Source organism: Pinus tabuliformis, chromosome Q (genome assembly GCF_031772625.1).
Source record: "Pinus tabuliformis cultivar Carrire ecotype Pingquan chromosome Q, CPIR1, whole genome shotgun sequence".
NCBI classification, from domain to species: domain Eukaryota; kingdom Viridiplantae; phylum Streptophyta; class Pinopsida; order Pinales; family Pinaceae; genus Pinus; species Pinus tabuliformis.
This window is the reverse complement of record NC_142296.1, coordinates 1118610753-1118682841: the sequence shown is the minus strand read 5'-3', so window position 1 is coordinate 1118682841 and position 72089 is coordinate 1118610753. Positions and strand designations below refer to the sequence as shown.

Sequence of the window (72089 nt, the reverse complement as noted above, 5' to 3'; positions counted from 1 at the left end):
ACTTCTTTCAACACTTATGTATCTGCACAAGTGACCAAGAGATAACAAAACATGCCAAAACCAATAGAAAATCCAATGATAACCTACTTAGCTGATCAAGGAATGCCAAGCCAATACATACATGAACATATATATTTTGCGAAGATGAACCAGTAGTTCTATTATTATTTAAAGAAAAAAGGGGAAGCTTACAACCATAGCCTTAATGTTGAACGGTTCTACTTGAGTGGTAATCCGAGTCCAAGCCAAGAAACTCTCCAAACACTCCTTCTCCAAGTCTAATGAATAGCCTCTAAGCACAAGCTCAGCATAGGGGTGCAAATGGACATAGATCAACCATTTGGGAATGGGAGAGGAGGAATTTATAGGCTGGGAGAGGGAGTTAGGACTCCTCCAAAGATAGGATTAGGCCCACATCTCAAGGAGGTAGCTCATAGGGATGATACCAAGAGGTCAAATTAAGAGGATTCATCCTCATCTATGCAAAACCACCTCTAGCTCGCCACTTAGGAAGCTTCTAGATCATGAAGCTTCTCATCCTCTTTGGGAAAACTTCCTTTTTGAGACCATCATGGTTATGAGAGAGAACAAATCGATGCTATCACTAGCTTAATATGGTGCAATAGGTGACCATCGTGATTTTGAGCTTCATAAGGGTGATGGGCCTCATTTTAGGGTTTCAAGAGTCATTTCTTCAGGAAAAGCTCCAGAGATTTTCCAAGAAAAGTTAAAGGATGGATTTGAGTTGTATACATGGATGAGTATACTCTATAATGATCATGTTTTAAGCACTTCAAGGTATGTCACAGGGAAGTGCAGGAGGTGTGAAAAAATATTGTGTAACAACATTGACCTCATGCCTTACCACCAAGAGGTCGACCCACTAGCTTCACCAGATCCGGAAGCAGAGAAAGTCCCAAGAAACGAAGGAGATACTAAGATCCTTGGAGACAATCCAGAAGGAGAGATTCACAACATATCATTCGACAAGTCACAAGACAAAGTTGTACAATCACGTAGATTGTCTACTCTAGATGACAATACATATCCTACATAGTTGGAAGAACGAGTGACTGTGTCTGATGTTCGCAAGCATCTAGTAGCATTGGCCGATGCTACAAGAGCATATGTCGAAGCCACTAGATCGACTGTTCGCTTCTTGATACCAAAGAACGGGTGAATGGTTAAGGAGTTACAAATGTCCAAGCAGGGAGGAGAAATGGCTACAACGTCCACCAGAGTAGAGTTGAAGAAGGTAATACTGGATGAAGTATTGTCCCTTGGGACAGTCATGCAGGTGTTTTATTCCAAGTTTGGTACCATGCATAAGGTAGTTTTCCATCTCAACGGTTGGAAACAATGATGTGCTAGGAGAGCACATATATTTTCAAATGTGCATATTGTTGTTAACTACATGAAAACATGGAAAATGAGATACAAGGGAGCCCTATTACACTTGCCCAAGATGATGAAGCCCAGAGCTGTCGAGATGAAGGCACACATTTGGAGTCAGATCCAAAACTATGAATATATCCTACATCTCATCACTAGTTTGTAGGCTTTCCATGTGCGGGTATTCAGGAGTATGGATGTTGTTGTGCACACACATATGATCCCATCTATTGGGACACTCACCGAGGAGAAGACAAAGGCACAAGTCCAACTGGAGCTTGACTCTTACTTTGATGAGTTGATGCGCATAGCCACCAGTGCAGACTTGGTAATTAGTGCAAACACAATTCATCAGTATGTCGCTGGTCCGACCGCATATAAGATAATGATGTGCATGTTATTAGATGAGTTGGACAGAGGATCTAGAGAAGTATGCCCAGATGCAACAAAGGAGAGAGTTTGTTACGAGAAATATGTCACCATAGAGTACACGGATAGCATCGCAAACTACCAAGCTTGGCATTAGTTTGCCATCGTCGAACATCATGAGGATGATGAAGAGTTGGTCTTCCCACAGTTTTCTAAATCATAGTGATTTCTTGCATGGCTTGCTCAAACCTATTTTGTCTCACATGTGTACATGTGAAGATTGTACCTAACGTCTTTTCAAGTGGACGTTCAAGTGTCGATAGTTTGATGTAACAGTCATAGAGTAGACAAAGATTCATGAGGGTAGATGAATAGTCACAAAGGGGAATGTTAAGGGCCACCCCACCCTTTTCTATATATATTCCCTCATAACTCATTGTAGAGGCTTTTTGTCAGCCAAGATTCTGATAGGAGTATCTTAGAGAACGCTTGGAGAGTATTTTAATGAGCTTGGCTTCTCCGCTGTGTAGAGCTAGTATATCTCTTTGGAGGAGATGGTGGCAATGGCTGTAACATTCCGCTTTCAGAACTAGTGGTTGTTCATGGTTGTATTGTATGACTGGAACTTTCATTTCTTAATATAAAAGAGCCAAAACATTTCATGCATATGATGTATTATATTTCAGGTATCTTGTTTACTCTAAATTATATATGTACCTGTTTGCTTACGCATGTGTGTATAGACCCTTTTTGTATATGTATGTATGAATCTTACTAAAATTTGTTGTTGGTTTAACCATCACTTTGGATTTCTAGCTTACTTGCCTTCCAATTTGTGATGCATATTTACTCATTTGTTCCCTTCTTAACTCCGTGCTTTCACAGGTTTCCAAGGGGTGCACTCACCTCACCCTCCGTGTGTTAGAACCATTCATGCACCTTCCTTGACTTACTGCATATGTCACACCCTTGCTACCAACAGGGACATATTACTTCCCTCTGCACACAACCGCGGTCAAGGCGATACCGTACGACCCACTTCCGGGACTCCTACACCAAACGGTCTGAGGTCTAGTTGGGAATTTTTACCGGGGAGATTCCTTGACATGTTGACAGGTCCAACATTGTCAACAATAACATACATTGCTACAGTAACCAGAATAGTCGAACTACAATAACAACATATGCATGAAAATGTGTTGGCTCAATTATATTATTAAGTGAAAGTTCCATCCATACATACACCATTGACAACCACTAGCCCCAATAGTGGAACATTACAGTCAACACCACCTGCTCCTCCAAAGAGATGTACTCACTCTATGCTGTGGAGAAGCCAAGGCTCGTCACAATACTCTCTAAGACTTCTCTAAGCAATGCCTAGCTAAAATCTTGGCTCCCAAAAGTCTGTACTATGAGTTATGAGGTTCTATATATAGAAACGGTTGGGGTGACCCTTGAAAATCCCATTTGACTCTTGGACTACCATCATGACTCTTCACATTAAAATAGTGACTGTTCAAATTCCACTAGTGACACTTGAAATTTCACTTACAACATTTTTACAATAATACAATTTCCACATATACCCATGTGGGACAAAAAATAGGCTTGATCCAACCTAACAAGACAAACAACATCACTCAAGGTCTTGGAGGAAGACCAACTTGGTAACCTCCCTACAGTGATCTTTGGTGACGAACTGAAACCAAGCTTGGTACTGCACTATTGTGTCCCCGTACTGTTTGATGACATCTTTGTCGAAGCGGACTCTTGCCTCCATGGCTTCCAGGTATATGGTTCTGAAACCTTTGTCCATCTCATCTTGAAGCATGCACAACATTATCTTAAGTGTGGTTGGACCATTGATGTACCTTTGCATGTTCTCTGTGCTAAGCTGCAAGTTATCACTAATGGCTACGTGCATCAACTACTCTATGTACTTGTTGACATCCAGCATGACTTGGTCCTTCCTCATGTCCTGGTTGAGGGTTCCAATTAAAGGGATCTTGTGCATTCGCACTATGACATCCAAACTCCTGAAAAGCCATGCATAGGAAGCTTCAATGCTAGTGATGAGCGGAGGGAGCTACTCATAGTTCCAGATCAACATCTAAATCTGTGCTTTGTCTAGCTCAGTCTCTGGCTTCATCCTCTTGTGCAATTAAAGAAGGGCTCCCTTGTACCTCGTTGTCCATTATTGCATGTGCGTAATAGTAGTGTGAATGTCTTTGAGAGTTTAGGCCATTTGCGTGCATTGCTGCTGAAAACTATATAAATGGACAACCACTTTGTGGATGGTGACAAATCTTCTATACAATATCTGCATGGTGGAATCCAAATTTGATATCTGCGCCACTATTTCTGTTAAGTCCCTATAATACTAGTGATTTCCCCATTATTATTGTAGTTTTATCCCTTATTAATATTGTTGTGCCCCTACTGTCCCCATATTGTTATTACTGTGCCCCATAGAATCCCTCTATTGTTATTTTTGTGGCTTTATATTATTATTGTTAGGTCGGCTGGGTTATATTGTGACTCCTTAGACTCCTATATATAGAAAGGAGGTTTTGTCATTTGAATCATCCAAGAATTGTTCATTTGTGTAATGTAAAGGAGGTTTCCCCCTCGAAGAGGCTGAATTCTAAGGTGTTGATCTATCTTTTCTTGAGCTGGTTTCATAACATTTGGTATCAGAGCTTTGTATTTTAGGGTTTCACTGCTCCAAATAAGTCATCGTGGCATTTTCGCTATAACTTTTTTTCTGCGACGTTTCAGAAGCTAAAAAAAACCATTTGAGAAGTCATCGTTTTGAACCTCGGGTCTGAATTTCAGAGCTTTTCGCACTATATTTGCAGAGATATGATTTGAGGAAGTTGGTCTTTTTACAGACTCTTGAATTACATTCCAAACAGGTGACCTGGGGAAAATCGTCATAAATTTCTCTTTGAGCATCGGATTCAAATTTCGTAAGAAGGTACAGAAAGAGGACGGACTAGTGTTTCTTGCATATATTTTTCAGAGCCAAAGGTTGAAACAGTGACTCATGGAACGTCGTACAAGTTCACTCTACTGAACTAGTCTATAATCAGATCACTGTGGGAGAGTTGGCATAACTCTTCCCTGGAGAATCCAATTTGGATTAGACTGGAGGCATTGGAAAGAGGAAGTGGAGGGCTACTGCAAGTCACAATTTTAGAACTAGATGATTCGAAATTACAGAGATACATCAGATTCAATATCTAGCTCCTACAAAGTGAAAAAAGGTGTATAATTTGTTTCAAATTTTTTAATAAGCTTGGTTTGAAAAATTAGTTTGAAGGAATTGAAAGGGCATAGTAAAGCATTATTATCAGTAATTGATGCCTCGAGGAAAGAAAATGCAAACACCTAGTAAGCAACCTGAAAGCTCTAGGACGACTCATGAAGGAGAGGAAGAAATGCAACATGATATATCAAAATTTCGAGACCAAGTGCAACAAGTGTCACTTGCACAAAAAGCAACAAAATCTAAGATGGATGGTTTAAAGAAAGATGTAGAAGCTAAGATGGATGGTTTAAAGAAAGGCATAGAAGCTAAGATGGATTGTTTAAAGAAAGGCATAGAAACTAAGATGAATGACATGGAAGCTAAGATGGATGACTTGAAGATAGGCATGGAAGATTTGAAGACAGATCTAACAAAGTTTCTACAAGAAATTCTTACTAATGGTGAAAGGGTAGTAAAGGAAACTCATGATGAGAACAAAAGAAATGTTAATCATGATTTCATAGACTCTAATATTGGATTGAAGACCCACCATATTCCAAAAATTGATATGAGGAAGTTTGATGGCAAGGATCTCGCAACATGGATATTACAGATGGAGCAATTTTTCGATCTCAATAATGTGCAAAACACACAAAAGGTATGTATTGCAACTTTATATTTGGAACCAAATCAGTTTGTATGGTATCAATGGCTTTGCTCTCGTAAACAAATTATCACTTGGGCAATTTTTACGAAAGAATTGATAGCACATTATGAGGATACAAAAAGCAACACTTTTTTTAGCCAATTGATAAGTCTCAAACAAAAGGGTTCAATAATGGAGCACATTGAGGAGTTCCAAAAATTGAACATAAGGGTAAAAAACATTCCAGAGGAGCATAGGATTGATGTGTTCATAGGGAATTTAAAGGATAATATCCAACATGATGTTCGCCTTTGGGAACCTGATTCATTAGAGAAGGCACTCAGGTTAGCAAGAAAAATGGAAAGCAAAATTATGGCAACCAGGAAGCATACCACTCACAACTATAAATATGGAAGTGTTGTTGCCCCTAGTCTTCCACAACCTATAAGGTTGACACCACAAAAATTGGAAGAAAAAATAGCAAAAGGGCTTTGTTACAGTTGTGATAGCAAATACACTAAAGGTCATAAGTGTGCTGAGAAGAAACTATTCTACATAGACTGTGAAGAGGAAGAAGAAAAGGAGCAAGAAAGGTCAAAAGAAGAGGATATACTCCAGGAACAAATCCTAGATAAAGAAGAAATGAATCCGACCATATCTTGTAATGCATTGGCTGGAATTACCACTCCTTAAACCATCAAGAGAGAAGGATAAATCAAGAAGAAAAAGGTAATAGAGTTGATTGATTCAGGAAGTACCCACAATTTTATTCATTGTAAAGTAGCAAAAGAATTGAATTGCTTCCTATATCCAACACCAGAGTGTCAAGTGATGATTGCAAATGGAGGAACGATAAATTGCTCTATAAAGTGCCATAATATTAAGCTATCCATGGGAGAATATGTATTGACGAGCCCAATGCTTTCCATTCCAATGGGAGGTGTTGATGTTGTACTAAGAGTCCAATGGCTACAATCCTTGGGTACAATAGCTTTTACTTTTCAAGAACTTTTCATGAAATTTTCTACTGAAGGAAAGGAAGTTGAATTAAGGGGTATTGCAGGGAAACCAGGAAAGATAATCAGCTCTAATGGTATGACAAAGCTTCTAAAAAAGGAACAAAGAGGTGTAATTTCACAATTATTTTCGCTAGATGTTTCCACATCAGAATCATCTATTTCTCCAGATCTTCAAAAAGTCTTGGACAATCATTCCAAAGTATTTGAGACTCCCAAAGGTCTTCCACCTATTTGTGATCATGATCATGCTATTCATCTGATTCCAGGAAGTGTTCCTCCAAACATCAGGCCGTACAGATATCCCTATGCCCAAAAGAGTGAAATTGAACTTATGGTTGCAGAAATGCTAGAGGCTGGTATAATTCAACCTAGTCAAAGTTCTTTCTCTGCTCCAGTAGTATTGGTGCACAAGAAGGATGGATCATGGTGCATGTGTCCAGATTATAGAGAGCTCAACAAGCTCACTATTAAAGATAAGTTTCCCATTCCTGTCATTGATGAATTACTGGATGAATTGCATGGATCAATTTACTTCACCAAGTTGGATCTTCATTCAGGATATCATCAAATCAGAATGAAGACTGAAGACATTCCGAAAACATCATTTAGAACTCATGAGGGTCATTATGAATTTTTGGTCATGCCTTTTGGCCTTACCAATGCACCTTCTACATTTCAAGGTTTGATGAATTCCATTTTCAAACCCTTCCTTAGAAAATTTGTGTTAGTATTTTTTGATGATATACTAATCTACAGCAAGTCTTGGAAGGATCATGTTGAACATGTTGACAGGGTGCTACAACTATTGGAGGAGAAACAATTATATGCAAAAAGATCCAAATGTTTCTTTGGAGTACAAGAGATGGAATATTTGGGTCATATTGTATCTCATGGAGGAGTTAAGGTAGACCCTAGCAAAACTAAAGCCATTAAGGAATGGAAAATCCCCACATCCATAAAGCATCTGCGACGATTTCTTGGGTTGAAAGGTTATTATCACAAGTTTGTTAAGAATTGTGGGAGAATAGCAGCACCTCTAACAACATTATTGAAGAAAGATGCATTTTCATGGACTCCAGAAGCAACAAAGGCCTTTGAACATCTTAAAGAGGCAATGTGCCAAGCACTGGTCTTAGCTACACCGAACTTCACAAAACCTTTACTGTGGAATGTGATGCTTCAGGAAATGGAATTGGTGTTGTTTTAATGCAAGATGAAAGACCCATTGCTTTTGAAAGTCGTCCAATCAAGGGAAATTTTTTACACAAAGCTATTTATGAGAAGGAAATGTTGGCAATACTACATGCACTTAAGAAATGGAGACCCTACCTAATGGGGAGACACTTCAAGGTAAAAGCGGATCATGATAGCCTTAAATACTTTTTAGAACAAAGATTATCCTCTGAAGAGTAACAAAAGTGGGTCACAAAGATGTTGGGTTATGAATTTGAAATCATCTACAAAAAAGGGAAGCAAAATGTGGTGGCAGATGCACTCTCAAGAAAGGATGAGGATGTGGAAGCATTTTTGTGCGCCATTTCTATTATCCAACCAGATTGGATAAACGAAGCAAGGGAGGAATAGAAGAATCATGAAGAAGTGTGGGCACTTATTCGAAAGTTACAACAAGATACCATTACATCTGATACATTTAGCTGGCAAAATGATTCGTTATGTTACAAAGATCGCTTATACCTCTGCAAGAATTCCCAACTCAAACAAAATATTCTTATGGAATTGCACACTTCTCCCTTAGGAGGGCACTCAGGATTTTTAAAAACTTAACACAAGGTTAAGAAGGAATTTTTTTGGGATGGCCTTAAATTGGATATTCAAAAGTTTGTGGCAGAATGTTTGGTTTTCCAACAAAATAAAGTTGAAACAATTAAGACCCTGGGTCTATTACAGCCTTTATCCATTCCAAGCCAACATTGGGAGGAGGTATCGATGGATTTTATCACAAGTTTACCCAAGTCTGAGGGAAAGAGTGTCATCATGGTGGTAGTTGACAGACTTACCAAGTATGCACACTTTTGTGCATTATCACATCCATTTAAATCCAGCACAGTTTCTACTGCATTTATGGAAATAATTCAAAAGCTACATGGAAATCCAAAGATTATTGTAAGTGACAGAGATCCAATTTTCACTGGAAATTTTTGGACAGAATTATTTTCTTGTCTTGGTACCCAGTTAGTTCATAGCTCATCTTATCATCCTCAATCTAATGGGTAAACTGAGATAGTAAACAAATGTTTGGAAGGATATCTTCGTTGCTTTGTATCTGATAAACAGACACAATGGGTCAAATGGTTGCCTTTGGCTGAATGGTGGTATAATACTTCCTTCCATACAACAACAAAAATGAGCCCATTTATGGCACTTTATGGATATCAGCCACCATCCATCACATCATATTTAAGAGAAAATTCTAAGGTTCAAGCAATGGAACATCACATCGAACATCAACAACAAGTCCTCCAACTCTTAAAAGGTAACTTCATGTTGGCACATAATAGAATGAAACAACAGGCAGATCAACATCGCAGTGAAAGAATTTTTGATGTAGGTGATTGGGTATTCCTACGACTACAACCATATAAACAAATGTCCCTCAAGCAAGCTAAGAAGGATAATAAATTATCACCAAAGTATTATGGTCCGTACAAGGTGTTGCAAAAGATGGGTACTATGGCATACAAATTGGAGCTTCCTGCAACTTCTCGAGTGCACCCAGTTTTCCATGTTTCATGTTTAAAGAAGGTTATAGGTGACAAGCTCCCAGTTCAAACAATATTGCCAGAACTTGACGAGGAAGGAAAAATTATATTGGAACTAGAAGCAGTCACTGAAACAAGAACTTGACAGCTACGAAATCGATCAATTTCGGAGTATCTCATCAAGTGGAAGAAATTATCTACTGAAGATTCCACATGGGAGGATGAGAATTTTATACAGAAGCATCCAGAATTACTCAAGCGTTGAGGACAACCCTTTTTTTGAAGGAGAGGGGCATGTTAGGTCCCTATAATACTAGTGATTGCCCCATTACTATTGTAGTTGTATCCCTTGTTAATAGTGTTGTGCCCCTACTGTCCCCATATTGTTATTACTGTGCCCCATAGAATCCCTCTATTGTTATTTTTGTGGCTTTATATTATTATTGTTAGGTCGGATGGGTTATATTGTGACTCCTTAGACTCCTATATATAGAAAGGAGGTTTTTTCATTTGAATCATCCAAGAATTGTTCATTTATGTAATGTAAAGGAGGTTTCCCCCTCGAAGAGGCTGAATTCTAAGGCGTTGATCTATCTTTTCTATCTTTTCTTAAGCTGGTTTCATAACAATTTCTTTCTTCATCTCTATCATGGAGGATCATGCAATTTACTCTATTCTTTGTCTGGCCACTTGCAAGTCCTTCACCATTCGATCATTCTCTACTACCAAGAACTTGACTGTTGAACTCATGGCTTTTTCATAAGCCTTAGAAGCCTTGGCCATTGCAATTGGATGTCTTCTAACATCTAGTACAATCACCCTTTCTTCTATGTGTGCAGGTGATTTATGATCATCTGATATCTTCTTTCTTCGTGCTTGTACAATCCTCTATTGTGACTCGTCAAATTCAAAATCATACACATTCGTCTCCATATCATCATCAAGGGGAGCAACTTCTCCTTGCTCTCCTAGGGCTCATTATGTTTCTAGAGGTGGCAGAGACTGTGGTGAGACCTAAAATTCCCTCAGCATGATATCGATGTCTTGGTCCTCTAGCTCCTCTTTCATCTCCATGTCTATTGCCTCAACCAACTACTCAACCTATTGAGGAAGTTCCAAAACCTACACCTCCTAACCCTGTTCATCATCTGCTAGCTTCTTTGTTGTCTCAACCTATATCTATGTCGTTTTCTCTATCAATGCACCTTGTCCTTCTTCCTATTCCTGTTTCTTCCTTTCTTCCCTTTCTCCTCTTGAGCTCCTGTTCCGCTTTCATATTCTTCTCCGTCTCCTAGAACTTCCTCTTTGCTTCTTCCTGTCTTTGTTTCTCCCTCTTTCTCTATTCTACTCTCCTTTCGCACTATAGCCTCTTTGCATATATCTCCAAAGCTACTCTTTCAATAAGTGGATCTTCTTTGAAATTGTAGCTTTGCTTGGGCTCTACACTCTCGACAATCTTCCTCTTGCCTTCATATTATGCTAGTTTGTTGCTCACTATTGTTTTTGTTGTTTCTTCCTGTGGTGCTACTACCTATAGTGCTGCTTTCCATTCTACAGCCATGCTCACCGGTTCATTGAGCCTAGAGGAGTTATAACGATACCTCCAAGGATATTCCTCTGGCCAATGACATGCCCCGTGGACCCATGGGAAGTACACCTTCACATAGTGGTTCTTGTATATGCAATGGGGATCATACGGATTTAAGCTCTTGGTGTTGAACCCAAACTTATTCAAGTCTTTTGTCTCGACATCTACATCTTTCAAGGTATGGATCTCATACAACCCAATCCGCAAAGGAAGAGTAGGCCATGGTGCCTTCTTCCTCCTGTGCAGTCCTACTGATAAACCTATGGAGATGTGGTATGCAACCTCTTGCACGACCAACTTGTCTATGGAAAATATCGGTAAATAATGTTAAGGATTCTCTCACCAAACATCCTAATGAAGGTTCCATCGGGTGAGGCATACCAATCTGCAATGTTAAACAACGCTTTCATTTCTTCTTGGGACATGTAAGGTGGATGATGTTCAAATTTCATCTTGTACATTGGGGTGATGAAGTGGTCAAACAACCTCACCATGACTCCTTGGTAGCTGTACTCAGAGAGAAACTTGCAATAAAAGTTCACAGCTTCCTCTGATGATGTCAATGTCCTGCCCATGCTAGGGAACTACTGGAGGGCACATATTGCATCAAGAAAGTACACAAACATATAGAATATTTTTTATCCATCCTTAGGTTGATTCTGAGCATTTGACACATTCACTTTCAGCTGAAGAGCCAACATGTCTGAATAGTTTAAAGGCCTTCCTTCATTTACCAACTAATCTAACATAATCACCCAACTCAATGGGAAGGTCTCCGTGCTCTCTTGTCCATACAAGCAACATGAAGAGATAACCAAGAGTTGGTAATCCTTCCTGAATGACTTTGTTTTGTAGACCTGATTGGGTGTCATCCTAAAATTCGATGACTCTTTTGCCCAATGGTTCATGATATCTCTAGAGTTTATATTGTTGTTGGGAGTAAATAATAGTGCATCCATGTAGTTCACCGGTTGCAGCGAGTGATACATCTTATGATAATTTTCCGCCCTGAAGGTGGCAAGTTGTGTCCCACTTTTGTTGCTCAATGTCATCATCTCAGGATCGGTATGTGATACAATGCAATGAATGATATCCACACACGGGAAGGTGGGGTACCTTCATTCATCCCTGTACAAGCCTAACCTATGAATGTTGACATAGAGTTGTTGATCTTCCAGATCTTCCTTGAAACTGCCTGCAAATATGTCATTTATTTTTTTCCATGTGATCTTCATGTCCTTCTCTATGAACAACTATGTGTCTGCATAGATGGGCAAGTTTATTGGCACTTGTTCAACCACGTTTGCAGTGCTTCTTTCTATAGTGTCCCTTGATCCAACTCTCTTGGAAACCATGTGTTATAGACATATTTGGGCACTGCAACCTGAATCTTGTATGTCGATAATCCAAGGGCTCTTTAACCCCTAAAAGAGTTGTTTCATACCCTAAAGGATCATGGTCAACTGATTACATCATTCCCCAAAAGTTCCACCTGAAAAACCACTCAAAACTGGCCAAAACTGGACCATACTAACTGCCCCACTATCAAGGTGCAATGCATATTGACTTCTACACTAGCCAGGTGTGATGCATACTGAAGAGGCCTTCTGTAGGGTGTGATGGGTGAGGATGGACAAATGTCTGAGACTGTTTGCTAACTGGATGCTCATGGAATCTTCTAGAAACTTCTCCTATGACACTTGCCTCTCTGAATTCTCCCAAGGATGAGTATGAGATCCAAGAAATCTCCAAGTGGAACCAAGAACAATAAGTGGAATGACACTAATCAAAAACCCAGAGATGACTCACACCCTTGCAGACATCTATAAATGGATCCCTCATCTGAGAGATCTGGAGGCTGGAATTTTGTAATTTGTAAGGAAGTGTTGATAGTTTATATTTGAGAAAGAGCATTGTATTGTTGGGTGATCTTGCTTTTCATGAGGTGAAGAGGGCTTTGATGTTGGGAGGATGATGCTAGATCAGACAACTGGGTTGTAATTCTCCCTTTTACTATTAATAAAGTTCTTTGAGTTTTCCTCCATACAAACGTGTATTTGTGAATGTTGTTGTTTGCGAATTCCATTGTATGATCAATGTATTTCTGATTCTGCATTGTTTATGATATAATAAACCGAGTTGATTTGATGGTGTTTTGTTACTTTGTCTCTACAGATATTCATTGAGCGGGATAAGTAGGAGAAGAGGTGCAAGCTCTATCAAGGGAGAGAGGAATCAAGCAAGGAGTCAAGCTGAAGATCCAGGTTGGTCTCTTTGCTCCTCCCTTATCTATCATACATAAAGGAAATGGAAAATTGCTTTGATTGTTTGTTTCTAGGATAGTTGCCAATCCTAGTGGGACTAGCACATCAAAAAGACACTAGTTTTCCTGGAAACACCATGATGCATGTACTATTGAGAGATTTCTCAAAAACTAATGTACCTGGAGATAAAGCGGACACTCACGACAAGAAAATATTAGTTTAAAAACACAAAGCACTTCAAGGATAGATCATGCAACAAGTCGGGTGAGTGCTGGGAAAGATTGCACAGTAGTGACTCTCAAAGGCTAGGAGACTATCAGCTAGAATTGCACATTATGCAATCTCAACTACTAGTGAGACTTGTTGCTGACTAGACTTGCATAGAGCACATTCCAGTTGGGTTGACTATGGATTGGAACTGTGCAAAGCATAGTTCAATTTGGCTTGACTATTGGTTGGGATTGCACATTACACAATCCCAGTCGGCAAGACTGGGCATTGTCTCCCAGAACTGCATAGAGAACAGCTGGAAGCCAGTGACAACCAACCTCTACGCAATTCCTTGAGCCAACGAAGAGCCTTGAGATCTAGGAATGTGCATTGCATGTCAAACAAAGCTAGATCTGAGCCAAGGCAGCACAAATCTGCCCAAGGGAAACTTGAAAATGAGTAGATATGAATGCATGAGCAAATGATGGTGCAGATAGGAGTGAACAATCATGCATGCAATCAAAACCAATGCAAGAATCAGTCAAAATCTGGTGGGGATAGTTGCCTCAATGATGACCGTCAGTGAAAAAACAATGTTATGCATGTGACACTTAAGAAATACAATTCAAAACTTGAAATGACACTTCTACAAGTTAAAAAAAACTAAAATGGCAACGGTCGTTTAGTAAAACATGAAAAGCAATACTCACACAAGCCAAGGAAACAAAAGTGACAGAAAAAGCAGCAAAAGACTTGAAAAGCAAAACTTACTCGAAAACGTTATGCAGACTGTGCTGAAGGTTTCTAGATGCCTTGGGAATGCCAAAGCTCCAAGATCAAATTTATAGAATGAGCTTTGGTGTGTTGTTTAAATATATTTAGTAGATTTAGGGTTTATGATGCACATGCCAAAAATATAGGAAAAAGCAACAAGTGGTGGGAAGTTTCTAAAATCAACTTGAGTGTAACTCCCAGTGCTAGAAATAGATCCCTATTTTTTAGTGATTCTTTTTATTTTTTTTATTTTTTTTCTTGTTCGGGAAAGGTTGCCATGCATGAATGGAAAGATTGTGCAGTTCTCGAGGAAACCAGACAACTTGCTGGTACATGCATCAGACAAAAGCGGTGGGTGATTCTGCACAATTCCTAGATTGAGTTTCTTTAGCTGCCTCTCATGCTTTGTGCATTTTCTAAGTTCAAGGCAAGATGTCAACTGGGTCTGTGCAATCCCTCAGTCAAAGCCCAGTGTCGGGATGTTCTGTGCAGTTTCTTTGAGCAAAGTTGTCTGTCGGATTTCTCTACGCATTTCTGAAGACCAGGGCTGACTGTCAAGCTGCTCTACGCAACTCCTAAGAGCAAGGAAAGTTTCTCTCTAGGATTGCACAGTTCTCCAAGACAATGCAAGAACCAAATGTAAACCAAGTCATGGGGTCAGCTTGTGGTTGGTCAGAAAAACAGGTAAGCGAATTCAAGCTGCAAAGTGAAACATAAACTTGAACGAAATGCAAGTACCTTAGCACTTAAAGACATGCTACTAATATTTTGAGGAGGGAGGCTCCAAAACGAAGTGAAGGAAAAATTTTGGAGGGTGGTTGTAGCCGCTACAACATTGGCAGCACACTTCTAGAACTCCAACTATCTGTGTGGACCTTGTTTCGTGAAAAGAAAATCTAACTCCTTTGGAAGTATTGTTCGATTCTTTGATCATCATGGCTTCCTCACTAACTTGAGTTAAAGATATAATCCCTACCATTCTCTTGATTAGTTAGCACACATACCAAGCCAAGTCAATTGAGTTGTTTTGATTGAGGAAGAGGGGTATATTTATTTACAAGTAATATAACTGTCAAAGTTTAGTTTCATCTCTAGTATTTCTCCGCTGACCGCAAGCTTGAATAATACCTCGGTGGAGTCACGCAATAACACAAGCATCAGTCTACTACCAACAAGCCTAGTCAGTACCCCAGCAGAGTTACTTGCATCACCTCTCTGTGCAGGAAGCCTTTCTCTTCTTTCACCTTTATTTTATTTTCATTTTAAAAAATTTTTATTTTCAGAGAATTGTGCATAGGGACTTATTTATTTTTCATGAAGCGAAAGAGGGATCCCGACTTATTGAGAGCAAAAGAGGATGTCCCTTGAGAGAAGTATGGTATATATACCTTTGACATACTTGTTAATGTTTTCCCCCTCACCTTACTCTACTTGAATGAGATAACAAGGGTTAACCAAATATAGAAATACTGATTAGAGGAGGCAGTACTAGTTAAAAGTGCAAGCGTTGTGTTTTCACCAAGACTCACTCTGAACAAAACGTATTTTCCATTAGTGTATAATCGACTGAAGAAAGAAAGCTCTTCATAAAGGGAGAGGACAACAGATGACCAGTTTTTGATAGTTATACAATTCGTCTTATACTTCACCCTACTTGTCTCAAGAGACAAACATGGTTTCATGTGAAGCTAAACCTATGGGTGCATAATAAGCAAACAAATAAACAAGTAAAGGAAAAAATTAAACGAAAGAAAAACATGAAAGAAAATCAAAACATGCAAGAAAACAAAACAAGAAAGCAAAGAAAACAATAAAGCAAATACTACTCCTACACTAAACAGTGCATGGGCCTACTCACATAAAGTGATATTTCCAATGTAGTCACTGGCGCATTAGTTGACCCATGTTGGTGAAGGCATGGTTGACAAGAAATATGTACAAGTAAACCAGCACACAAGAAAGATAAAATGATGAAGATCAACACACTCAAAGTTTGAAAGCATCCACATAAAAGAAAATATTAAACGTGCAAGACAAACATTTTGCGGGCATACCTTGGTGTTGCAATGCACTATGCGCAAACAATGAGCATGCACACTCTTTTGACCATGACAAATGAGAAAACATGAAAAAGGAAGACAACTTTCATTTAGCAAGAGTGCTCATTGTAGCAGGAGAGTGATGAGGAGCCTATGGTGTTTCAACAGATTTCTAATCAGAAGCGGAATTGACCTCAAGATAGCAAGGACCTAACATAACGATTAGCTTGGGCTGAAGTGCCTCGACAACTTGAGGGGTTTCCACTTCATCATCAGGTAGATCATCAAAGACCGGTGGCTTAAAAATATCAACAATGAATGAATCAACATCGTGATTGAATTAAGGAGTAAAGAGATCACGACATCCATGATCAGAAAATTCAATATGTCCATTGACATCCTCATGATCTAACGAATCATACATAGGGGTTGATGGGAAACAAAAATTTTCCCCCTCTGAGTTTTCAGAAAGAAAAGATGATAGATTGGGTGGATTCAGAAAGAAAGAGTGTCCTCTTCGCAATCAAATGACGTATTGACATCCAGTGTGTCTGTGAATGATCGAAAGTAAAAATATTTGGGGATGGATTTTCAAAAGACAAATTAGAAATGGCAGAATCAAAAAAGATGTTAGAAAAATCGGAAGAGGCACAGACAGAAGGAGGTCATCCTTCACCACAAGTTATTCTTCAGATTCCCACACATACTCATCATAAATGACAGCACAGGTTGGTTGTTCAATACCAACTTCTTCAACAACTTGATCCTCGTGAACAACAAATGTGGAGTCCAGAATGGGAGAACACAACACAGTACAATCTGGAGGATCAACAGAATGAGAGGACAGAGGTTGAGAGAACAATTTCACATGACAACCAACAAGCTTACAAGCCAAATCTGCACATATATCTAGAGTAGGTGGGGTGGGAGGATGTGATAGTTCAACAGATGGGTTCACAACTTCTCCCACCTCGCACTGCAGAGCTAGAGTTGTTTGATGAGAAGCAGACGAAGGGTCACCTGTGACAACAACCTTGTCCATCTTGAGTTTGGAAACTCTAACACTGAGGTATGCTGGGAGGGGTTCGAAAGATTCTGACACGTGAGGATTCTCAGATATGTGAAGAAGATACTAAGATATTTCATGGAGAAATTTCTAATCAATTTCATCTTCTAGGATTTGAAAAGAGATATTTTGGAAGCGTGTCCAAAATTGCAAAAGGGATTCATCAGGCACTTTTCATAATATCTAATAAAAAAATTGAGTGCTTTACGGTCATAATTATAGAAAGCACAAGCCAACTCTCTGATCATCTAATCATAAGAGTGAATGTAGGCTATGGGAAATGTGACACACCATTGTATGCATGTCCTTGGAACGTGAATGCGAACAACAAGCAGGAAATGTGATCCTCATGGATTTCATTCCTTTCATAGAAGCCCATGAAGGAAACTCTGTGACTAAGCAAAGTTTCTCCACCTTCACCATCATATGTGTTACGTGAAAAGTAATTAAGGAGATCCTCCGACACTTCAAAATCACATCCATGAGACGAACATGTTGGAGCATTAACTATAATGTAAGTCATAAAGAATGTGCAGAGATTCAAAATAGACTTTGAGGACTCACCTTGTCATCTAGCCCTCCTTCTAGTGCCAGAAATGTTGACGGTGCTGGAACCACCAATGTGTCAGGGGATCTCCCCGGTAAGAAATCCCAACTAGACCTCAGACTGTTTGGAGTAGGAGTCCCAATAGTGGGTAGTATAGTAGGGCCTCGACTGCGGTAGCGCAAATAGGTAAGTATGATAAATTTGTCAGAAGCAAGTGTGTGACCTTGCATCGAGTCAAGTGAGATGCATGGGGGTTCTAACTCACAGGGGGAGAGGAAAGTATATCCCTTAGAATCCTGTAATAGTATGCAGCCTGAAAGGAACACACGATTTGAATGAAATCACAGGAAGGAAGCGGAATACTCCACAATCCAAAGTGACGGGTTAATACAACAACACGTCTTCAACAAAATTCATACAATTTCATACAAAATAGTTCATACACAAATGCATAAGTTAAATAACATACATTTCTAGAGTAACCAGAATAGTCAAACTACAATAACAACATATGCATGAAAACGTGTTGGCTCAGTTATATTATTAAGTGAAAGTTCCATCCATACATACACCATTGGCAACCACTAGCCCCAATAGTGGAACATTACATTCAACACCACCTACTCCTCCAAAGAGATGTACTTGATCTATGTTGTGGAGAAGCCAAGGCTTGTCACAATACTCTCCAAGCCTTCTCTAAGCAATTCCTAGCCAAAATCTTGGCTCCCAAAATCCTATACTATGATTTATGAGGTTATATGCATAGAAGAAGGTTGGGTGACCCTTGACATTCCCATTTGACTCTTGGACTACCCTCATGACTCTTCACATTACAACAGTGACTATTCACATTCCACTAGTGACACTTGGAATTTCACTTATAACATGTTTACAATAATACAATTTCCACATATACCCATGTGGGACAAAAAATAGGTTTGAGTCAGCTTGACAAGACAAACAACCTTAATCGGGGTCTTGGGGGACGACCAACTCAGTAACCTCCTTACAGTGATCTTTGGTGACGAATTGATACCAAGTTTGGTATTGCACTATTGTGTCCTCATATTGTTTGATGACATCTTTGTCGAAGAAGACTCTTGCCTCCATGGCTTCTGGGCATATGGTTCTAAAATCTTTGTGTAGCTCATCCTGAAGCATGCACAGCATTGTCCTGAGTGTGGTTGGACCACTGATGTACCTTTACATGTTATCTGCGGTGAGATGCAAGTTAACGCTGGTGGCTACACGCATCAACTGATCTATGCACTTGTCAACATCCAACATGACTTGGTTCTTCTTCATGGCTTGGGTGAGGGTTCTGATGGAAGGGATCTTGTGCATTCACACTATGACATCCAGACTCCTGAACAACCATGCATAGTAAGCCTCAATGCAAGTGATGAGTGGAGGGAGCTGCTCATAGTTCTGAATAAACATCTGATTCCATGCATTGTCTAGCTCAATCTCTAGCTTCATCCTCTTGTGCAAGTAAAGTGGGGATCCATTGTACCTCATTGTCCGTTCTTGCATATGCCTAATACTAGTGTGAATTTCTTTTAGATTTTGGGCCGTCTATGCGCACTGCTGCTGAAAGCTGTATAAATGGACAACCTCTTTGTGCATGATGACAAATATTCTATACTATGTCCGCATGGTGGGCTCCAAAGTTGATATCTCTGCCACTATTTATTTCTTCATATTTGTCATGGCAGATCTTGTAGATTTCTCTTTTCTCTGCCTGGCCTCTTGTAAGTCCTTCGCTATTCGATCATTCTCTGGTATCAAGAACTTGCTTGTTGAACTCGTGGCTTCTGAAGAATCCTTAGAAACCTCGACCATGGAAACTAGATGTCTTCTAATAGCTGGTACAATCACCCTTTCTTCTATGTGCGCAAGTGATATATGACCATCTGGGAGCTTCTTTCTTCGTGCCTGTACAATCCTTTGCTGTGACTCATCAAATTCCATAGTGTACATATCTATCTTTGAATCATCATCAATTAGAACAACTTCTCCTTGATTTCTCAGGACTGGTTGTGTTTCTAGAGGTAGTAGAGACTATGGTGTGACCTTGGATGCCCTCAGCAGGAGATCGATGTCCTGGTCCTCTAGCTCCTATTCTATCTCCATGTTTGTTTCCTCAACCTACTTCTCAACTTGCTGAGAAAGTTCCTGAACATGTGCCTCCTCACCCTATTCATCATATGTTGGCTTCTCTACTGTCTTAACCTATATCTATATAGTTTTCTCTGCCAGTGTGCCTTATCCTTCTTCCTGTTCTTATTTATACCTTTCTTCACTTTCTCTCCTCCTAATTTCCTATTCTTGTTTCAGCTTCTTCTCCGTCCCCTGCAACTTCCTCTATGCTTCTTCCAATATTTTCTTCTCCCTCTTTCTCTGTGCTACTCTCCTTTCACATTGTCACCTCTTTGCATCTATCTCCAAAGCTACTCTTTCAACAAGTGGATCTTCTTTAAAGTTGTAGCTTTTCTCAACCTTTGCGCTCTCAAAAATCTTCCTCATGCCTTTTTCTTGTTCCAGTTTGCTACTCACTACTGCTATTGTTATTTCTTTTTGTGGTGCTACTTCCTGCAGTGCTACTTTCCAATCTATAGCCACGTTGACTGGTTTATTGAGCCTAGAGGAGTTATAGTAATACCTCCAAGGATATTCCTCTGGTTAATGACATGCCTCGTGGACCCATGGGAAGTACACCTTCACACAGTGGTTCTTGCATATGTAGTGGGGATCATACGGATTGAAGCTCTTGGTGCTGAACCCAAACCTCTTCAAGTTTTTGGTCTCAACATGTGCATCTTTAAAGGTATAGATCTCATACAACCCAATACTTAAAGGAAGAGTAGGCTATGGTGCCTTCTTCCTCCTGTGCAGTCCTGCTGATAACCCAGTGGAGATGTGGTATGCAACCTCTTGCATGACCAACTTGTCTGTGGAAAACCTCGGTAGCTCATGCGGAGGCTTCTCCACGCTAAAAATCTTGATGAAGGTGCCACTGGGTGAGGCATACCAACATTACAGGATTTTTGAGGTCTAAAATGGGTCTCCTAAGGAAATTATAAAATAATAGTGGAAATAATAAAATAAGATTAGATACATCATCAAATTTTAGAGGGAAAAAAGAAAAAGCTATTTTTTCAACTCGTATTTTCAACTTATGTCCCTATGGGTTTACTCAAATTTCGAGTAGAAACACTCATTGGATGCAAAATTTGTTTTCTCATCCATGGAGTGCCCATGTTGCATACTTTCGATGGAACCTACTACATGAAAAATGAGAAATACATGAAAAACGTGATTGCAATCACGTGCTTTCATGTATTTCTCATTTTTCATGCAGCAAGATCCATCGAAAGTATCCAACATGGGTACTCCTTGGATGAGGAATCAAATTTTACATCCAACGAGTACTCTCGCTCGAACTTTGAGTAAAAACTTAGGGAGATAAGTTAAAAATACGGGTGGAAAAAGTAGTTTTATTATTTATTAGTTTTTATTATTTTTACTTTTTTACTCCAAAAATGGTGAATCATCCCCCATGGTTGACATCATCATCTTGAACCCTATTGGTCCTTATAAAGTTTTTTTTTTTGTGAATTTTTCTTAGGAGGCCCATTTTAGACCTCAAAAGTCCCCTAATGCCTGCATCACTTCCTGGGACATGCAAAGTGGATCTTGTTCAAATATCATCCTGTACAATAGGGTGATGAAGTGATCAGACAGCCTCACCATGACTCCTTGGTAGTTTCACTCAAAGAGCAACTCGCAATAAACATTCACAACTTCCTCTGATGGTGTCCATGTCCAAGCCATGCTAGGGAACTGTTGGTTGGGATATATTGCATCAAGAAAGTACATGGACATATAGGATCTTGCTTAGCCATCCTTAGGTGGATTCTGAAAATTTGACACATGCACTTTCAGATGAAGAGCCAGCATGTCTAACCAGTTGAAAGGCCTTCCTTTATTTGCCAGCTGATCTAACATAACCACCCAACTCTACGGGAAGGTCTGCATGCTCTCTTGGCCATACAAACAACATGTAAAGATGATCAGGAGTTGGTAAGCCTTCCTGAGTGACTTCGTCTTGTAGACCAGGTTGGGTGTCATCCTAAACTTCGATGGATCTTTTACCTAATGCTTCATGATATCTCTAGAGTTTAAATTTATATTGGGAGTAAATAATAGTGCATCCATGTAGTTCACTAGCTATGGTAAGTGATACATATGATGATAGTTTTCCATCCTTAAGGTGGAAAGCTATGTCCCACTGGTGCTTCTCAATGTCATCGTCTCAGGATTGGTATGTGAGATGACCCAGTGAATGATATCCATGCATGGGAAGCCGAGGTACCTACATGCAACCCTGTACATGCCTGACTTGTGAATGTTGACATAGACTTGACGATCTTCCAGATTTTCCTTGAAAATTCCTGCAAATATGTCCTTTATTTGTTTCCATGTGATATTCATGTCCTTCTCTATGAACAACTGTGTGTCTGCATAGATGGGCAAGTTTATTGGCACCTGTTCAACCACATCTGCAGTGATTCTTTCTATAGTGTATTTTGATCCAACTCTCTTGGAAACCATGATGCATGTGCTACTGAGAGACTGCTCAAAAACTAATGTACCTAGAGATAGAGCAGACACTCACGACAAGAAAATGTCAATTTAAAAACAAAAAGCACTTCAACGATCAATCGTGCAACAAGTCAAGTGATTGCTAGGAAAGATTGCACAGTAGTGACTCTCAAAGGCTAGGAGACTGTCAGCTGGAACTACGCATTGTGCAATCTCAACTGCTAGTGAGACCTGTTGCTGACTGGAGCTGTGCAAAGCACAATCCATCTGGGTTGACTGTGACTGGAACTATGCAAAGTGCAGTTCAAACTAGCTTGACTATTGGTTGGGACTACGCATTGTGCAATCCCAGTGGGCAAGACTGGTCATTGTTTCCCAGAACTGCATAGAGCACAACTGGAGGTCAGTGAGAGGAAGCCTTTGTGAAATTCCTGGAACCAAGACAGAGCCTTAAGATCTAGGAATGTGCAGTGCATGCCGGGAAAAGCTAGATCTGAGTCAAGGCATTCCAAATCTGCCTAAGGGAAACTTGAAAATGAGTAGATCTAAAAGCATGAGTGAAGGAGGGTGCAGATAGGAGTGAATGATCATGCATGCAATCAAAACCAATGCAGGAATCAATCAAATGGAAAAACAACAAGGCTGGTGGGGAGAGTCTCTGCAATGATGACTATTAGTGCAAAAGTAATGTTATGCATGCAACGCTTAAGAAAGACAATGAAAAACATGAAATAAAACCTCTACAAGTAAAACATGTAAAACAACACTCAGAGAAGCCAAGGAAAAAAAGCAATAGAAAAAGTAGCAAAAGACTTGAAAAGAAAAACTTACCCAGAAAAGTTATGACAAATGTGCCGAAGGTTCCTAGATGCCTTGGGAATACCATAGCTCCAATATCGAATGTGTAGAATGAGCTTTAGGGTGTCATTTAAATAGATTTGGTAGATTAATGGTTTATGATGTGCATGCCAAAAATCTAGGAAAAAACGACAAGTGGCGAGAAGTTTCTAAAGTCAACTAGAGTGTAACTCCCAGTGCTAAAAATAGATCCCTATTTTTTATGGATGCTTTTTTATTTTTTTGGAAAGGCTACCATGCATGCATGGAAGGATTGTGCAGTTCTTGAGGGAACCAGGCAACTTGCCGAAACATGCATCAGACAACAACTGAAGGGATGCTTTTGCACAATTCCTGGGTTGAGTGGCTCTGGCTGCATCTCATGCTCTACACAATTTCCCAACCCAAGACAAGCTTCCAACTAGTTCTACACAATTCCTGAGCCGAAGTCCAGTGTCGAGATGTTTTGTGCAATTTCTTTGAGCAAGGTTTTATGTTGGACTTCTCTGTGCATTTCTCGAGAGCAAGGCTAACTTCCAAGTTGTTCTACACAATTCTTGAGAGAAAGACGGGTTACTCTTTAGGATTATGCAGTTTTCCAAGATAATGCAATAACTGAATGTAAACCAAGTCACAGGGTCAGCTTGCGGTTGGTCAGCAAAACAAGTTAGTGAACAAAAGCTGCAAAGTGAAATGTAAAATTCAATGAAAAACAAGTACCTGAGCAATGCAAGATGTTCTACTAATATTTTGAGGAGGGAGGCTCCAAAACAATGTGAAGGAAAAATTTTGGAGGCTAGTTGTAGCTACTACAATAGAGTCCTAATAGTGTGTGGTTATGTTACGCCTTGACTGCGAAAACGCACAGAGTGAAGTAAGGTAGCTTTGGGCCAGAGCAAGTGTGTGACCCTATGGAAAAGTCAAAAGTGATGCATGAAGTTTCTGACACATGAAGGGAAAAGGAAGTGTGCCCCTTGGAATCCTGTAATAGTACGTAACCTTAAAGGAATGCATGAGCGTAATGACATCACAAGCTAATATGTGGAATAGTCCACAAATTAAAGTGATGAATTAATACAACAACACGCATTCAATGAGATTCATACAAATTCAAACGAAATATTTCATAAGCATAAGTGTAAGTTAAATAACATACCTTGTAAATACAATAAAAATAGTCCTACTATATTCACAACATATGCATGAAAGCGTGCCAGCTTTGATTTTATTATAAGTGAAATTTCCATTCATACATACACCATTGACGGACCTCTGGCCCCAATAGTGGAACATTAAAGTCAGGAACATCTGCTCTTCCAAAGAATTATACTCGCTTTATGCTACAAAGAAGCCAAGGCTCTTCATAATACTCCCAAGCTCCTTCTAAGCCTAAGCCTAGCCAAAATCTTGGCTCCCAAAAGTCTGTTACATGAGTTATGAGGTTCTATTTATAACAAGAGAGGTTGACTCTTCAACTTCTTTACAAAATGACTCATTACATTACATCGTGACTCTTCCAATTCCAATATTGACACTTGGAATTTCACTTACAACATAACTACAAATAATATTACAATTTACACTTGTATCCATATAAGACAAAATAGGGTAGAGACAAATTTACAACCTAACAAGACACAACACTATGATGCTTGAGTTTGGGAGAACTCTAGCTCAGCAACCTCCACTTGTTGCTTCTCGGTCACATATTGGTTCCAAGCGTGGTACTGCGTGATGATGTCCAAAAACTACATGATGTTGTTTGGCTAGAAGCAGACTCTAGCCTACATGGCATAAGGGTACAATGTCTTGGAACTAGTTTCAACTTTGTTCTAAAGCATGAGCAACATTGTTCTAATTTGTACAGGACCATCAATGTAATTTTGCATGTTTTTTCTATTCAACTCCAAATCTTCCTTGGTGGAAATCTGTGTCAACTACTCCAAGTACTCTTCAATTTCCTGTCGAACTTGGTTCCTGGGTTTGGCTTTGGTAAGTGAACGAAAAGATGGGATATTGTGTGTTTTCAGTAAGACATCCAAATTACTAAACAACCATACATATGAGGCCTGAATTCTACCAATAAATGAGGTGAGATGCTTGTTGTTCTGAATCAACATCTAAACTTTCACTTTCTCCAACTATGCATGTGGTTTCATTTTCTTCACTAATTCAAGCGGTGCCCCTTTGTATCACATTTTCCATTCTTACACAGAGGTGATGGCAGCTTGTATATTCTTGAGAGTTTTAATAAAATGTATACTCATCTTCTATTGGCCATGCAAACAAATAACTACTTTATGTATGGTCACAAACCCCTCATAGATCTTTTGCATGGTTTCTCTGAGTGTCGAAAATTCAATAAGAATCACTGCTCTCACCTCCTCAAAGTAAACCTGTGAAGAAACTGCATTATGTGCTATTGCGCGAAGTTGTTCTACCTCTTTCCTAGAAGCCTGCAATTTTTGTGCCAATTTCTCATTCTCGGTCATCAAATATTGAATGTTTGATCTTGTTGCTCCTTCAAATGCCAAGTTGGCTTCAGTAATGGAATTTGGATGCTTCCTACTATTCGCCACTATTATCCTTTCCCTAACAAATGTAAGTGATGCATGATCATCCGAAAAATTATTTCTCCATGATTGTATAATCCTCTTTTGGAACTCATCAAATGATAGATTATACACTTCCATCATCAGATCATCATCAAGGGGAACAACATCCCCTTCCTCGCTCAGGGTTGGCTCTATTGCTGGAGGTGGTGGAGATTTAGGGATGACCTGCAATGTGCTCGGAATCAAATCAACATTTTCATTCTGCGGCCCCTATTTGATCTCCATGTCTGCCCCTTCAATCAAGTGCTCAATCTATTAAGAAAACTCTTGATCTTGCATCTGTTCACCTTTCTCCTCAGCTACTGGATGGTTCTATTCCTTCTCTTCAACCTGTATCAATGCTTTTTCTTTTGTCATTGCGCCTTTCCTTTCTTCTTCCTTGTGCTTTTTCTTCTCTTCTTTTTCCCTCCTCCTCAACTCATGTTCTTCCTTTAGTTTTTTCTCTATCTCCCACAACTTCAGTTCTACTTCCTACAACCTCTACTTTTCTTTGTGCGTCTACTTTGGTCTCTGTATCCTTTGCTTCCTCTTTGCTTCTTTTGCTAAAGCTTCTTTCATGATAATAGGATCTTCTTTCATCTTGCAGCTTTCTTCTCCCTTTGGATAGTCGAAAATATTCCTTTTTCCCTTATCCTGCATTTGATTGTTGCCTTTTGCTGTTGTTTCTTCTAGAATTACTGTCGTCTTTGGATAAACCTATGAAGTCCCTCCTAAACTGACTAGCTCACAAATTTTGGACGCATTGTAACAATTCCTCCATGGATCCTCCTCTAGCCAATGGAATGCCCCGCTAATCCAGGAAAAGTAAACTCTCACACACTTGTCTTTACAATTACCACAGGGATCATAAGGATTAAAGTCAAGAGTATCAAATGCAAACTTGACTATTTCCTTTTCCTCAACATACGAGACTTTCAAGTTCTTTATCTCATATAATCCAATTTGCAAAGGAAGAGTGGGCCATGGTGCTTTCTTCTTCCTGTGCAAAGCTGCTGACAACATCGTGGAAAGATTATATGAAACTTTTTACATGACAAGATTGTTGATGGCATACCTTGGTAAAAAATGTAGAGGCTTCTTTCTACAAACATCAATCTTTAGCAAATCTACTTTCAAGGCATGTTCAGGCAACAAACCAAACATCTGTTTGGAAGGATTGTATATTTTTTATTAACAAGGGGGTTGGATTCCTGTGAGAACTACATACTGTGCAATCCCAACATCCAGGGTTGAAGCTTGTGGCTTGAGACTATGTAATGTGCAGGTTAGCCTGGGTAGTGGTCTGGGAGAGACCGTGCATTGCGTAGTCTTAGTGGCCAAGGTGATAGGCTGAATCCTGGAATAGTGTAGTGTGAATTTGGATCAAGTTCGTACTTCACACTACACAGTTCCAAAGGCCAAGCTTGTGGCTTGAGCCTTAGGACAGTACCCAACTGGGCAAGGCAAGATATGACTAAAGAAAGTGTAGAATTTCCTAGTGGATGTGTGAAAAATGAGTAGAAGTGAGTGATGTTGTGAATTTGAGTACAAAACTGACTAAGTATGAGTAAATCCAATTAGATCAAGTGAAATAATTAATCAAACAGAAGGAAAATCAAGTTTGTGAGGAGAGTCGCCACAATGGCGACCATCGATGCAAAAATAGGAAAAATTATGTGACACTTGTGAAAGAAAAATGAAAACTAAAAGTACCACTTCTACAAGTTGAAACACCAATACATATGAAGAGAAATAAGTAAAACAACACTCACACAAGTGAAATGACAAAAAGCAACAAAAAAAAGCGACAAAATATGACAAAAGCAAAACTCACCTATAAAAGTGATGACAACTGCACTGAAGGTTCGTTGATCTCCTCGGAGATCTAGAGATTCAAGATTGAATGTGAAAATGAGCTCTATAGGCATCTATTAAATAGATTTAAGAAAATCAGGGTTTATGACGTGTATGCCTAAAATCAAGGAAAAAGCGACACTTGTCGTAAGTTTCTAAAAATAAAGAAAGTATCTCCTTTGGTATACTAAAATTAGATCCCTATGTTATAGAGATGCTTTTTTAATTTTTAGCTTTTTGATTTTTATTTTTTTTCCTTTTTTGGGGAAACTTGCCATGCACAATGTCGAGAAATACTACGCAGTTCTTGGAACTAGGCAACTTTTTGGCTCAGTGCACTGCCCAATTTTTGAGCTGAGTGAGGGATTGCATAGTTTTTGGGCTCAGTGCTGGGATTCCTTCCATGACTGTGAAGTTTCTGAGCTCAAGGCTGACTACGAGTTAGGACTATATAATTCCCTTCATCAAGGCTACCTGCCCTTGAGGATTACGTAGTTTCTGGATGCAAGCCTAGAACTGCTGTGAAACCAAGTCAGGAGATCAGTTTGTGAGTTAGAAAGATCAACTAAGCATGAAAACAAGCCAAAAAAATAAAAATAAAAAAATACAAGTCTCAATCAAAGCATGAATACTTGGATCATAGCAAGATAAGCTCCTGTGGATAGAAAGGAAGGCTCTAAAATCGAAGCATAGGCAAAAGTTTGGAGGGTGGTTGTAGTCACTACAACACTGGCGACACACTGGTAGAACTCCAGCTCTCTGTATGGATCTTGTCTCATGCAAAACATGTCTAACTCTTTCGAAACTATTGTTTAGTCCATTGATTATCACAACTTATTCACTTAGCTTGAGTAAGATATATAATCCCTACGATTCTCTTCATCGAAAGCACACATACTATGCCAATTCAGACTGAGTTGTTTTGATTGGGGATGAGGAGTATATAAATGCACAAGTAAAAGTGATTGTCAGAGTCCTAGTTTTCATCTCTGGTGTTGCTCTGCTAATAGAAGACCTGGACAATACACGGTCTCATGCAGAAGTTATCCTATGACTGAAAAGAAAACAAACAAAAGGAAATAAGAGGAGCAGGACGTGAACGAAAGCAAATCAAAGAAATGAACAGAGAAAACAACTACTCTTACTACTAAACTAATAGTGAATATGCCCGACTCATGTGAAGTGATACTTCCAATGCAACCACCAGCGTATTAGTTGGCCTATGTAAGTGAGGGAATGCAAGTCAAGAAATATATACAAACATAACAAAAAACAAAAAAATAAGATAGTGCAAACCAAAATGTTCGAAGTTTTAAAGAACGCGCAAAAACAAAAATGTGCATGGGAGACATTCTATGGGTGCACACTGGTGCACAGACACACTGCGACCTGAAGACATGCAAGAACAAACTTTTGAACTGCGAAAATGGGAGAACATAAAGAAAGAAGAAAATTTTCGCTTTGAAACCGTGCTCGCCACATATGACCCCTCTAATGAATGAGTGATAGGATTGTGTGAAACAAATGGAGGATGCGAAAATTGTAAAATAGATTGATCTTCAATGTGTGCGATAGAGTGATGAGGAGCCTTGAAAGATTCAACACATTTTTTATTGGAAGTGGAACTGACCTCAAGACTACAACTTGATATAACCATCAGCTCAAGGTAAAGTTCCTCGACAGCTTGGGGAAGTTCCAACACATCAGAAGATGTATCATTAAAGATCCGTGGCTTAGCAAGATCGATAGTTGAAAAATTATAATTGTGATTTAATGAATTAATGAAAATATCATGAGAGCCACGACCAAAAAGAATATTACAAACAAAGGCATCCTCATGATCTGAAAAATTGTAAAGAGGGCATGATGGAGAATGAGAAATTTCTCCCTCTATATTTCGAGAAATATAAGATGAGAGATTGGGAGGATAAGGGAAAAAAAATTATCCTCTCCAACTTTGGATGAGAGACTGGCATTCCACGTGTTCTAAGAATGATTGAAAGTAGTAACATCAAAAGAGACTAATTTTCCACAAGATTCAATAGGAATGATAGAATTGTGGAAAATGTCAAGATAATGCAAAAGAGGTATGGGAGGAAGGAGGTCATCCTTCACTGCAAATTCTTATTCAGACTCCCACACATACTTGTCAAAAAGGATATTGCAGGTTGGCGGTTCAACACCAACTACATCCAAAACTTGAGCCTTGTGAACATCAAAAGAGAGATTCGAAACATATGAACACAACACATCACAATCAGGTGGATCAAAGGGACCAAAGGATGGAGGATGAAGAGATAACACTTCATCACAATCATCAGACTCATAGTACAAACCTGTGCTGAAATTTTGAGTATGTGAGGTGGGAAAAGATGGTGGTAGATCGATGAATGAATTCTCAAATTCTCCAACCTCAAACTGTGGAACTAGATTTGTTTAATGAGAAGGGGACAAAGGGTCACTTGGAACAACAACCTCATCCATTGTAGATTTAGAAGCTATAAAACCGAGGTATATTGGGAGACGTTTGAAAGAATAAAGCTCATGTGGATTTTCTGAAATGTGAAAAACATATTGAAATATCCTAACAAGAAAGGCCAATCAATTTCATATTTAGGAAATTAAAAACAAAAAAACATGAAACTATTGTGAAATGATGGAGTGATTCATTAGGTTATTTTCACAATTACAAAATTTTCTTACATAAATGTTTACAATCATACATATCAAAATAGTGAAATATTTATGTGACAAGAAGTGCGAAAGAGTGTATGGATGCATCAGGAAATGTGTGACACCATTTCCTTACGTGCCCTTTGAACATGATAATGAAAAAACTACAACCAACATCCTCACAATGGATGTTGTGTTTTGTGCACAATTCAAGAAAATCAGTAGTATGCTCAAATAAGGTTGTTTCACCCTTGACATTGAATTTCAAATTGGGCAAGTCATCTATAATACTTGAAGGCACTTGCAGACTTTAGTTTCTAGAAAAGCATGTCAGGGTTATGATTGTGGAAGAAGTCATTAAATGAATGCAGAAATTCAAAATAGACTTCAAGGGTTTATCTTGTCATCTGGCCCTCCTTCTAGCACCAGAAATGTTGACAATGTTGGACCTGCAAACATTAAGGGGATCTCCCCGATATGAAGTCCCAACTAGACCTCACACTGTTTGGAGTAGGATTCCCAGCAGTGGGTGTTAATGTTATGCCCTGACTACGAAAAAATGCAGAGTGAAGTATGATAACTTTGGGTGAGAGCAAGTGTGTGACCCTGTATAAAATTCAAGAGTGATGCATAAAGGTTCCAACACACGAAGGGAAAAGGAAGTGAGACCCTTGGAAGCTTTTAATAGTACATAGCTTGAAGTAAGCATAATGACATCACAAGCCAAGATGTGGAATTGTCCACAAGTTAAAGTGATGAATTGATACAACAACACACATTCAAAAAGATTCATACAAACGCAAACGAAATAGTTCATAAGTATACGCGTAAGTTAAATAACATAAATTGTAAATACAATGAGAATAGTCCTACTATATTCATAACATATGCATAAAAGTGTGTTGCCTCTGATTTTATCATAAGTGAAAATTCTATTCATATACATACCATTGATGGGCCATGATTCCCAATAGTGTAACATTAAAGTCAAGAACACTTGCTCCTCCAAAGAAATATACTCGCTCTATGCTAAGGAGAAGCCAATGCTCTTCATAATACTCCCAATCTCCTTCCAAGCCTAAGCCTAGCCAAAAGATTAGCTCCCAAAAGCTTGTTACATGAGTTATGAGGTTCTATTTATAACCATAGGGGGTGAATCTTCAACTCCCCTTTGTGACCTTTGGAGTAGCCTCATGACTCTTCAACCTCTTTACAAAATGACACATTACATTACATCATGACTCTTCATATTCAAATATTGACACCTGGAATTTCACTTAGACTATAATTACAAATAATATTACAATTTACACTTGTACCCATATAAGACAAAATAGGGAAGAGACAACTTGACAGCCTAACAAGACACAACACTATGATGTTTGAGTTTGGGAGAACTCTAACTCAACAACCTCCACTTGCTTCTTCTCGATCACCTATTGGTGCCAAAATTAGTACTATGTGATGATGTCCACAAACTACATGATGGTGTCTAGTTGGAAGCGAACTATGGCCTACATAGCATATGGGTACAATGCCCTAGAAGCAGTTTCAAGTTCATTCTAAAGCATGAGAAACATTTTTTTGATTTTGACAGGACCATAGATGTAATTTTTTATGTTCTATCCATTCAGATCCAAATATTCATTAGTGGACATCTATCTCAGCTTCTCCATGTACTCTCTGAGCTCCTACCATATTTGGTTCCTAGATTTGGCTTTGGTGAGTGAACTTACTAATGGGATATTGTGTTTTTTCACCAAGACATCCAAACTACTAAATAACTGTACATATGAGGCATGAATGCTACCAATAAATGAGGTGAGATGCTTGTTGTTCTAGATCAACATATGAACTTTCGATTTCTCTAGCTCTTCCCATGGCAACATTTTCTTCACTAAGTCAAGTCATTCCCCTTTGTATTGCATTTTCCATTCTTGCACATAAGTGGTGGCATCTTGTATATTCTTGAGAGTTTTAACACAATCTTTTCTCTACTATTGTAGGCCATGAAAACAGATAGCTTCTTTATGTACAGTCACAAACCCATCATAAAGCTTCTGAATGGTTTCTCTAAGTATTGATACTTAATCATGTATCATTTCTCTCATCTCCTCCAAGTAAACCTATCCAAAAACTACATTGTGCGCTGCTACCCAGAGCTGCTCTACCTCTTGCCTCATAGCCTCCAAGTTCTGTGCCAATTTCTCATTCTCGGTTGTCAAATACTAAATGTTCGATCTTGTTTCTCCTGCAAAGGCCAAGTTGGATTTGGCAATGGAATTTGAATGCTTCCTAGTGTCCTCCACTATCACCCTTTCTCTAACAAATGCAGGTGATGTGTGATCATTCGGAAAATTCTTTCTCCATGCTTGTACAATCCTCTTTTGGAACTCATCAAATGACAAATTGTACACATCCATCATTGGATCATCATCAAGGTGAACAACAACCCAATCCTCGCTCAGGGCTAGCACTATTGTAGGAGGCGATGGAGACTAAGGGATGACCGGTGGTGTGCTCAGCATCAGATCAACATATTTATTCCATGACTGTTGTTCTGTCTCAATGTCTGTCACTTCAATTAAGTGCTCAATCTGCTAAGAAAGCTTCCGATCCTGCATTTGTTCACATTCCTCCTCATCTACTGGTTGGTTTTGTTCCTGCTCTTCAACCTATATCAACGTCATTTCTTCTGTCATTGTGCCTTGCATTTCTTCTTCCTCTTTCTGCCTCTCTTCTTGTTCCCTCCTCCTCAACTCTTGTTCTTCCTTCAGTTTCTACTTTCTCTCATGTAACTTCAGTTTTGCTTCCTATAACCTCTATTTTTCTCTCTTCCTCCACTTTTCTCTTTACATCCTCTCTTCCTCTTTGATTTTGCTATTAAATATTCTTTCATGATAATAGGATCTTCTTTCATCTTGCAGCTTTGTTCTCCCTCTGGAATGTTGACAATCTTCCTCTTTCCCTTGTCTTGCATGGCATAGTTGCCTTATGTTGTCATTTCTTCTAGATTTGCTGCCATCTATGGAGCATCTTGTGAATTCCCTGCTAAACTAACTAGCTCATAGAGTCTGGAGGCAATGTAGCGATTCCTCCATGGATCCCCCTCTATCCAATGAAATGCCTTGCCAATCCACAAAAAGTAAATTCTCGCACAATGGTCTTTACAAATACGATGGGGATCATACAAATTAAAGTCTAGAGCATCGAATGCAAACCTGATTATTTCCTTTCCCTTAGGATCCACAACTTTCAAGTTATTTATCTCGTATAATTTAATTTGAAAAGGAAGAGTGGGGCATGGTTTTTTCTTCTTCTTGTGCAAATATATTGAAAACCTTGTGGTGAGATGATATGACACTTCCTGCATGACAAGCTTGTTGGTGGCATACCTTGGTAAAATATGCGGAGGCTTCTCTGCATCGAACAATTTGAGGAAGGTGCCACCTGGTGAGGCATACCAATCTATGATGTCTCCTATTGACTCCATTGCTCCTCGTGACATGAAAGGTGGATCTTATTCAAAGATGAGCTCGTAAAGAAGGATGATGAACTGGTAAGATAGTTGTGCCATTACTCCTCGATGACTGAAATCTGAAAGCAACTTGCAATAGATATGCATGGCATATTCTCGTGGTGTTCATGTCTATTTCATGCTAGGGAACTGTTGTTGTGCACAGATTGCATCGAGTAAATATGAAGACATATAAAAAAATTCTTGCTCACCATCGTGAGGACTTTGGGCCTCTGCTACATGGGCCCTCAACTATAGAGCCAATAGATCTTACCGGTTGAATGAATTCCCCTTGTTCACAACCTGGTTCAATAAGACTTCCCACCCTTCAGGAAAGGTCTCCATGCTTTGCTGACCATGGACCCTGCAAGCTAAGATAGCCAAGAGCACGTAGTCCTTGAATTTGATCAGGTGTCTATCAAAACTTTGATGGCTCTTTCACCCAGCCTTTGAAAATGTCTCTTGTGTTCACATAGTTGTGAGTGGCATAGAAAAGTGATTCCATGCACTCCACTCACTCGAACAAGTGATACATGAGCTGATAATATTCTTCTTGGAAGGTGGAAATATTATGTTTGTCAACACTGCTCAATGTCATGGTCTTCTCATCAATGTGTGAGACAATCGAGCTGATGACATATTCACATGGGAAGGTCGGATATTGGCATGCAACCTTGTGTAGTCCTGACTGCTGGATGTCGATATAAACCTATCGGTCCTCCAAGTTTGCCTCAAAGTAATTTGCGAAAGAATCTTTAACCTGATGCCATGTCAGTGATGATTCCTTTTCTATAAGAATTTGAGTGTTCACATATAATGGCAAGTTAATTGGTGCTTTCTCAACTGCTTCCCCAATACTGCTTTCAATGGTTTCTTTTGAAGCAGATCTCTTTGGTGCCATGGTAACAGTGACTGTTGAAGAGGTGCTCAACAACTATTGTACCTGTGGGACAAAAAAGACATTCATGACAAGAAAAAATCAGTCTTTTGCAAATTTAGTTTCAAGACATGTTCAAGAAACAAATTGGGCATCTGATGGGAAGGATTGTGTAATTTTTATTAACAAAAGGGACTAGTTGTCTATGGGAACTATGCACTGCAGATTTTCAACAGCTAAGTTTGAAGTTTGTGGCTTGAGACTGCATAATGCACAATTCAGTCGGGGGAATGGTCTGGGAGAGACTGCACAATGTGACCAAGGTGACAAGATGACTCCTGGAACTACGTAGTATGCAATTGGAGCTAGTATGTACTGTACACTGCTTAGTTCTAGAGGCCAAGCTTGTGGCTTGAGCCTTAGGATTGCGTAGTGCTCAGCTAGGCAAGGCAAGATCTCACCAAAGAAAGTGTGGATCTGCTCGGGGAAAGTGTGCAAAATGAGAAGAATTGAGTGATGTTGTGGAGTTGAGTGAAAAACTGACTAATTATGAGTAAATCCAATTAGATCAAGTGTAGGAACTAATCAAACAAAAGGAAAATCAATTTTGTCAAGAAAGTCACTGCAACAATGACCATTGGTGCAAAAACAGGAAAATTGATCGACACTTGTGAAAGGAAAACGAAAACTTAAAATAACACTTCTAAAAGTTAAAACATGTTGAAACGCCAAAAATAATGAAGAGAAATAAGTAAAACAACACTCACACAAGAAAAATGAAAAAGAAGCAACAGAAAAAGTGGCAAAAGACGACAAAAGTGAAACTCACTTGGAAAAGCAACGACAACTACACTGAAGGTTCCTTTATCTCTTTTGGATTTTTAGAGATCCAAGATCGAATCTGAAAATGAGCACTAGAGGCATCAATTAAATAGATTTGAGTGAATTAGGGTTTATGACGCGCATGCCTAAAGTCAAGGAAAAAGTGACACTTAGAGGAAGTTTCTAAAAATAGCGAAAGTGTCTCATTTGGGATACTAAAAATAGATCCTTATTTTATAGGGATGATTTTTTATTTTTTTTAATTTTTGCTTTTTTTTTGGCCTTTTCCGGGGAAACTTGCCATGCACACTATTGAGAAAAACTATGCAGTTCTGGAGAAATGGGCAACTTTCTAGCAAGCTGAGTAAGGAATTTCATAGTTTATGGGCTCAGTGTTGGGTTTACTTCCATGAATGTGCAATTTATGAACTCAAGTTTGACTGCAAGATTGCGCAATTCCCATTTCAAGCTTACTTACCCTCAAGGATTGGCTAGTTTCTGGAGGCAAGCCCATAACTATTGTGAGACCAAGTCAGGAGATCAACTTGTGAGTTAAAAAGATCAGCTAACCATGAAAATAACCCAACACAATCAAAATGAAAAATATAAGTCTTAGTCGAAGCATGAATACCTAGATCAGTGGAAGATAAGCTCCCGTGGACAGGAAGGAAGGCTTCAAAATCAAAGCATAAGCAAACTTTTGGAGGGTGGTTGTAGCCGCTACAACCAAAACGTATCAAAATCCTCTACACAAATAATGGGAATGAATATGTCAACAAATATATCCATAATATTTGTAATGAAGAAGGATTACAGTTCCAACATACAGTTCCTTACACTCCGCAACAAGATAGGGTGGCCGAGAGGAAGAATAGATCTTTGAAAGAGATGGATAGTTGCATGTTGCATGCAAGATATCTTCCATCAAAATTGTGGGGTGAAGCTATCAATTGTGTCCCATACATCCAGAATAAATCTCCTCATAAATTTGTTAATGGAAAAACACCTTTTGAGGCTTGGACTAGCATGCAACATGAAGTCAAACATTTTTTCATTTTCAGATCTTGAGCATAGGATTGCATTCCTACAGAGGAGAGAAAGGATTTAGAACCTCATATCAAGGCACACATGTCTTTTGGATATTTTGATGAAGTCAAAGGGTATATATTGCTTGATATCAACAATTAAGAACTCTTTATCGAAAGGAGTGTAAAGTTTGAAGAAGATGCTTTGCATGCACTGCCAGATGAACCTATTACAAAATTACCCTTACCATTAATTGATGAGTATGTAGACGATACTTCAAATCAGAATTATGATCTAGATGATTCTGTGCATATGACACCTGTTGGACCACCAGTTGTTAAACATCGAGATAATATTTCATCATTTCATTTGGAATATTCTTGACCACCTTCAACACAAAAATGGAGCAGCATGAATGATCTCTTAGATGATCTTGCCACTATACCTCAGTTTGAGGAAGCTCCACAAACACTCTTAATTATGGGTCCATACATGCCCATGCATGCTTATATGAATCATGCATCTAATCCACAAACTTATGCAGAAGAAGTTAGGCATCCTAAATGGGAAGCAACTATGGATGAGGAATACAACTCTCTCATTGAGAACCAGACTTGGGACTTGGTTCTGCTACCTTCCAATCATAAACTTGTGAGGTGCAAGTGGGTTTACCGGACAAAGAAAAACACAGATGGCCAATTCAGTCGATATAAGGCACGGTTGGTGGCAAAAGGTTTTCACTAGGTACATGGTGTTGATTATGATGAGACTTTTGCTTCAGTGGCAAAAATGGATTCCATTCGGCTAGCTCTCTCCATTGCAGTAGCAAGAGAATAGGAGGTGCATCATATGGATGTGAAGAATTCCTTTCTTCATGGTGATCTCAAGGAGGAAATATTCATGGAGCAGTCATAGGGATACGTGCAAAATTCATCTCTGGTATGAAAACTAAAGAAGTCTCTCTATCGCCTCAAGCAATCACCTAGAGTGTGGCATGCAAAGATGGATTCCCATTTGTTATCTCAAAATTTTGTATGTTGCAAATCTGATTCAAATGTTTATTTTTTGAAGAAAATTGACTCCTTGTTGATCATAGTAGTCTACCTGATCTTTTGATAACAAAGAGTTCCTACAATTTAGCTTCTACCATTACTAAGATTTAAACTGCATTTGCGTAAGTGGTTTTCTGTGACAGATATAGGCTTGCTAAATTTCTTCCTTGGACTAGAGATCAATTAGAATGGTTCTTGGATTACCATTTCTCAACCAATATTCCATAGATTCCCAGCACGAAAGGCAAAGACGTGAGACAAAAAAATTTACCTTTGTTGAGAATGTTCTGATACATTTTCATCGTTTGAACGTTATGGACGAGCATGATAATAAAAATCGTCAATATTTAACTATATTGATGAGAATATAATTTTTTTTGGATTGCCATAAATACCTTACCAAAAAATACATAGGCTATGCTACTATTCAACGATCCAACTGGTTTTAATTTAATCATACCGTCTAGCTTCTCATCTTTACAGCCACTTTGTAGTTTTTATCCAATGTAAACAGCATTCTTCTTCCTAGTGTCAACCATTACGGGGTTTATTAAGGGATTTAGCATTATGAGGCCTCTCATTTGTCTTCTCGTGCTATCTTTAAAATATTCATTATTTACTGTGCTAAAATTTTTATGTCAAAATTATTTTAAAAACATATTCGTTCTTTTTTCCTTTTAATCTTTTCCTAGAATGAATAAATAAAATTGATTAAATTCTATAATGTTGGATTTCTTTCAGATTATTTAATTCTATGAGCATTGTTGTTTTTTTTTGTTTTGAACAAATCCACGATTAAACCAAATTTGTACTCTCATTGAATGGAAAAGGTTTGATTATATATTTCAGAGTGAAAAAGGAGGTATGACCTTTTTTAAATAACAAAATATAACCTTGAGTGGTCTAAGTGGGTCACTTTATATAATGATATATGGTCATTTCTCTTGATATATAGGTTTTGCACTCATTCTTGAAAAAAGAAAACTTAACTTTTTCCATGACTAATGAATTTAGTTGCCTCCTACTATAAATAAATAATGCATGTTGATGTGATGTGCGTGACTTTATGGATTTTGTTTTACTATCATTAAGGTTGTGGTTGGTGTATAGTTAGTGTTTTTATGATTACATAAAAGAATATCCGTCAAGTAGTATTAAATCTGTTATAATTATATGTTGGCATGTTTTTCATTATGGATTAAGCTATTTTTATTTAAGTAATATGAATTTTTATAAAATTTCATTTCTTATTTAGTTTGATATCGATTTTTTGTTTATTTAAATTTTAAGTATTTAATTTTTTTACTAATTTATTAAATTATATTATTTTTTAATATTAAAAAATACATAATATATTAAATTAAAGATAATTACATCTATCTTTATTCTCATTTCTCGACAAATAATTTTTAACCATTTTTATTTATTTATATTTTTTTCACCGATAATACATAATTAACATATCATAACACATAGACTTTAAAAAAGAAATGTATGTAACATAACACAATCAATATATCATTAACTTTTTAAAAAAGGTGTATCGACAAGATAAATTTTATATAGGTGTTTATCATTTACCTAACAAATATAGGAGTAATAAAGTAAATATAATAAATGGTAGACCTGCAAACTTCTTCTTAGCCACCAGGGGTTTGAGGTAGGGTTGTCCTCTTTCACCTTTGCTCTACATCCTGATGGCAGATTCCTTAAGCAGAAAGTTGACTCTGGAAAAACAAATTGGCAGTATACCAGGGATCAGAATCGTGAAAGGTATAGAACCAGTGAATCATGCACTTTTCGTCGATGACTCTCTTTTGCTGGGGGGGGGCCTCTTCAAGAATAGCAAATACCTTCAGAACCATTCTCCAGAAATTTTGTAGCATCTCGGGAGCACTGGTAAGTGAGAGGAAGAGCGCGGTGTACGGTTGGAATACAGACCAACACACAATTGAGAAAATTGCAGAAGATCTGGGATATACAGGGCACGCAGAATGGGAAAAAAATCAAATACTTGGGTCTCCCTATAACGATGGGCTCCAACAGAAATCATCTGTGGGAGGAAGTAATCTCAAAATTCAAAAAGAAGATAGTAGCGTCGGGAGGTTTTTGGCTATCTACAGGTGGTAAACTTACGCTCATCAAATCTATCCTCTTGGCTTTGCCCACATTCCAAGCTTCTCTCATGATGGCTCCAAAATTCATCTCAGATCAAATCTCCAGACTCATGTGCAATTTTCTGTGGAATGGAGGGTGTGGGAATACCAATAGATTTCATTTAATTAGTTGGGAAACTGTGAAACGACCGATGGTGGAAGGAGGACTTCAAATACGTGATCCTGTGCACACAAACTTAGCTCTGGGCTGCAAGTTGTTATGGCAGCTCTGCGCTGAGCCTAGCCACCCAGTCAGCCAGATCTTCAAGCAGAAATATCTCAAAAATCAGTCTATCATGACCTTCAAGCCGGAGAAATCCCCAAAAGGCACGCAGGCCTGGAAACTGTGCAACAGAGGCATCGAGTTTTTCAGAACCCACCTGTATCGTATTCCTAGGAATGGTAAAAAAATAAAGCTATGGAAAGATTGTGTCATGGGACACCGCCCTCTTGTTGAAAATAATGAGATTTCTAAGATTAGAGATTGGATTCAAGCAAAAGGTATTCGAAAAATCAAGGATATCTCAAAATGGGATAGTAAAGGAAATTGGCAGAGATGGAATTTCCTCAGAATCCCAGAGCAATTTAACGCTCAGCTGGTTGCCCTTAATAACGCAATCTCTGACTTTGCTCCAGTTCACACTGATGACGAAGACGCTTGGGGCTGGGGAAAGAATGGAGTGTACACAGCAAGCCAAGGATACTACCAAATGCAAAGCAAACAAGACTCGCCATACCCGGAAACTGTGTGGAAACAGATTTGGGACAGCTTCAGCATCCCCAAAATCAATTTCTTTTTCTGGGCTTTATTTCACAACAAAATTCTGACTAGAGAAAATTTGTGCAAAAGGAATATAGCAGGGCCACACAGATGCGTCCTCTGCAAAAGAGATCTGGAAACTGCAAATCATCTGTTCATAGTGTGTGATTTTGCGAAGGAGGTATGGTCCATCTTCTTCATCGGGCTGAATGTGAGTTCCCCTACTCAAAGCACGACAGCCACCATGTTCACCTCCTAGAATGCCAACTATCCCAATCGAACTGTTAGCAAATCAATTTGGCACAAAGTGTGGATAGCTGCTCCAAAAGATGTTTGCTGGAAAATCTGGTTAGCCCGGAATGAGATTATTTTCAATAACATTGAGCTGTCCGTGGAAAAAGTGGCAGAACAGGCAAAGAACCTCCTCTTAGAAACTCTTAACCACTCTTTAGTTATGGATGACAACTCCCTTAGAAGCGAAGAAAGGGCGTGGTTGGAAGATTATACAGGAAAGGCCAGACACTCAGCAAATATGCACCCAATTCACAAGGAAAGATGGCAGATCCGTGAATCAGAGGACAACTTCCATCAGTGGTGGAAATCCCAGGACAAGTGCACTATTTTCTTTGATGGAGCCTCAAAAGGAAACCCAGGGAGGTCAGGAACAGGAGGTGTGATCTTCTTTCAGAATGGGAAAAAAGACGAGTTCAGTTGGGGGCTTGGACTGAAAACCAACAACCAAGCTGAAATTCTCAATCTCTTGAAAGCCTGCCAAATAGCCAGAAAAGAAAACCCAAACGAAATTCTAATCATAGGTGATTCAGAATTGTTGATAAAAACAATGGTAAAAAAGAAAAGGCTCAAGGATCCGGCACTGAATAAACAGCTAGCAAGAGTAAACAGAACTCTGAAAGACTTCCCCTTGGTTCAAATCTACCACATTCTCAGAGGATTAAACAAGAACGCGGACAGATTGGCAAATATTGGATGCTCTCTGCAAGAAGGAATGATTAGCATAAACGCAGAAACACCGACCAAGGCAACTATTCCTTAAGTGGAAAGAGTGCTTTCGTCATTTTTGGAAATTGTAATGGTCGTTTAGGCTTTGCCCGACCTGCTTTCTATCAATAAAACTTAACCGTTTCAGTTAAAAAATAAATAAAGTAAATATAAAATAAGGGTGTCAAAGTTTTTTAGATTATTTAAAGAAATAAGATTTTTTTTTTATTAATTAGAATTATAGAAAATATTAAATTAAAATAAGATTTTATTCTGAAATGAAATTTAATATTGATTTCATTTACAAATGTGTAAAATATTAATATATTTTTTTATTTTTTTTTTGTCACTTTTTTACTCTTTAATCAATACAAAAAGTTTGTTTACTCTTTCTCTAAGTATACTAAACAATGCACATTTCATTGAATTAGACATTTGATGTAAAATTCGAAATGCAAAATTGATAATATTATAATTAAATATACAATTATAAACAATTAAAAATGTAAACTATAAATTTTAAAAGTTAAAAGTTGGGCTCAAAAGAGTGAATATCATATTTTAAAATGTGAAAAATGAATTATGAATATATGAAAGGTAAATATATTATATAAAGAGTATAGATATCTTATATAAAAGTGTGACTATTGGGATTTGAAAATATCATATTAAAGTTAAATTTAATAAATATTATGTTTCAATATGGCTCATCTTAACATTTGTTCATACATGATTTTTAAATTTATTTATACAAATCTTTCATATTATTACCAAATATTAATTAGCCAATGTATTAAAGAAATTTGTTATAAAAGATACATTGTTATGGTGTCAATATTTATAAAAGAAGAAAAAATAATATAAAAATACTATCATACCATAATTTGAGAGTTCTTACAGAGAATAAATCACAAGCCTCCATATAGTTCTTCTTTACAAAAGTTTCATCCATTGGCGAGAGGCTCACTCTTACTATTATCTTAGATTTGAAATATTTGTACCTCAATTTTCCATCAAATTATTTTTAATTTTTCAAATGTCCATCATATTATATATTGATGACCATGTCTATATAATGTTATAAATATCAATAGAAAGTGTTGTTCTTATTTCAATTTTAAAACAATTTAAGTACAAAACTTTATATAAGTTTGATACTCCAAAGAGACTCCTCATTTGACTCTTCCCTTGTATATATTATTAGTAACATTTGAAACTTAATATGCATTAACATATTCCCTACCCAACCACATTTTATAATATAGTTTTACTCATTGTACTATGGGCATTTATACCTTAACAACAATAAACTTATTAGGTAAACAACTTTCATTAAATCAGAAATTATTAGTGGTTATGATAAGAGTTTGTTACATAGTTGAGTGTACCAAATTGTTATGGCAATCATCCTTTTAACAGAAGATATAAAGTTTATTTTTAGATAAATATTATTGTTATACAATATTGGAGCATTTACAATATTTCTTCATATTTAATTTTTTATATATATTAACTTATATGTATTCTTTTAAGCATCTAATTATGAAATGTATCTTTCTATATCATCATTTTGATTTTATTAATTTTTAAAGTAGAATTAATTCAAATGTTAATTAGAGAATTAAAATGTATTTGAAAATTAGCTCTTTTTTTTTCAACAACACATTATCTATATAAGTCTACAATTATAAAGCATAACTTTTCTTTTCATATTGTTAATTTCAATTTTTTACTTTTTTATTTTCATTATTGCCTAGAAAAATGATTTACAAAAGCGTTTTACATCCTGATATAGAAGAGATTTATTATCTTGACTTATTTTGTAAATATTTTAAGTCAATCAAATTATATAAAAATAAAATAAAATTGAGATAAAATATCCAATTTATTATTCTTGATTTTTCATTAAAATCCAACCCAAAAATACAAATAAACTATGACGAAAACCAACATTATCACATAATGACTCATGACCATGAATAAAAGCAAAATGCCAGTGCAAATCTCCCCATGTAGAGAGTTGTTGAAAGAGGAATACCGCTTTGCATTTGAAACCACACAATGAGAGCCTTTTCATTAACAAGATGCTTTTTGTTTTCCCTTAAATTTACTTCAAAAGATTTGGTTTTTCTTTAAAAATATTGCCTTCTTAAATTTATTTTGTAAGAGATGACTTTTCATTAACAAGATGCTTCTTGTTTTACCTTAAATCTACTTCAAACGATTTGGTTTTTCTTAAAAACATATTGCCTTCTTAGGTTTACCAACTTACACTATAATATCATCTCGTTTATCTTACCTAGTTTTTTTGAAATATTCTGATAAATTTGAAAATTTTATTGTTTTAATACTAAAAAATAATAGTATTGTTCAACTATTAAATGTTTTGGAATTTTGATTAGAGTATGGTAAAAAAATGGGTCAAATTTTGATTTCTATGGTTTAAAATCTGTTTTTGACTACATATAAATTTAAGGTTTTGAAAAAACTTTAAAACACTTAAATTAGAGGGTTTATATTTCGAAACTCAAACATATTATTTTAACAATTTTTGAAGAACTTAAATTATAAAGGGTTTACATTTAAAAACTCAAACTTATTATTTTAACAATTTTTTATTAAATTCTTATTATTTCAACAAAATCTTACTAAATTCTAAATAAATTAGACCAAAAACATACAAGAGAAACCCAAAAGATATAAAAGATACATTATCACAATTACATCATACATTTTTCTGGATTTATCTTTTTATAATACTTATTTAAAATTTTTAAAATTCTAGTTTTCATTTTTTTATTTTATTATATTTTTTTAATTTTATTTAAAATTTAATAGTAATTAATTAAACTTACGGATTTAAATTATAAAATATACATCATATTTAAATTTATTTATATATTTAAAAAAAATCAATTAAAATCTTATCGTAACATTACCATAAGAAAAACCAAAACCACGATACGGAAAAATTAAACTGCACCTTTCTATAGATGCAATTTGACAATCTTTTAGTCAAATGCAACTCTGAAACATAATAATAATAAATACCATTTCCATTGAAGAAAATACTATAAAAATTGTTACAATCCTTTTGCAAAGAATGAGGACAAATGAGAGACAGAAGTATACTTGCTATATATCATGAAGAAGCAACGTTCCTATAGAGAATTCACTCTCTTATTTTTCCCAATTATTCATATTTTATGTAAATGCATCCCAGAGATAAAGTCCCTCCTTATTGGTTGATGATGCGGCAGTTCTTCCTCACTTCACCAGTCAGTAGTGTTACAGGATTCACTATATTTCCCATCTTCACCATTGAGTCCGAGAAGTCCTTGGCAAATCCGAGAGGGTCAGTGGCATACTCTTTGACAATATGCCCTGTTATGCTCCCCAGGCCACTTGAATACATCTCTTGGTCAGAGGGGAGGAGCCCTTCTCCTTTCACTAAATTCATGTAATATGAATTATCGAACAGCGTGGGGCTTACATGATCCAAGGGTGACAAGTTGTCATCTCCACCAGATGCAGGGCAGATCGCTTTCAATCCAGATAAATAGGGATCATTACCTGCATTCGGATCACTATAAAGCCGTTGCCTAAAACTTGTGCATCGAGCTTGTCCAATTGTGTGTCCTCCTGTGCACAATGGGCAACCCTAGAAACGTTAACAAAAGTGTGATATTTTTATATCAAGTTTAGATTTTGGAATATTTTAAAAATTAGATAGATAAGAGTCTAAGTTAAATATTTGATTGTGTTACTTCTATCAAGTCTTTAGAATATTTCGGAAACTCTAATTGAGTTATTTTTAGCAAAATGAAATAATTATTTTTATGCTAATTATAGATTTCAAAAAACCAATGATAAAAACCTGACGTTTATTTAGGAACATCTTTACGTCTTATTACAAATTTAGAAAATATTTTGGAATCTGATGTTTAAAAAATGATAAATTATTTGACCGCTTTATTAATCTTCAAAAGTAATCTGAAAGATTCCAGAAATTTACAATTCACATAAATTCAACATTTACTTACCAACCAGTGCGACCATATCTGTGACTGACAGACCTTGCACTAAAAACTTTCCAATGAGATTCTGGATAGTTGCATTGGGCATGGGAATATTGGTGTTCGCCTCAACCAAACTGGCGGTTGTCGAGTCCTTTCTTCCCACGGGAACGTCCCAGTATGGCCCTCCAGACTGAGAAACAGGAAATATAGTTGAGATGGATGTACAACAAAGTTAACAGTGATCTATAGATCTTATATTTAATAGGGCTATGGATTATTAATATGAAGATGGTATACCAATACTACTCCATCTCGAGCAGCGAGGGCAAGTATGTCAGCACAAGACACAACACCGGGGCACGCAGTCTCCAGTCTTTCCTTGATGGCATCTATAACTTCAAATCCTCTGATCGAATTTACATTTGGATTTGCTGTTTTCTCGCCTTTAAACGTTGGTGTGTCATCCAACAGCACAGACGCATCGCAGCCCTGCATTAATTCCAAATATTATAGTAATGATTAAAACTCGAAGTAAAATAAGATATTAATATTTTGGAATTCGACAATAATCGAATGTTATATTTTTTATCCAGTTTTAAATTTTAAGGCCAACAATATTTTTGGCTTATTGTAAAGAAAAAAAAAAATACCTGAACAAAGCAGTCGTGAAAATGCAGACGAAGTATGGAAGCTGCCATACGAGCTTCTTTCAACGTTGCTAATTGCATCTCCTCGCTTACAATGGGAACCGCAAGGGGGCATGTCTTCTCGTAATAATCTACAGACAACAATGGAGTTGGAAATTCTGCAGGAATTGCAGGAATGGATGCGAAAGCCACAAGCAAAATCTCTATGAAAATAAGAAGTTTGTCCATTTTCCCAGGCAGTCTAAGACAGGCTCTCTTGGCAATATTGGAGTGATAGATTTGACTGAGGGATACCTTGCTGGATATCTACAATCTGGCCCTTTTATAGAAATTCTTAACACCTTGTAGAGTGCAGGAACCTACAACCAGAACCACCTAAATGGCAGAGTTGTGGTTGCACCTGTCATCTTCTCCAGACTGATCAACAACACAAACCAATTAACCAAACTTACACAATCTTTTAACTTCTAGATACAGACACAGAGAGTTCACATTGCTTTTCTGCACATAAAGACACATACCGTTGGGTAATGTTTGGTCTTTTTGTTTTGGGAAGATATTTTTAATTACTAATTTTCTAACAGTGACCATGGTTGACTGACTGGTTTTCCCACTGGATTGGTGGATGAAACCATAGATTAAGGATTTTGCGTATCCGTGCAGTTGGACAGTTTTCATTTTCCTTTTATAAATAAATTGCTCACAGGTGAAAGGGTTTCATACGCATTACACAGTCATGAGTCACTCACGTTGAAAGTTGTGCAGAATTTTTGTCCAGTTTTTTCAAGATTTCCTATTGGAAGGCAACGTAGATTACTTGGATTACTAAACCTTATACAGCACGTTAAAATGTGTTGTGCAGTTTTAAACAATGAAAGACGTTGACAAATTAAAACTAAATTCTATTTGACGATTGGCCCAGTCTCACAATTAGATAGTTTTGTCCTTTTAGATTCGTTGGAATCTCATCCACGTTCCGGAATTTTTAGAAGGTTCGTAAATTATAGTAATTTTGAATGGCTGAATTGAGTTACTGAAGCCAACTTTTTTTTTTCCGATTTTGATATTTTATACATTAGTATAGATCTATTTTAATTAGGATAAATTAGGATTTATGGAAGGTTGAGAGGCATTAAATTTCTAAGAATATATAATTGATTTAGTAAATTTAACTATTTTGCATCTTTTAATTTTAAGCAGCATCAAAAAGCATCGTAAAGATTTTTAATTGAGATTTTTCAATTTTTAGAGATTAAATTTTTTAAAATGTATCCTTTTGTTTGGGTGTACCTAGAAATTAAATCTGTGACGATGTAAATCTCAAAAAAGTTAATTTAATTGAGAATTATTAATTTCTAGAGAGATCAAATTTCTCAAGATGTAAACTTTTTTTTGAGTGCGCCTTGAAATTAAAGCTTTCAAAGTGTAAACCTCAAAAAGCACCTAGAGGCATCAAATCTCTCAAAATGTAAAAACTCTTTTTTATTGTATCTCTCAAGATATAAATCTCTTTTTAGTATATCAATCTCTAAACATCTTTTAAACCTCTCTTTAAATGCACTTCAAGAAAATTTATTCCTCTCTATGATTTAGGCTTCTTTTTTATTGCACCTCAAGAAATTTGTTTCCTTTAATCATCTAAATCTAAACCTCTTTTTGAGTATTCTCAATGATTTGCTAGCAAAGTATCATGCCATCAAGTAATCATTATTTTATTTGGTGGTGATTTGCTTGCCCCGACACCAAGTAATCATGATTTTAATTTATATCATTTTTTTTTATGAGAGGAAGTCACAAGTGGGTTTGTGTTATTCCTCTTGCTGATTTGTTCGCCTAGTACCATGTCATTATTTTATTAGATTTCACTAGATGATTTTTCTTATATCCTAGGCCACCACATAATCATTATTATAATTTATACTGTTTTTTTTTAACTAGAGAAATAATCATTATTTTATTGTTTCTTCTTGATGATTTGCTCACTTGCTACAAGGTCAACTAAAGGCACTGACAACTTGGCCAATGTGATTCCTCTTGATGATTTGCTCAACTATTACTAGGTCACCAAGTTGATGATTTGATCGCCTAGTACCATATCAACAAGTAATCATTAATTTATTTGATTCATTTCCATGTAATCAATATTTTATTTGATTCTTCTAGATGATTTGCTCACCTGGTAAGACATTGACTAAAAGAATACTAAGTAATCATTATTTTAATTTATATGGTGTATGTATGCCCATAATTACTCTATTTGAAAATTATTATAAGTGAAATTGTGAAACTTGAACCTACTTATCGCCAAACTTATACCAGAAATTAATTAAATGTATATTATTATTATTATTATTATTATTATTATTATTATTATTATTATTATTATTATTATTATTATTATTATTATTATTATTATTATTATTATTATTATTATTATTATTATTATTATTATTATTATTATTATTATTATTATTATTATTATTATTATTATTATTATTATTATTATTATTATCATCATCATCATCATGACTCACTCACGTTGAAAAGTCGTGGAGCATTTTTATTATTATCAACAGGGAGGATTTGGGACGTTCACGAAATAAATAAATACCCATAAATATGAATTTCACATAAAGAGTTCCATACATATACACCGTCATGACTCACTCACGTTGAAAAGTCGTGGAGCATTTTTGTCCAGATTTTTCAAGATTTTCTATTGGAAGGCAACGTAGTTTACTTAGATTACTAAAACTTATACAACACGCTAAACTGTGTCGTCCGCTATTAAACAATGAAAGACGTTGACAAATTAAATTCTGTTCTTTTCGAAGATTGGCTCAGTCTCACAATTTGATGTTTTTGTCCTTCTATATGTGGTGGAATCTCATCCTCGAATTTCTTTGTAGGATCTAAAATTTTTAGCAGGTTCCTGAACTATAGTTATTTAAATTATTTGTTCGAATGTATGAAATGTTTTAGTAAATTGAATAATTTTAGGTACTTAAGTTTTACAAATTATATAATTAAATTTCAAAAATAATTGCAAATTCCGCATAAAATTAAAAACACATCTCTATAAAATTATTATTTTAAATTAAATTATATTTAAATACTAAATATATCTTTATACGTTCATAAATTAAATTATATTTAAATACTAAATATATCTTTATACGTTCATATTGTATTAAAGACTAAGTATATCCTTATCCGTTGATATTGCGAAGATGGATTGAAAGTAGGTAACCATGGCCGATAATTCAAGATTTGAATCTTTTATAAACCAAAAGCAAGTTAAGATGAATCAAAATCACTATGTGTATGTTTATCTTTCAAATAATTTAGAAGTCATACTCACTTATCCTCGAGAAAGGAAAATATTGATCATTGAGTGTGGTATTTAAATACAAAATTATTGAACTACTGTTATGAAAAAGAGTCAACCATTCAGAGGGCTTGGATAGGAAGGTTTGGGCATATTAGGAAAGTTAGTGATTCAACCATCAAAAGAAAGAGAGTTCGGGCCATGAGGGTTGTGGTTAAGGATTTCAATTTTTTTTTTTAGCAATTTATGATCAATATTTAGTAAATAAAATGATATATATATTATTAATGAGTTTATGATACAATCTTCATTTTGCCTTAAAATGAAGTGGCAAAAGAGTTATTTCATAGAATATTTTAGAGTAAAAAAAAATGATACATATATTATTGATGAGTGTATGATTCAATCTCATTTTTCCTTTAAATGAAGGGGAAAAAGAGTTATTTAATAGAACTTTGGCGAAAGGATGGACGAAATTAACTAGACATAGTACATTCAAGCTTATTTATGATTGGAAGGTGGTACATAGTACATTCAAGCTTATTTATGATTGGAAGGTGGTTATGGTGTCAATTCTTAACTTCTGTGAAAAGGATTGGACATTCTTAAATATGGAGGATCAAGTTTCGATTTATTAAAGATGATTTAAGTTAAATTATTTTGAAGAGATTTATCTACAACATTCCTACTTGTTTTATGTTTGATGTGTGATATCCATAATTGCATAATGATTGCTAACCAGTTAGATTTAGCTCCTATTTTTAGGTGTGGTTGAAATAATATCTCACCTAGCTAGATTGGTTGGCTAAGATAGTCAATCTATCTTGTGCCTAATTTCATGTATTCTTATATATTAGAGTTCCAATGTACTCTTCTAAATTGTTTTATTTTCCAATAAGTATGAGTTGCAATCATGGAGGAGTCATTATGATTCCAATTGTAATTGGTTGTTATAGTTATTTATTTTACCTATTCCATTACTATAAATATGGGATTCTATAGTGTGTTTGGAAATGGATCGAATCTAATAAATCTCTCTTCGAGAGAGTTTGGTTTATTTATGGTATTTTTGAGTGTATTCTATATCAGTATCAAACCTAGTAGCTCCAGGTGTCAATCCCTTACCGGAGGGCCCAAAAATATGTGATATATGAGATATTAATCTAGTGTATATTAGATTAGCTTAGGTGTTTGCATATTCTTCGCTTTTATGGTTGTGTAGTAGGTTTGCTAATGTGTGACAAGCATCCATACTTCGTTAGTTATTATCCACAAATATGTGTATGGGTGAACAATTGCATGGAATTTTTACATACACCAATGAGTTGTTGCAATCCATAAATTTTGATTGGAACAATGCAAGGCATGTAGGCTTGGTGACATCAAGCTTTGAATGTCGGTCAAGGAATACTATTATTGTTGTCATTGCTGGAAATAAGAAATTGGGCATGAAATTGTATGTCAGTGAATAAAGGAAGGTGTCATAGTGATATTGATAGTGGCATTTATGAGCACGTGGGATCCTTTTATATTAAAACTATTTTTTAGTTAATGGAATAAATAAATGATGATGAATATAGATGAAGGTCATCTTCTAAGATTGACTCTTGGGACATTAAGTATCTAGATTGCATTCCTAGATAGCTAGCAAGTACAATAGTGGGCCATGTATCTTGGTAAATTAAATTATATCAATAGAATGGCTAGTAGTTTAGTCATTATAAACATGAAATTGATCTAGTAGTTTGAAGAAATTGCATCTTTAAGGGATAAAGTGGAAATATAACTCAGTATGGATGGTTATTATTGAGCTCAAACTACTTGATTTCAAAAGTGGATAAATATGTTTGTTGGGTCCTTCATTTTTTATTGATCAATTTTGATTGGAAATTAGTGGCAGAAAGAAGAAAGTGAGAAGTGAAAAATTGATAGTTGGATCGATTCATTAGAAATGCTAAAGAGAGCATGAAAATAGGGTTGACAACATCAAGAGAGCAGGAGTTAAATTGATTTTTTTAATACGCGGAGTAAAATTTGATAATGTCATAGGAGTTAGATTGATCTCATCAAAACTTATGAGTTAAGTTTGAAATATCAAAGGATCGGAATGATTGATGATGCCAATAGACAAAATTTATAAAAGAATATGCTTGCAAAGTTGTACGAAATGCACGCAGACAGGAAAACGGAAGAGAGAAGTCAATGAAGGGAATTGACATATAGTTGGAAATCATATTCTTATTGTGATCATGATCTTTTGTTTCTATAAATGTGGCTCTAATGAGATCTTATGTAACCTTGTAGATCAGTGGAAGTGAAGTTGTAATCTATGTTTTGGCGTGATACTAATGAAATGAGACAATTTTCAAGGGTATATCTGGTCTAATGTGTGTGATCCATTCTTTATTTTTATAAATAATAATTTTCTAATTATGTTTATTGGTAATGATCATTTTCTTGTAATGTTTCATAACTTATTTAAATGGTAAATGAACTTGCTCATATTCTAAAACCCCATCAACATACTTAAAGTCCTAATAACACATCAGATGAGACATTCTTCCCTTATGAAGGAACCAAAATGCCACCGTAGGATAGATTACAATGGACCCCTTTTGTTGGCCCCTGAAGAATATCCCTGGTCTCTGCATTATTTTTCACCAACAAATGGTTCCATTGTCGTGACCCTAAAATTTAACTGGGGATTTCTGATAATGCTGACTAGGATCTTAAAGAGCAGTATTTAGACATGGTGGGAGGAAAAGTGTGAAACTTTCATTCTTCAACAAGTAGAGTTATCATAGAAGAATACTCAGTAGATTCATGAAGATATATTTTACTCTCAGACTACTAGCAACCAATATAAAATATTTTTGGATGAATTCCCTACAAAATTATATTAGTGGTTGTGGCAGTTGTGGGAGTCATTAAGAGATCGAAGTTCTAGTTGGAACTATCAGAACTAGAATCCATTAGATAGTCGCATTCCACTACCTAAATGATAAACTTACAAGGGTTGTTGATTTCTTGGTGAAAACTACATTGAAAGGGTATATTATTGAATTTGTTGCAAAAAATATTAATATTTCTCAAAAGTAGAAGCAGTGTTCAAGTTTGGGTTAAGAAGAACATTCTTGAAGGAAATCCCTGTATGGATCAATGTCCCATTGGTGGATGAAAGGTTTCTACCCTTCCCTTTGACTAACATGGTAGCTTAAAATCTTTGCAATAGGGGGGGATATTGGGGGAGAAGATGATTGATTATGGAATATAAGAAAGAATTGTAATGGAAGAGGAACAAATATCAAATGTTATAGATTTTAGGGTAACAAGAAGGGATCGTATATCTATGGAATGGAGGGAGAGAAACATGAATGAGATGAGAAGAGTTGAAGAAAATAGAGGAGGTTTTGGCTAGCCTGAAGCTGAGAAAGAAAGGATTGAGAGGAGATGAGAGATCTGGTAAAGGAAAGGAAGCTAGAGAGAGTTAGGAGAACAAGTTTGCAGTGGCGATGTCCATCAAAATTCAAGTGAAGCCCAAAAACCAGACCAAAATATCATGGTGATAGACCCTAATACCCCTATAGATGAAGACATGAATTTAGTGATGTGAAGGTTGTTCCAAGAAGACATTCCTTCACCTGAAATCAATATTCCACATGATAGAAAAATAATTGGTTCCCTTCCACCCACTCCCTTTATGCTTTATCAAAAATCTAGTAACTTTCTTTTCTAAGATTTCTAAGACTTTGAAGTTCACAACACTCACAAAGTAGATACAAGTGGTAGTACCTTTAGTTTTATTCGGCAATATCTGGTGATTTTTTTACAACCTAGTCTCGATGGGTTTGTTTTGGTTTTCCCTAGCCCTACTCCAATGGTTGGTAATGTAGCAAGATCTTTCACCATGTACCTTGAATTTTTGGGACCGGGAGATGAAGATGTTGAACAAAACTAGTACTTATGCAAGGCCATTTAGAGGTCCATAGAAGCTCTAGATTCAACTAAGTTGGTTGAGTTCCAAACTACATTAATGGGGAGAGCCCTCTGATGGTACATCAAATATGTTCAAACCCTTCAAAATTTGACTTTGGATATATTGAAAGAGGATTTCATTAAAGAATTTAAACTGCCTTAGTCTAAGTATCAAGATTTAACTGAGTTCCAGGACATCAATAAGAAGGAAGGATAATTCGCATGGGAGTGCATACAAATATTCAAAGATGATGTAGGGAAACTAACCCATCTCATCCATCTAGATCATTTGAAAGAATGATTCATTCAGGAATCATTGCCATTAATAAGAATACCCTTGACAAAATAAAAGATTACTAATTTAGTAGAAGCCCCAGAGAAAGGAATGAAAATTAAGGGTATGGCAGAATATCATGGCAATTTCAAGTCAAGCTCTACTTCCAATGATATTTCTCTAACTGATCTACAGAACAAAATTGTTGTTTTAACCAAAAAGTTGAAGGAGATGAATACTGCAAAATTTAGCCATCCTCAATTTTGGTGCACAGGTTGTTACACTGAGTGTTATGATGTTACAGAATGTCCAAGGTTGTGAGGTGTAGGATCTTCCAATGTTCTTTTAGGACCTCCTCCTCCACATACAAGGCCTTCAAGAGGAGTTTCACAAGTATCTTCAATTGTTCCTTTTCAGGGACACACTCAATATCATTCGTTCCCAAATAAAAAAGGTACATCCTCTTTTGAATATTATGAAGAAAAAAATCTCATGGTCATTCAACTCAGTTATGCTCTATATTATAGAAATATTTGAATGTTCCTATTTCCATATTTTGTGACTTTTGTGGATCTCCTACACATAGTACTAACCAGTGCAACGCTTTGGATGCTCTCACTGATTATCTAAATCACTCTACCTTCTGAGTGAATGAAACCACTCGCAGAAGGGGAGGAATAGGGTATAGGGGAGGAAGAAATGCTAGGAAATGGTGAGTTAGATGTTACAATTGTGATGAATAAGGACATGTCGCCAAATATTGTCCACTACCAAAAACACCATGGTGTTCACACTTTCATGTTAATGCCCATGCAACATAAGATTGCCCTAAGTTGATTTCTCAGTGGGAGGATCAAAATTGAGAGAGAGGGGTCAATTTGATTAAATCTGATCTGTGGAAACCTGAACAATTCCAGTAGATGATCATTTATGTTGTTACCCATTGATGCACTCAAATTGATGTTGATAAGCGAACTTTCGAACAACTCATCATTAGAAAGTTTGAACCCTCACGAGCCAAGTATGATACCATTCAACATAATAGGTACTTTAAAGATGCCACTAATATATTCAGGGAATTAGCTTCCTCTTCTCAAATTGCTAGAATTGCAAAACATTGAGAAAGGACAAACTTTATTCCTTGATAAGAGACCATTAGCTAGTCCTCATTTTTCTCACGAATCTTTGCAACCTATTAAAATGTGGTTTTAGTTATTCCTAGACATTTTTAATGATGGGCAAATCTATAATTAGCTGTGGACAAATTTAAAGGTCATAGTGAGAGATGAAGAGTTGTTTGAACAACCTAAATTTAAAGGGCATAGTGAGAGATGAAGAGTTGTTTGAACAACCTATCTCTGCAAGCCTACTAGAACACCACCGTCGAAGGGTTAGGTGTGGTAAAAGGAGAACTAGAAAAGAATTCATAATAGATGTTGAGATTGTAGGTTGTCAGATTAAGCACATTATGTTAGTCTTGGATCCAATGTCAATATTTTTACGAAGAAAAATTGGGAGGTGCTAGGACATCCCAATAAAGTATTTTCTCCAATTTAGTTGTGAATGGAAAAGCAATATTGCATTTTCCCTATTGGTCAATTAGAAAATGTAGAAGTGGGCGTAACAGGTGTCAAATCCTATGCATACTTTAATGTCGTTGACATTATTAGAGACAAGGATCCATATCCTACTTTATTAGGGGTAGATTGGGATTTTAAAAATTATGCCATTATTTATTTGAAGAGGGAGACCATGACCTTTGAAGTTAATGGGGTTAGGGTTATTCAGCCCTTGGATCATTATCAGAGTCTTAGATTCTAAAAACATATTAATGAGGCTAAAGATCCTAATATCCTTAATTAGTTGTGTCAACTGACTGCAAGAAAAGGGAAGGTTGCATCAACCCTACAACTAATGGATTTATCAACTAGTGGAGTATCGAAAACATAGAAGAAAGTTCTTATGTTGCACTAGAAGAAGGGAAGAAAGGAGAATGTGAACTATATTTCTGAAGATGTGTAACTATTTGATCTGCTAGATGGCTTGGAACATAGGTAAGAAACTATCCCATTTTTTATGATCTTGTTCCTATAGCCATTTTTATAAGAGATATTGAACTTACTATTCTTGAAGAACACATATTTCCTTTAATGGATGTTTTGTTGCAAGATACTCTTACCCAGCGGTGGGCTACCCACCACAAAAATATTTCATATTGGGAGATAACTAAGTTTTCCCTTCTATGTAGATTTGTTGAACCAAAGAAAGGAGAAAATTCTATGCTTTTATATCAAGGTCACACCAATCTTGAAAAGCATGTTTAGGCTTGTGTCATATCCTATGGAAAGAATAATTTACCTGATGAATTATTGGTGCATTAGTTTATTCATACTCCAGGAGCTATCCCCAAAGCTTGGTTCTTGAAAGAAGAAATGCAAAGAGAAACCTCTGACTAGGATGAGTTAATTACCCAATTTTGTGTTGATTTTAGCTTTTCATATGAAGATTCCTACATTGCAAAAGTCCTTAAAGTGGTTAAGTGACTTTTGTCTCCTACAAGAAAATGCCTTCCAGAATATTTTAAAGATATAAGTTGTACTCTATTTGACTCTGGTTTTCAAATGGTTGTCACTCATAGAAAGATTGATAAAGAACCAGATGATGATGATTTGGAGGAACTGAGACATTTGTCTTTTAATGTATATGAAGTATTAAAGATGATCCTCCTCAAGATGCTCCTCATTTACAACCCCTTAAGTTGTAGAAATTTAATATTAGTTCTTACGAGAAGCCTAAATTAGCATCCATAGGAGATTATTGGGATGAGGAAATAACTAAGGAGATATTTAATCTGATGCAAGGAGTATGAAGACTTATTTCTCGCATTTTTTCAGAACTAAAAGGCATCAAAGGAGATTTAGGTGAAATGTAGTTTTGAAACCAAATGCATGACTAGATAAAGATCACCCATATCAGCTGAACTCCAGAGTTCAAGAAAAGGTTAATAAGAAGATTGAAAAAAATTTTGGAAGCAAGGTTTATTTTTCCTGTAGATGAGGTTGATTGGACAAGTCCTATAGTCATCCAGGACATGAAGGATTATGTTGATATCATAGTTTGTGTAGACTATCACAATTTGAATAATTCATGTGTTCATGACCCCTTCCATATTCCCTTTAGTGATGAGGTCTTGGATAATGTTGTACGATAGGTGGCCTATTCTTTCATAGATGATTTTTTAGGTTGTCATCATGTGATTGTAGAAGAAGAAAAAAGAAGAAGAATTTTAGTGTATAATGGGGATCCTATGCTTACTAATTCCATTAAGACTCAAGAATTCTCTTGCAAGTTTCTCCAGGATGATCTTTGAAACCATGGTTAAAAAGTCCCTTCAAAATGAACCAACTTATATCTTGATAGTAAAAAATAGGGTGATGATTTCAACCTCTTTGCACTTTTATTTATAGAGAACAAATTAGGTAATGAATTAAGATGATTACTTGTACTATTATCCTATCTCCCTATATATTCAATACAAGAAATTTATAGTTTCATAGTATTATTTATATATATGATTTGAATACAAAAACCATAACAAAATTTAGGAAAAAAGTATATTTTACCATGAAATCCCTGCGATATTTATCCTAATAATTTGATTTGGTTCTATTTGGTTCTGGACTATGCCCTCAAACTATTTATTCTCTAGAGTATGCCCTAAAAGCACTTCTACTTGGCTAAGAGCTCATCTTCCTTGAACGTAAGTAAATAGGTTAAAGGCCCAAGACCCAGAGGCATCTCGTAGGAGTGAAAGTTTGTCCCTTTACACATACCACCAACAGGTCATTTCATGTGGCATGGTTTTCCTTGAATAACAATAATGGGTTAGCGTGCATTTGGGGATAGCAGCTAGAGATGCCTATCCTTACTGTTGGTTTGACAACTAAGTTATGATAGGTTTTCCCATAGTTAAAAGAAAACACTCTACTAGGAAGACATAGAGAATAAGTGATGTCATTTTCATAGTTGAGACGGATTTTACAACGTCATTTTCATGATTGAGTGTGTTTTTGTTATTCTGATGTAGATATAGCAGATCATATCTCTACTTTAGCTATTAATCATAAAAAATAATTAGAAACTATGATGGAAGAACTTTCATGCTCACAATTGTATTATTGCTCTATGTGTTCCTTTCGAGATCTAGGTAGGCATAGTCTTCATGCCTGCTATAATGAGCACGAAGTCCAAGAAAAGAGAAAATAGAAATATTGAATGAGGCTCACAGTTTGATCTTGTTTCATGGAAATGAGGAGGGTAAGGGACACATGCAACATGCATTGTGCATTCTTCTTGCTAGGGAGATCTAATTGCAAGAAATTCCAAGTTATTTGGTACCCCTTGATCCCCAATATCATTTTTACTTATCAATCCATTACAAGTAAAACTGAGAGAATCCAATAATGGAGCTGCAAGTTGATACCAAGTAGAAAATACCCATAAAAACTAAATAGATTCCTATGGCTTCCAAGAGCTTGCAATATTACAGGATGTGCTATTTTCTAATTTAGTAAAGATATTTGGTGAATCATGTCGCACGGAAACAAATTCACTTTCCATATTAATAACAATGTGTGCATTGAACTCTAACATTATTTTCACAACAACTTCTACAATTTTGTCCCCCTCAAACCAATAAAGGAATTCCCCACCAATTAGGCATGGTTTCTCTTATAAGACAAGGTATAAAATCTTGCATAGGATTTTGTATCAATTGTTTTTCCTGCTATGGTGAGATCATTAGTTCCATGCATAAATTATTTTGGCGTTATTGCTAATACAAGCATTATAGCATTGGTCACTGTGATGTTAGTTGCTCCGCATGAAAATTATCAACCTCTATAATAGAGGAGAACTTGTTGTAATTATTTGAAAGGGAGAAGGAATATAAGGATCATGAGAATGATGGGGAGGCAAAGAATATAATTTATCAGTATACTTTAAGTGATAATTTTTGGAAAATTTTCTCGTTTATTTTCTAATTTAAATTGTCTAGATTTCAGTTGGGGTTCATTAAAATCACAAGTTTGACAGGTGAACTTTGTTGGTGTACATGCGCCTAGTCAACCTTAATTAGCTTAAGTTCAATTCTAGTTTTTGCATGTGATGTGCACTTAGTTAGCATTAGTTAAATCTAGTGCGTACATGAGGTGTGCACTTGGATTTAATTAGTTAACTCGAGTTCTTACATGTGGTGTAAAATTGGCTTATGTTAGTTAACTCTAGTGATTGCATGTGGTGCATGTGCACAATAATAGAACATAAAACACACTTAGCTTTAGTTAGATTTAATTAGCCTTAGTTATTTCATGTACAACTAAACTTAACTTAGTTTCTTTATTTATTGGTTCTCAAATCAATATTGGGAAATCAAATTCATTCTCAATTTCAATTTTCTTTTTCAATTCTTGCGAGTTTGTACAATTATTCTTTAGCTAGATCTGTATCTTCACTCTAATAATTTTACTTGCTATCAGAGCTAAATGGACCTGGAAAAGATGCATGAACAATATTTTGCAGGTTTAAAGATCAAATAATTGGAAATTATTCGAAAATTTGATTTATGGATCAGAATATTAGAGAATTGTTGCAATTGCTACTGTAGTTGTAAAGTGAAAGAATGGAGTTCCCATATTTAACTATTCTCACTCTACATAACTACTTCCGATCGAAGCTAGAGATTTTGCTTCACCTTAAAGGCAAAGGATTTTATCAGATAGTTATGAATATGGAAGATGAACAAAATTCTGCCATTGAAAAATCCAGATACTTCAATAGGATGGAAGAGGCTTTTGATCTTCTATTGTTTTCCATATCTCCAACATTGTGTTTCCATGTGGACACATGCAACGCTCTGAATGAGGTATGGAAAACCTTGGAGAATTTATTTGGGAAGCAATATGAGATGCAAGCTCATATTCTCGAAAATAAGCTAAATTCCTTATATCCAAACAACTTTGAGAACATTCAGGATTTCTTTATGAAATCCAAATCATTTCTTCTACAATTAAAGGATTGCAAGGTCATAAATCCAAACAAAAAGGTCAATTGATCCTTTCCATTTTGTCTAAATTAGGTCTTGAATATTTTTTTTTTGTTTCTACATTTCATATAGTTAGACTTGCAACTGGAGATAAATCGAAAATTTCTAAACTTGATGCATTTGTTGAGTCTCTTATTCATGAGCGGGATAATCTCTTCAAGATGGGTTTATTAAATTCTTCAAGTGCACATGCACTTGTCATGCATGAAAAAGTAAATTCCAACTTAACACCAAATAAGCAATCCAAAGGCAAAGGGAATGAAAGAAATCAAAATCCAAGAAAGGGAGGAACTCCAAAACTTCCAAATGATTCTTCTAGCTCCAAGGGTAAGAAGCCAAGGAAAGGAAACTCCAAGTGTCCTTATTTTAATATAGACTATCATTTTGAATCTTCTTGCATGCAGAAGACTATTGATTTGATGGAAAAGACTCTTCAACAAAATAATATTGGTCATCACATTCCAGAAAGTGCTAAGAAGAAGGAGGAAAAACCATAAAAAACAATGTGTCATTCTTTGATTTCCCTTCATTCTACACCACACGAATGGATTATTGATTCAAGAGCTTCGCATCATATGACTTCTTCAAATAAATATTTTTCTTCTCTACATGCATACTCGGGACCTCCTATTCTCATGGAGGGACAATTCTACAGTTGAAGCAATTGGACAAGGAAGATAATAATTTGAAGATGGAATTTTTTAGAATGTCTTGCATATTCCAAGGCTTTATGTGAATCTTATTTTCGTGTATCAGTTGAAGTCCCAAATATACCTCACACCATTTGGATTAGGAGTCTTTTGACGATGATAGACCACCCCAACATGTCAGGGGATCTCCTCGGTAAGAAATCCCTACTAGACCTCAGACCATTTGGAGTAGGAGTCCCAGCAGTTGGTAGTACAATAGTGCATTGACTAGGGTAGTGCACAAAGGTAAGTATGATAAATTTGTTGGAAGAAAGTGTGTGACCTTGTAGCAAGTCAATTAAGATGCATGCGGTTTCTAACACACAGAGGGGGCAGTAAAGTGTGTCCCTTAGAAACCTGTAATAGTATGCAGCATGAAAGGAACACATGAGCTAAATGACATCACAAGATGGAAGCAAAATAGCCCACAATACAAAGTGACGGGTCAATACAAATACACATCTTCAATAAGAGTCATACAATTTCATATAAAATAGTTCATACACAAATGTATAAGTTAAATAACATACATTGCTAAAGTAACCAGAATAGTCAAACTACAATAACAACATATGCATGAAAATTTGTTGGCTTAGTTATATCATTAAGTGAAAGTTCCATCCATACATACACCATTGACAGCCACTAGCCCCAATAGTGGAACATTACAGTCAACACCACATGCTCATCCAAAGAGATGTACTCGCTCTATGCTATGGAGAAGCCAAGGCTCATCACAATACTATCCAAGCCTTCTCTAAGCAATGCCTAGCCAAAAGCTTGGCTCCCAAAAGCTTGTACTATGAGTTATGAGGTTCTATATATAGAAAAGGGTGGGGTGACCCTTGACATTCCCATTTGAATCTTGGATTACCCTCATGACTCTTCACATTACAATAGTGTTTGTTCACATTCCACTAGTGACACTTGGAATTTCAATTACAACATGTTTACAATAATATAATTTCTACATATACCCATGTGGGACAAAAAATAGGCTTGAGTCAACCTGACAAGACAAACAACACCACTTGAGGTCTTGGGGGAAGACCAACTCGGTAACCTCCTCGTGGTGATATTTGGTGACTAACTGATACCAAGCTTGGTATTGCGCCATTATGTCCTCGTACTATTTGATGACATCTTTGTCGAAGCAGACTCTTTCCTCCATGGCTTCCAAGTATATGGTTATGAAACCTTTGTCCATATCATCCTAAAGCATGCACAACATTGCCCTAAGTGTGGCTGGACCATTGATGTACCTTTGCATTTTCTCTGCACTAAGCTACAAGTCATTGGTAATGGCTACACACATCAACTGCTCTATGTACCTATCGACATCCAGCATGACTTGGTTCTTCGTCATGTCCTGGGTGATGGTTTTGATGGAAGGGATCTTGTGCATTCACACTATGACATCCAGACTCCTAAAAAACCATGCATAGGAAGCCCCAATGTTAGTGATGAGTAGAGGGAGCTACTCATAGTTATGGATCAACATCTGAATCCATGCTTTGTCTATCTCAGCCTTTGGCTTCATCCTCTTGTACAATTAAAGAAAGGCTCCCTTTTACCTCATTGTCCATTATTGCATGTGCGCAATAGTAGTGTGAATATCTTTGAGAGTTTGGGCCGTTTGCACGCACTGCTGCTGAAAACTGTATAAATGGAAAAACACTTTATGGATGGTGAAAAATATTATATGCACTATCTACTTGCTGGACTCCAAAGTTGATATCTCCACCACTATTTTTTTCTTCATCTCTGTCATGGCAGATCCTGCAGACTACTCTATTCTCTGCCTGGCTTCTTGCAAGTCCTTCGCCACTCGATCATTCTCTTCTACCAAGAACTTAACCATTGAACTCATGCCTTTTGCATAAGACTTAGAAGCCTCGTCCATGGCAACTAGATCTCTTCTAACAACTGGTATAATTACCCTTTCTTCTATGTGCACAGGTGATGTATGATCATCTGGGAGATGCTTTCTTCGTGCCTATACAATCCTCTATTGTGACTCGTCAAATTCCAGATTGTACACATTCCTCTCAATGTCATCATCAAGGAGAACAACTCCTCCTTGCTGTCTTGGGGATGGTTGTGGTTCTAGAGGTGGCAGAGACTATGGTGAGACCTCAAATGCCCTCGACGTGATATCAATGTCTTGGTCCTATAACTCCTCTTTCATCTCCATTTTTGGTGCCTCAACCAACTACTCAACCTACTGAGAAAGTTCCCGAACCTACACGTTCTGACCCTGTTCATCATCTGCTAGCTTCTCTGTTGTCTCAACCTGTATCTATGCAGTTTTCTTTGTCAGTGTTCCTTGTCCTTCTTCATGTTCCTATTTCTTCCTTTCTTCCCTTTCCCTCCTCCTAAGCCCCTGTTCTTCTTTCAGCTTCTTCTTCATCTCCTGCAACTTCCTCTTTGCTTCTCCCTCTTTCTCTGTGCTACACTTCTTTCGCACTATCAACTCTTTTCATATATCTCCAAAGCTACTCTTTCAATAAGCGGATCTTATCTGAAATGGTAGCTTTTCTCAGGCTCTATGCTCTTGAAAATATTCCTCTTGCATTCGTCTTATGCCAACTTGCTGCTCACTGTGTTTTCGGTTGTTGCTTCCTATGGTGCTATTTCTTGTAGTGCTACTTTCCATTATACAACCATGCTGACTGGTTCATTAAGCCTAGAGGTGTTATAGCAATACCTCTAAGGATCTTCCTCTGGCCAATGACACGTCCCGTGGACCCATGGGAAGTACACCTTCACATAGTGGTTCTTGCATATGCAGTGGGGATCATACGGATGGAAGCTCTTGGTGCTGTACCCAAACTTCTTCAAGTCTTTTGTCTAGACATTTGCATCTTTCAAGGTACGAAGTCGTACAACCTAATCTGCAAAGGAAGAATAGGCCATGGTGCCTTCTTCCTCCTGTGTAGTCCTACTGATAAACCTATGGAGATGAGGTATCCAACCTCTTGCATGACTAACTTGTCAGTGCAAAACCTCAATAGATCATGCGAGGGTTTCTCTGTGCCAATCATCCTGATGAAGGTGCCATCGGGTGAGGCATACCAATCTACAATGTTAAGAAATGTCTACATTTCTTCCTAGAACATGCAAGGTGGATCTTGTTCAAATATCATCTTATACATTGGGGCGATGAAGTGGTCAAACAACCTCGTCATGAATCCTCGGTAGTTGTACTTAAAGATCAACTTGCAATAAAATTTCATAGCTTCCTTTGATGATGTCCATGTCGTGCCCATGCCAGCGAACTGCTATTAGGCACAGATTGCATCAAGCAAGTACCTGGACATATAGAATCCTTTTTGTCCATCCTTAGGTAGATTCTAGGCATTTGACACATGCACTTTCAACTGAAAAGCCAACATGTCTGACCAATTGAAAGGCCTTCCTTCATTTTCCATTTGATCTAACATACCCAACTCTACGGGAAGACCTTCATGCTTTCTTGGCCATACAACTGACATGAAAAGATGACCAAGAGTTGGTAATCCTTCCTGAGTGACTCCGTCTTATAGACCTGGTTGGGTGTCATCCTAAACTTCAATGGCTCTTTTACCCAATGCTTCATGATATCACTAGAGTTTACATTGTCGTTGGGAGTAAAGAATAGTGCATCCATGTATTTCACCAGTTGCGGCAAGTGATACATCTAATTGTAATTTTCTGTCTTGAAAGTGGCAAGTTGTGTCCCACTAGAGCTGCTCAATGTCATCGTCTTGGGATCTATATGTGATACAACACAGTGAATGATATCCACACATGGGAAGGTGGGGTACTTGCATGAAAACCTGTAAAAGCCTAACCTTTGAATGTTGACATAGACTTGTCTATCTTCCAAATCTTCCTTGAAACTACCTGCAAATATGTCCTTTATTTCTTTCCATGTGATATTCATGTCCTTCTCTATGAACAACTGTGTGTCTGCATAGATGGGCAAGTTGATTGGCACCTGTTCAACCACATATCTAGTGTTGTTTCATACAGTTTCCTTTGGTCCAACTCTCTTGGAAACCATGATGCCTATACTACTGAGAGAATTCTCAACAATTGATGTACCTAGAGATAGAGAGGAAACTCAAGGCAGGAAAATGCCAGTTTAAAAACACAAAGCAATTCAAGGATAGATCATGCAATACTTCGGGTGACTGCTGGGTAAGATTGCACAGTAGTGACTCTCAGAGGCTAGGAGATTGATAGCTGGAACTATGCATTGTGTAGTCTCAGCTGATAGTGAGACCTGTTGCTAAATGGAACTGTGCAAAGCGTAGTCTAGTTGGGTTGAGTATGGACTGGAACTGTGCAATCCACAGTTCATTCCATCTTGACTTGGTGGTTGGGATTACGCATTATGCAATCTAAGTGGGAAAGACTGGGCACTCTCTCCAAGAACTACATAGAGCACAGCTGAAAGCTAGTGAAAACCAGCCTCTGCACAATTCCTGGAGTCAAGTCAGAACCTTGAGATCCAGGAATGTGCAGTGCATGTCAAGCATAGCTAGTTCTGAGCCAAGGCAGCCTAGATCTACCCAAGGGAAACTTGAAAATGAGTAGTTCTGAATGCATGAATGAAGGATGGTGCATATATGAGTGAATGATCATGCATGCAATCAAAACCAAAGAAAGAATCAGTTAAACGCTGGTGGGGAGAGTCGCCACAATGGCAACCGTTAGTGGAAAAAAAATGTTATGCATGCAATGCTTAAGAAATTCAATTCAAAACTTGAAACGACACTTCTACAAGTTAAAACAAACTAAAACTCCAGCGGTCATTCAGTAAAACATGCAAAACAACACTCACACAAGCCATGGAAACAAAAGTGACAGAAAAAGCAGCAAAAGACTTGAAAAGTAAAACTTACCCAAAAAAGTTGTGTTGACTGTGCCAAAGGTTTCTAGATGCCTTGGGAATGCTAAAGCTCCAAGATCAAATGTGTAGAATGAGCTTTGGGGCATTGTTTAAATATATTTGGTAGATTCGGGGTTTATAATGCACATGCCAAAAATCTAGGAAAAAGTGACAAGTGGTGAGAAGTTTCTAAAGTCAACTTGAGTGTAACTTCTAGTGCTAAAAATAGATCCCTATTTTTTAGTGAAGCTTTTTATTTTTTTCTTTTTTCTTTTTCGGGAAAGGCTGCCATGCATGTATGGAAAGATTGCGTAGTTTTGGAGGGAACTAGGCGACTTGTTGGCACATGCATCAGACAACAGCTGAAGGGATGCTTCTACATAATTCCTAGGTTGAGTGGCTTTGGCTACCTCTCATGCTCTATGCAATTTCTGAGTTCAAGGCAAGCTGCCAACTGGGTCTGCGCAATTCCTGAGCTGAAGCCTAGTGTCAAGATGTTCTGCGTAATTTCTCTGAGCAATATTGTCTGCCAGATTTCTTTGCACTTTTCTGAAAAGCAGGGTTGACTGTCAAGCTGCTCTACACAATTCTTAAGAGCAAGGTAGGTTTCTAAGATTGCGCAATTCTCCAATATAGCGCAAGAGCCAAATGTAAACCAAGTAACAGGGTCAGCTTGTGGTTGGTCAACAAAACAAGTAAGCCAACACAAGTTGCAAAGTGAAACATAAACTTGAATGAAACACAAGTATCTAAGCACTGCAAGACATGTTGCTAGGATTTTCATGAGGGATGCTCCAAAACGAAGTGAAGGAAAAATTTTTGAGGGTGGTTGTAGCCACTACAACATTAGCGACACACTGGTACAACTCCAACTCTCGGTATGGACCTTATTTCATTAAAATCAAGTCTAACTCCTTTGGAAGTATTGTTTGATTCTTTGATCATCATGGCTTCCTCACTACCTTGAGTTAAAGATATAGTCCCTACCATTCTCTTGATCGGTCATAACACATACCAAGCCAATTCAACTAAGTTGTCTCAATTGGGGAAGAGGGGTATATTGATGAACAAGTAATATAATTGTCAGAGTTTGGTTTCATCTCTAGTGTTTCTCCCCTACCAACAGGCCTAGACAGTACCCCGGTGGAATCACGCAAGAACACAAGCATCACTTTGCTGCCAATGAGCCTAGTTAATACCCTGATAGAGTTACTTGCATCACCTCTCTGCACAGGAATCCTTTCTCTTCTTTCGCCTTTATTTCATTTTCATTTTTAATTTTTTTTATTTTGCATAGTCTTATTTATTTTTCATGAAGCGGAAGAGGGATCCCGACTTATTGAGAGCAGAAGAGGTTTTCCCTTGAGAGAAGTATGTTGTATATACCTATGACATACTTGTTGAGGTTTTCTCCCTCACCTTACTCTACTTGACTGATATGACAAGGGTTAACCGAATATAGAAAGACTGATTAGAGTAGGCGGTACTACTTAAAAGTGAAAGCATTGTGTTTTCACCAAGACTCACTCTGAACAGAGTGTACTTTCCATCAGGGTATCATCGACTGAAGAGAACAAGCTCTTCATAAAGGGCGAGGACAACATATAACCAATTGTTGATAGTTTTAAAAGTCCTCTTGTACTTCACCTTGCTTGTCTCAAGAGCAAAGACTACTCCTACTCCTACGCTAAACAGTGCATGGGCCTACCCATGTAAAGTGATATTTCCAATGCAGTCTCTGGCGCATTGATTGACCCATCTTGGTGAAGGCATGGTTGACAAGAAAAATGTACAAGCAAACTAGCACACAAGAAAGATAAAATGATGAATACTAGCACACTCGAAGTCTGAAAGAGTCCACATAAAAGAAAAGAGTAAATGTGTAAGACAAACATTCTGCGGACATACCATGGTGTTACAACACGCTATGCGCAGACAATGAGCACATACACTCTTTTGACCATGACAAACGAAAAACATGAAAAGAGAAGACAACTTTCGTTTAGCAAGAGTGCTTGTTATGTATGATTCCTCCAATGCATGAGCGATAGGATCATGTGATTCCCATGGAGGATGTGAAATCTGTTGATGAGATTGATCTTCTATGCAAGTAGGAGAGTGATGAGGAGCCTGGGGGGTAAAAGCATGTTAATGTGTATCACTTTTTCCCTTTTTGTGGCAAAGAAGTTTTATAAAAATAAATGGAGTTGGAATGTTTACTCTTAAATTCACAAAATCATCAAAACTAGGTGGTGGTAAAAGAAGACAAAACATGTCAATTTAAATTCAATTTCATGTCATATTTTTTCTAAAATTTAATATATAATTTTTATCTAATTTATTCATTTTCTTTAAAAGGTATCATTAATATTTTACATAAATTTTTAAGTAGTGACAAAACCGCGACCCCCCATTTCTCTATTGATTTATGTTTTTTAATTTCAATTTCTTTAAGAGATGTGTTGTAAACATTCTAAAGATTGCTAAACAAATTTAAAAATAAAAAGTAAGCATATTTTTTAATTATTATTAAAATACTAGTAAAAATGATCATATTTTCGTATATATAAAACCGCGACCCAAGAAACTACCCTTTCAAGTTTATAAAATCTTTTTTTTTAATAGAAATTTGAAAATAACATATAACAAAATGTTAAAACTATTTTTGAAATTTTTAAAATATATTTTATAATAAAATTTTTAATTATGATTATAATAACGTATTTTATATTATTCAAAATATAATATATAAAAATTTGTTTAGAAATTCTACTTCTATTTTTATATATATTTAAAGAGTTTTACCATTTCATTTAACTTTACATCAAGTTATTTATATTTTGTGAGTGATTAACCATAGCTTTTACCAATATTTACTATTACTTGACTTTTTTGCAAATTTAGTATTTACTTTTTATAACATTATTTATATTTTATAAACCCATTAAATAGGTTCACTATAGCTTTTACCAAAATTTATTGTGAGTTAGCTTTGTTACAAATTTAACATTTATTTTTTATAATTAACAAGTATGAAACTCAACTCATTTAATTGATATTTTTATATTATTTGAGTACTTTTTTGCTTTTGCCATATAATGAGACACATTAACATGCTTTTACCCTGGGGTCTTTCAACAGATTTCTAATCAGAAGTGGAATTGACCTTAAGACAGTGAGGACCTGAAATAATGATAAGCTCGGGCTGAAGTGCCTCGACAACTTGACGGGTTTCCACTTCATCATCATTTTTATTTTCAAAGACCGATGGCTTAGAAAGATCAACAACGAATGACTCAACATCATGATCGAATTAAGGAGTAAAGAGATCACGACAACCACAATCAGAAAAATCAATATGTTCATCGACATCCTCATGATCTAACAAATCATACAGAGGGGTTGATGAGAAACATAAATGTTCCCCCTCTAAGTTGTCAAAAAGAAATGATGATAGATTGGGTGGATTCAGAAAGAAAGAGTGTCCTCTCCGCAATCAAATGATGTACTAACAACTAGTGTGTTATGTTAATTATCCGAAGTAAAAAGATTTGGGGATGGATTTTCAAAAGGCAAATTAGAAATGGTAGAATCACAAAAGATGTCAGGAAAAATACGATGAGGCACAGAGAGAAGGAGGTCATCCTTCACTACAGGTTCTTCTTCAGATTCCCACACATACTCATCATAAATGATGACACAGGTTGGCTGCTCAATACCAACTCCATCGACAACTTGATCCTCATGAACAACAAATGTGGAGTCCAGAATCGAAGAACACAACATAGTACAATCTGGAGGATCAATAGAATGAGAGGATAGAGGTTGAGAGAACAATTTCACGTGACAACCAAAAGGAAGCTTGCAAGGAAAATCTACATAGATATCCAAAGTAGGTGGCGTGGGAGGATTTGACAGTTCAACAAATGGGTTCACAACTTCTCCCACCTTGCACTATGAAGCTAGAGCTATTTGATGAGAAGCAGACAGAAAGTCACTTCTGACAACAACCTTGTCCATCTTGAGTTTGGAAAATCTAACACTTAGGTATGCTGGGAGGGGTTCGAATGATTTTGACACGTGAGGATTTTCAAATATGTGAAGAAGATACTAAAATATTTTAGGGAGAAATTTTCAATCAATTTCATCTTCTAGGATTTGAAAAGCGAGATTTTGGAAGCGTTTCCAAAAATTACAAAATGGATTCATCATGTGCCTTTCGTAATATCATATATTTTTTTTTGTGCTATATAGTCATAATGATAGAAGCACGGGCCAACTCTCTGATCATCTAATCATAAGAGGGTAGTGCGTGTCCTTGGAATGTGTATGTGAACAACAAGCAGGAAATGTGATCCTCATGAATTTCATTCCTTTTATAGAAGCCCATGAAGGAAACTCTATGACTAAGTAAAGATGCTCCAACTTCACCATCATATGTGTTACGTGAAAAGTCATTAAGGAGATCCTCCAACACTTCAAAATCACGTCCATGAGATAGACATGTCAGAGGATTAACTAATGTAAGTCATGAATAATGTGAAGAGATTCAAAAGAGACTTTAATGACTTATCTTGTAATCTGGCCCTCCTTCTAGCACCACAAATGTTGACGATTCTAGACCCACCAATGTGTTATAGGATCTCCCCAGTAAGAAGACCCAACTAGACCTCAAACCGTTTGGAGTAGGAGCCCCAGTAGTGGGTAGTACAGTAGTGCCTTGACTGCAGTAACACAAAGAGGTAAGTATGATAACTTTGTCAAAAGTAAGTGTGTGACCTTGCATCGAGTCAAGTGAGATGCATGGGGGTTCTAACACACAGAGGGGGAAGGAAAGTGTGTCCCTTAGAAGCCTGTAATAGTACACAACCTGAAAGGAACACACGAGATGAATGACATCACAGGTAGGAAGCAAAATAGTCCACAATCCAAAGTGACAAGTTAATACAACAACATGTCTTCAACAAAGTTCATACAATTTCATACAAAATAGTTCACACACAGATATGTAGTTAGATAACATACATTTCTAAAGTAACCAAAATAGTTGAACTACAGAAACAACATATGCATGAAAACGTGTTGGCTCAGTTATATTATTAAGTGAAAGTTCTCTTCATACATACACCATTGGAAGCCACTAGCTCCAATAGTGGAATATTACAGTCAACACCACCCGCTCCTCCAATGAGATGTACTTGATCTACACTTTGGAGAAGACAAGGCTCGTCACAATACTCTCCAAGCCTTCTCTAAGAAATTCCTAGCCAAAAGCTTGGCTCCCAAAAGCCTGTACTATGATTTACAATGTTCTATACATAGAAAAGGGTGGGGTGACCCTTGACATTCCCCTTTGACTCTTGGACTACCCTCATGACTCTGCAAATTACAACAGTAACTGTTCACATTCCACTAGTGATACTTGGAATTTCACTTACAACACTTATCTCATTAAAATTGGAATTTTTCTATTACAAGGGCATCACTAGATTTGAGATTTTTTGTTATTTTGAAATTCTATATCCTCAATTTAATTACAAATTTAATGAAATATGTGTTTTACAACATGTTTACAATAATACAATTTCCACATATACCCATGTGGGACAAAAAATAGATTTGAGTCAGCTTAACAAGACAAGCAACCTTAATCGAGATCTTGGGGGAAGACCAACTTAGTAACCTCCTCACAGTGATCTTTGGTGACGAACTGATACCAAGCTTTATATTGCGCTATTGTGTCATCCTATTATTTGATGACATCTTTGTTGAAGCAGACTCTTGCCTCCATGGCTTTCGTGTATATGGTTCTGAAATCTCTAGCTAGCTCAATCCTGAAGCATGCACAACATTGCCCTGAGTGTGGCTAGACCATTGATGTACCTTTACATGTTCTTTGCACTGAGTTTCAAGTCATCGCTAGTGGCTATGCGCATCAACTGATCTATGTAATTGTTGACATCCAACATGACTTGGTTCTTCCTCATGGTCTGGGTGAGGGTTCTAATGGAAGGGATCTTGTGTGTTCGCACTATGACATCCAAACTCCTAAACAACAATGCATAGGAAGCCTCAATGCTAGTGATGAGTGGAGGGAGTTTCTCATAGTTATGGATCAACTTCTGAATCCATGCATTGTCTAGCTCAGCCTCTGGCTTCATCCTCTTGCACAAGTAAAGAAGGGTTCCCTTATACCTCATTGTCTATTGTTGCATCTACACAATATTAGTGTGAATTTCTTTGAGATTTTGGCCCTTTTGCGTGAACTACTACTGAAAACTGTATAAATGGACAACCTCTTTATGCATGATGACAAATATTATATACTTTGTCTGCATGGTGGCCTCCAAAAATGATATCTATGCCACTATTTCTTTCTTCATATTTGTCATGGTAGATCCTGCAGACTTCTTTGTTCTCTGCCTGGACTCTTGCAAGTCCTTCACCATTCGATCATTCTCTGTTATTAAGAACTTGACCATTGAACTCGTGGCTTCTGCAGAATCCTTAGAAACCTCA

At 36.8% G+C, this 72089-nt stretch overlaps 2 protein-coding genes across 2 annotated transcripts; one reads left to right on the top strand and one right to left on the bottom strand.

The window, feature by feature from the left end:
* Nucleotides 1–40052: 40052 nt before the first annotated feature.
* Nucleotides 40053–40919, top strand: LOC149223443 (uncharacterized). The gene has a single exon (XM_089387908.1). It carries the CDS (start codon nucleotides 40053–40055, stop codon nucleotides 40917–40919), a length of 867 nt encoding a protein of 288 aa, XP_089244034.1.
* Nucleotides 40920–44697: 3778 nt separating this feature from the next.
* On the bottom strand, nucleotides 44698–46603 carry LOC149223442 (peroxidase 11-like). The gene is made up of 4 exons (XM_089383300.1): nucleotides 46329–46603; nucleotides 45976–46167; nucleotides 45703–45868; nucleotides 44698–45301 (listed from the first exon to the last, which is right to left on the bottom strand). Exons 1-4 carry the CDS (start codon nucleotides 46551–46553, stop codon nucleotides 44898–44900), a joined length of 987 nt encoding a protein of 328 aa, XP_089239426.1. The 5' UTR covers nucleotides 46554–46603; the 3' UTR covers nucleotides 44698–44897.
* Nucleotides 46604–72089: the final 25486 nt, after the last annotated feature.

Coding starts and splice junctions, on each gene's coding strand:
- LOC149223443 (XM_089387908.1), top strand. CDS start 40,053: ATGGTGGAAGGAGGACTTCAAATACGTGATCCTGTGCACACAAACTTA.
- LOC149223442 (XM_089383300.1), bottom strand. CDS start 46,553: ATGGACAAACTTCTTATTTTCATAGAGATTTTGCTTGTGGCTTTCGCA. Junction 45,869..45,975: donor CTCGAGATGGAGTAGTATTG/GTATACCATCTT, acceptor CCTGTTTCTCAG/TCTGGAGGGCCATACTGGGA. Junction 45,302..45,702: donor AGATATGGTCGCACTGGTTG/GTAAGTAAATGT, acceptor CATTGTGCACAG/GAGGACACACAATTGGACAA.